This window comes from Nicotiana sylvestris, chromosome 3 (genome assembly GCF_000393655.2).
Source record: "Nicotiana sylvestris chromosome 3, ASM39365v2, whole genome shotgun sequence".
Taxonomy (NCBI): Eukaryota; Viridiplantae; Streptophyta; class Magnoliopsida; order Solanales; family Solanaceae; genus Nicotiana; species Nicotiana sylvestris.
The window spans coordinates 186510850-186582938 of NC_091059.1; the positions used below are offsets into that span (position 1 = coordinate 186510850).

The window sequence follows — 72089 nt, forward strand, 5'->3', positions numbered from 1 at the left end:
GTTCTTTAGAGAAATACGTATGAAACTGAGATTTTATTGTAATGATAAATCAAGTGAATTCAACGATTCCCAATTCTTTTTAAATATAAATTTTCGGAAGAAATTTGTCTTAATTTATTGTCACAACCCCAAATACCCGGTCGTGATTGCGCCTATCACAATACTAGGCAAGTCAACCCAACAAGTAACCACAACCAATTTCTTTTACTAAAATCATTTTTCTAACATTTAGCTAAGTCTCAATTTTCATAAAGAATTCATAAATCACTGAAATGTGCAAAAAACAATACAGAAAATAGACCAACACATCCCAAACATCTGGTGTCACGAGTCTAGAGCCTCTAAATACACTGATCTGACTGTCTACTACATAACAAATATAAAAAATGCAGAAAAACAAGGATAGGGCTGTGGACGTCGTGCAGCTACCTTGCAATCTCCGATAAGCTCTGGAAATGCTGAGAACCCTCACTCTACCGCTCAGGCATCTGGATCTGCACACAAGGTGAAGGGAGTAACGTGAGTACGCAAACTCAGTAAGTAACTAAAGTAAATAAGGTCTGAAAGCAGTGAGGAGCAGTTAAAAATCATATAAAAGAGTAAACAACAGAATATCAAGTCAAACTCAACAGTTTTAAAACCAGTTTTTTCATAAAACTTCAGTTTCAATTGAAATACTTTGAAATCATTTACTTAGAAGTTTTCAACAGAGGCTCATTATAAAAGGAGAGTGAAATTAGCAAAACTATCATAAATGGGCCCCTCGGGCAAGGTATCACTCATAATTATAGCCTCTCGGGCAAGCCTCTCAGTCACTCGTCACTCAGCACTCAGCTCAAATACACCTCATAAGAGTAATAATCATAATAACCGCTGCAGCGTGCAACACGATTCATAGTTTATAGTTGACTACGCTCACTAAGGGTGTACAGACTCCGGAGGAGCTCCTACATCACAAGCGTTATATCGCTGCGGTGCGCAACCCGAGTCAATATATATATCTCTACGGCATGTAGCCTAATCCATATAAGTATAGCTGCGGTGTGCAGCCCGATCCATAATATATACATATAATATTATTGAGGCGTGCAGCCCAATCCGTAATATTTATAATCCTCACCATTAGGTCCTCAACCTCTCTCAGTCATTAACCTCACAGCCACTTGGGCATAACAGTGGAAATCAGGGAACTCAGTCCAAACAGTTCTCACATTTAAGAAATAGAGTGATAAAACTAGTTTTAAATAATTAACAGGTAAAACATGACTGAGGATGTGCTTTCAAACAAATAGAGTGGGGAAAAATAGTAAAAATGCCCTTAAGAGTCTCAACAGGTCGGCACAAAGCCCCAAACATGGCATACAACCCATAATATTGTATAAATTTCTAAAATACAAGATATCATAAGATTTCAAATCAAGTACACGGCTTAATAGTCGCTACGGGACGGACCAAGTCACAATCTCTACCGGTGCACGCCCACACGCTCGTCACCTAGCATGTGTGTCACCTCATTTATCAAAACGATACGAAATACCAGGGGTTTGTACCCTTAGTTCCAGATTTCCAATGGTTACTTACCTCAAACCGGATGAAATACTACTCTGCAACGCCTTTGCCTCTCTCCCCGGCCTCAACTCGCGCCGAATCTACCCAAAATCAGAATCATAACATTAGAATATGCTAGGGATTAAAGCCCAAGCAAAAATAATCAAATTATACCAAAAATCCCAAAATTGGTCCAACCCGACCCTCGGGCCCACATCTCAAAATTCGATAAAAATCACATCAATGGAATTCTTATCATCCCACGAGTTCATACATACCAAGAATACCAAAATCTGACCACAAATGTCCCCTCAAATCCCTAGATTAAAATCTCAAGTTTCCAAGCCCTAACTCCCCAATTTAGGCTTCAAATCGCCCAAATTTCATATTTAATTAGGTAGAAATCACAATAGGATCGAGTATTAAGTCCAAAATTCTTACCTCCAATAAGTTCTCTTTGATTCCCTTTTCAATCTCTCTCAAAAAGCTCCAAAACCGAGTCAAAAATGGTGAACTTAGGCCAAAAATCGCGAAAATGGCCTTTTAAACATTCTGCCCAGCGATCCTTCTTCGCGAACGTGGTCAAAGCCTCGTGAACGCGACCACCCCTTCGCGAACGCGATGCCTCAGTAGCTCAAACCATCGCAAACGCGTCTGCCATCTCGCAAACGCGATGCTTCCTAACTCAAAATTTTCGCGAATGCGGGACCTCCCTCGCGAACGCGAAGGCCAAATTTCTAGGCTCTCATCCTAACCCTTCGCGAACGCGAGGGCCCAATCGCGAACGCGAAGGTCAAAAGTCTGCAACAACTGAAGCCAAAAATCTGCAACTTCTCAACTATGCATTTGGTTAGTTTAACCACCCGAAACTCACCCGAGGCCCTCAGGACCTCAACTAAATATGCCAACATATCCCATAACATCATTCAAATTTGTTCCAACCTTCGGAACATTCAAAATAACATCAAAACACTAAATTTGCATCGGATTTAAGCCTAAGAATTCCAAAATCATCCAAATTCCGCTTTCGATCAAAACGTTTATCAAACCACGTCCGAATGACCTGAAATTTTGTACACACACCCCAAATGACACAACGGACCTACGAAAACTCCCAAAATTCCATTACGACCCCTATATCAAAATCTCGCCTATCAACCGGAAAACGCCAAAATTCCAATTTCTCCAATTCGAGCCTAAATCTACTCTGAACCTCCAAAACGCATTTCGATCACGCTCATAAGTCCCAAATCACCTCCCGAAGCTATCTGAGCCCTTTAACACATAAGTCAACATCCGGTTGACTTTTCCAACTTAAGCCTACTCAAAAGAGACTAAGTATCTCAAACCTTACCAAAACTTCTCCGAACCAGAACCAATCAACCCGATAACATATAATACAGCTGAATAGAACAATAAGAAACAGAAATGGGGAAAACGAAGCGGTAATTCATGAAACGACCGGTCGGGTCGTTACATTTATAATTTCAAACACACCTTTCATCAATTTGGTTCTCTCAAATAGTAGTCAAAATATTACAAGTTTGTAGCTTAGATTGTCCAATCTCTATAGGACGATATCATAAACTATACTAGAATTTGACAGAGTACGGGCAAAAAATCCTATACACACAAGCTTCTTCACACGCCCCACCCTACATAGCATCAACACTCGCGTTCACTCGCCCCGCATCAACACCTGCATCCACCCGCCCCGCCCCGCCCCACTATGCAAAAAATTTCCTTTATTATTTCTTTCAATTTGTAATATTTTATTTAATTTTATTTTCAATTGTATTCATATATGTACTGCCAATCTGAAGTTCCTGTTGGAATCCTAATTGCAAACCAACGAAGGCCAATTTTGAATAGTCATAACTATAAATCCTACGGAATGCAATCAGTTTTAATTTTTAACTGTGTTCGGTTTTAAAGTTTTAAATATGCTTATTTTTTATTTTAAATGCATCAGTATTGGAATTCAATTGATATATCAATATGTCATTTCTAATGATTCAGATGTATCGTACAAGGTAACGAGATCAGATACATGAAAATTGAGTCAATTAATTATCTACTTGACCCACATAAAGTAACTATACAGTTAAAGTAAGACTTTAAAACACTACAAAAATGTAATAGAATATTTTCTTCCTAGAGATGCAAATAACAAAAAAAATATGTATTTACAGTCAACTAAACAAATGTCCAAAATGAAATAAATACCTCGTAAAAACCAAATTAGTTTGAGACTAAAATAATTAATGTATAGGAGAAAGGAACCACAAGTTCAAAATTGAAAAAGGAAATATTCCCATGTTGTAATAATATTTGCAATAGTTGAAATATTATAATTTTATAAGAAGTTAAAACTCGAACCCGCACCGTATCCACAAAGAATTTTTATAAAATTATTTTCACCCGTACCGCGCAACTTGTACCACCCTACACCCACACCGCCCTATTGTCATCCCTAATTTATGCATCATGTCATACACAGAATCACTAGAAGGCTTAATATGACACCTCTTCATTATGGGAATTTGGTCCGGAGTACTCTAAAAAACTTGTAGTCGTTGTAATTTAGTTTTCAACGATTAAAGCCAGATTTAGAATTTTTAAAATATGGGTAAACCACTAAAGAAATGAGCAAAAAGAAAGTAGTAAGTGGAACTTGTTCCTTTGGGTGAATAACTAAATATTCAACCGGGTGTGTCATTCAACGTTATTGGAATATTAAGGCGTGCTGACAGATAATATTATCTCAATTTTAAAAAATAAGTATATAAAGTACCTAGTTTGATGGGACAACGAGTCCACGTACACCATAATTTGGGGATAAATCCGCCCCGCCCCCATCCTAGCTTGGTCAATGTGATTTTTTTTTCACAGGACTTAGCTAGCTTTGTAAATTGAACTTCATTGCTTATTTGATTTATTGATTTAATTCTTTTATTTTGATGCTAGAGTGATTGAGTATTACATTAATGAGTGCATATACAAACAACCTTTCAAACTTATCAATAAATTTTATGTAGACACATTAAAAGAAACTATGACTTATTCGTCACACGTGGTATATATCCAATATGTTCTTATTAGATACGAGATCGAGAGACGGTAAAAGAACACATGTATTTCACATTGTAGGGGGAGCCTAATTAGGATGGGCACATTGGGTGTTGGAATCGAAATGGCCATTAAATTCAAGGCTAGTAATATGAAAACAAGCAGATTTAAGCAACAAAATACTAATTCATCAAGGGGAATTAACCTAAATAGTCGCTCACTCAACCGCTTAAATTAAAAAAAATTAACGTACAAAATATATATATATATATATATATATATATATATATATATATATATATATATATATATATATATATATTGACTATAAAAATTAAACAACAAATCTGACCAGTTATTTATATAAAGATCCCATACATCAATCGGGCATGAGGAGATATTTACAATACTACTCCAGTATTAGGGGTGTACATAAGTCGGGTTGATTCGGATTTTTCAATTACCAAACCAAACTAATTGTCTTGGATTTTCAAATTTATAAACCAAACCAACAAAAGTTGGGTTTTTCAATCATGATTTTTCTCAGATTTTTCGGTTTTCTTGGATTTTTCGGATTTTTCGAAATTGTTTTGACAAAATCTTCATAGCATAAAATTTATAATTTGTACTCTAATATTTCTTAGGTCCTAATAGGATAAAATTATATAAGATGTTACCTAATAAAATAATACAAAACAATAGGAGATGAGTCATGATTATACTAAAATACTCAACAAATTGCATAAGATAAATATTGCTAATTAATAAGTCATAATAAAAATAAACATAATCTAAAAGTTCTAAGTCATGTTAAAATAAGTGTGATGACTCAAAAGGTCATCACTTGATTTGCAAGTAAATTATGTGTTTCGAGGCCTTAGAAGCCTCCTTTTTCTTCACCTCGATTTACATGCACGGTCCGAGCGTATATCTGGAACGCTTTTATGTGAAAATTTGATGAAAATATTAATTTGGCCTTTAAAATTTAATTTAAGTTGACTTCGGTCAACATTTTGAGTAAACGAATCCGAACCCATGATTTGACAGTCCCGTAGGGTCCGTAGAAAAATATGGGACTTGGGCGTATGCCCGGAATTGAATTCCGAGGTCCCAAGCCCGAGAAATGAATTTTTGAAGAAAATTATTTAATTGAAATTTCAAGAGTTTTTGGAAATTTGAATGTACTTGAAATTGATGGTATCGGACCCGTATCTTGGTTCCGGAGCCCGGTACAAGTCTTATATGGTGTTTAGATTGAGCCTGTAAAATTTGGTAAGAAACGGACTTGAAATGACGTGAATCGGACCCTCGGTTGTGAAATTTGAAACTTAAGTGTTCTTGAGATTTTTCTTTGATTTTGATGCTAAATTCGTTGTTAAAGCTGTTAATTTGGCGATTTGATCACACGAGTAAGTCCATATGATATTATTGAGTTAGTATGCATGTTTGGTTTGGAGTCCTGAGGGCTCGAGTGAGATTCGGATAGGTTTAGGAAGGTTTTTATACTTAGGAAAAGTTGCAGGTTTTCAGTTTCTGGTATTCTGGAGTTTTGTTCTTCGCGTTCAAAGAAGGACTCTCGCGAACGCAAAGGGTAAGTCATGCTGAAGGACAATTCCTTCTACTCGAATGCGAGAAACAGGACGCAAACGCGAAACCTTGGGTGTGCTACCCTTCGCGAACGCGGACCTGCTATCGCGAACGCGAAGGACTTTTGGCCGGGACAGGGGAAAGGGATTTTTGTTCTACGCGAAGGCAACTGGGCCTGACCCTTCGCGAACGCGACAGGCCCTTTGTGAATGCGAAGAAGGCCTGTCCAGTGAATTAAGAACAGTAGCAAATCGGGATTGAGTCCATAACTTCATATTTTCAAAACTAGAGAGCATTGAGGTGATTTTCAAAGAAAAAGTTCTTCCCCAAAGCATTGGTATATGATTCTAAACCTTTTTCTTTCGATTTCCCATTGCATTTCATTAATTTTCATCCAAAAATCTAGGGTTTTTATGGTAGAAATTAGGAATTTGGGTAGAGTTAGGGCTTTTTGAATAATTGGAATTTAGACCTCGTTTTGGGGTCGAATTTCGAAACTAATTGCATATTTGGGCTTGTAGGTGAATGGGTGATCTAGTTTTGGTCCGAACCTCGAGTTTCGACCAAGCAGGCCCGGGATCGATTTTTGACTTTTGGGAGAAAATGATAGAAAACCTATAATTAAGCATTGGGTATGAATTCTTTAGCATTTATTGATATTGTTAAATTAATTTGGGATAGATACAAGTAATTTGGAGGCGAATTCTAAAGGAAAAGCGGTGTTTGAGGCTTGAGTTGGCCGTGGAAGTTTGAGGTAAGTGTTTGGTCTAACCTTACCTTGAAGGATTAGGAGTTGTGTCTTAATTGCTATGTGTAAATAGTGGAGTACGATGTATAGGCATGGTGACGAGTATCTATACGTCGGTGTCAAGCATGCCTGTGAGTTTAGTATTCTAATTGTTGTGACTCTGTTGTGATTTATTCATGCCTAATATGATGACTATCATTGTTGGTTCCCTTGTCGGGATGTTATTGTTTATGAAATTGTCTCCCTTGTCGGGATGTTTTTGATTATGATATTGTCTCCCTTGCCGGGATGTTATTGTTTATGATATTGTCTCCCTTGCGGGGATGTTGTTGTTATACTTTTGTTCCCTTGCCGGAATCCTTTTATAACTGATGTTGAATTGTAGATGGGAGCGGGTTGCACGCCTGCAATGAGAAATATGAAATGGGATCGGGTTGCACGCCTACAACAAGATATATGAAATGGGATCGGGTTGCACGCCTGCAACAAAAATATTTGAAATGGGATCGGGTTGCACGCCTGCAACAAGATATATGAGATGGGAGCGGATTGCACGCCTGTAACGAGATATATGAAATGGGAGCGGGTTGCACACCTGCAACGAGATATATGAAATGGGATCGGGTTGCACGCCTGCAACAAGAAAGAAATAAAAGTGAATATTGTGTTTGTTTTCCTCATTATTGTTGGCAATTAAATTCTGGTTTCTTTACATTCCTCTTTGGTATTTTGTTGTTATTTGATACTCCCCGTAGTATGCTTTCCCTCCCCATCTTTAAATGTGAATATCTACTTTTATTTTTCGTTTTATATGATTTATCTGCACAGGTCTATTTGGTAGTCTGGTCCTAGCCTCGTCACTACGTTGTCGAGGTTAGAATAGGCACTTACCAGCACATGAGTCGGTTGTGCTGATACTACACTCTGCATTGTATGTAGATACTGGTACCGGAGCGTTTGGACCACAGTGAGGTTGCTGCCTTCATTCCAACAGGCGACCCGAGGTAGTCCTGCAGGCGTCCGCGGGCCTTGGTGTCTCCTTCTATCATTTCTTTTCTATTTTTTTACTTATTCAGAGACAGATTCATGTATTTCTATTCAGACTTTATTTGTAGTATTCTTAGACAGTCTGTGAAATTGTGACACCAAATTTTGGGTAGAGTTGTATTTAGACTTCCACAGTTTGTATTAAGTTAAATCATCAGATTTTGTCTTCCGCTTTGTTATTGATATTATTATTTTCGATATTTGATATGTTGTTTTGAAATTATAAGGACTTAAAGACTTGAAAAGGGTAATTAAATCAGAATAGTTGGCTTGCCTAGATTTCACGGGTATACAACATCATGACTCCCGAGGGTGGAAAATCCGGGTCGTGACAAGTTGGTATTAGAGGTCTAGGTTACTTAGGTCTCACAATTCACGGACAAGCTTAGTAGAGTTTGAGGGATCGGTATGGAGATGTCTGTATTTATCCCCCAGAGGCTACAGAGTTAGGAAAAAACTTCACATCTATTCTTTCCTGTCGTGCGGTTTGGTTTCTCAATGCTAATTGATTTTCTACTCTGTTCTTTCGCAGATGGCGAGAACACGCGCTTCCTCATCCGCTGATCAGCAACCCAAGTTCCTAGGAGCAGCTCCCACGAGGGGCAGAGGGCGAGGGCGAGGCCGTGCTAGAGGCCGAGGTAGAGGTAAAGCTCAGCCCAGAGCAGCAGCACCAGCGACAGAGCCTCAGGTTAAGTTTGATGATGAGGTTCCATCCTAGGCAGTTCCGGTGGGCCCAGCTCAGGTCCTAGAGGGGTTCATTGCTACCCTAGTACTCCATGATGCTCTGGTCCATCTAGTAGGCCTTATGGAGAGTGTCACCCAGGCAGGCTTGCTTCCTGTAGCACCAGCCGTCTCTTAGGCTGGAAGAGGAGCCCAGACTCCTGCTACCCGCACTCCGGAGCAGATGGCACCCCAGTTTCAGACTTCAGCAACTCACAGTTGGAGCAGTTCAGCCGGGTGTGGTAGCTCAGACCGGTGATGGAGAAGCTATGTCTGCTGATGCTTTGTGGAGATTAGATAGGTTCACCAAGCTCTTCACTACCACTTTCAGCGGTGCATCTTCTGAGGATTCTCAGGATTATTTAGACAGATGTCATGAGGTTCTCCAAAACATAGGGATAGTGGAGACTAATGGGGTCAACTTTGCTTCTTTTCGCTTATCTGGATCCACCAAGACTTGGTGGAGATATTATTGTTTGGCTAGACCAGCTGGGTCACCAGCTTTGACTTGGGATCAATTTTCTCAGCTATTTCTGGAGAAGTTTCTTCCTATCACTCAGAGGGAGAACTATCAGAGGCAGTTTGAGCGTCTCTAGCAGGGTTCTATGACTATTACTCAGTACAAGACCAGATTTATTGACTTGGCCCGTCATTCTCTTCTTATACTTCCCACTGAGAGAGAAAGTGATGAGGTTCATTGAGGGACTCATTCAGCCTATTCGATTGCAGATGGCTAAGGAGACATGGAGTGAGATTTCTTTTTAGGAGGCGGCCAATGTGGTTAGGAGAATTGAGATGGTTCTATCACATAGGGGTGGTCAGGGGTCAGACAAGAGACCTCGTCATTCTGGTAGGTTCAGTGGTGCCTCGTTTGGAGGTAGGGATTCTTTTGGTAGGGGCCATCCTCCCAGGACATTTCATTCAGCACACAGGTTTCTCACGGTGCCCAGCAGTCTTATAGTGTATCGCCAACTCCAATCAGTGCACCTCCGCTTCAGAGTTTTCAGGGTCGTCAGTCCCAGCAGTCGAGGGCTTGTTTTACTTGTGGCGACACGAGGCATATTTCTAGATTTTTCCCTCGATCATCGAGTAGTTCTCAGCACCAGGGTTCCCGTGCCATGGTTCAAGCACTGAGTGTTCCATAGCCCGCTCAGCCAGCTAGAGGTGGAGGTAGAGGTATTAGAGGTGGAGCTCAGTCCGCTAGAGGTGGAGGCCAGCCAGCAGGAGGTCGTCCCAAAAATGTAGTTTAGAGTGGTGGGGCCTAGCCCCGATGTTATGCTCTTCCAGCCAGGCCTAAGGCTGAGGCTTCCAATGCAATCATCATAGGTACTGTTCTAGTCTGTAGTAGGGATGCTTCAGTGATATTTGATCCAGGGTCTACATACTCTTATGTGTTATCTTATTTTGCACCGTATTTGATCATGCCTAGTAATTCTTTGAGCGCTCTTGTATATGTGTCTACACGGGTGGATGATTCTATTGTGGTAGATCGTGTTCATCGTTCTTGTATAGTTGTGATTGGGGGCCTTGATACCCGAGTAGACTTGTTACTTTTGGATATGGTTTATTTTGATGTCATATTGGGGATGGACTAGTTATCACCTTACCACGCTATCTTGGACTATCATGCCAAGACTGTAACCTTAGCCTTGTCGGGGTTGCCTCATTTGGAGTGGAGAGGGACTCCTGGTCATTCTACCCGTAGTGTTATATCATATATCAAGGCTAAGCATATGGTTGAGAAGGTGTGTTTGGCCTATTTGGCATATGTTCGTGATTCTAGTGCTGAGGTTCCTTCTATGGATTTTGTGCCTATTGTTCGTGAGTTTCCTGAGGTATTTCCTTTAGACCTGCCGGCTATGCCACCCGACAGGGATATTGACTTCTGCAATGATTTGGCTCTGGGCACTCAGCCCATTTCTATTCTGTCGTATCGTATGGCCCCGCCTGAGTTGAAAGAATTGAAGGAGCAGTTGCAAGACTTTCTTGATAAGGGCTTTATTAGAACTAGTGTCTCGCCTTGGGGTGCACCGGTGTTGTTTGTTAAGAAGAAGGACGGATTGATGAGAATGTGTATAGATTACCAGCAGTTGAACAAGGTTACAATCAAGAATAAATATCCATTGCCGAGGATTGATGATTTGTTTGATCAGCTTTAGGGTGCCAAGGTATTTTCGAAGGTTAACTTGAGATCTGGCTACCATCAGTTGAGGATTAGGGCATCCGATGTCCCTAAGACAGCTTTTCGCACTCGATACGGGCATTATGAGTTCTTGGTGATGTTATTTGGGTTGACAAATGCCCCAGTAACTTTTATGGATTTGATGAACCGAGTGTTCAAGCCTTACTTGGATTCGTTCGTGATAGTCTTCATTGGTGATATTTTGATTTATTCTCGCGGCCGAGAGGAGCATGAGTTGCATCTGAGAGTGGTTCTTCGGACTTTGATAGATAGTCAATTGTATTATAAGTTTTCGAAGTGTGAGTTCTGGTTGAGTTCAGTTGCTTTCTTGGGTCACGTTGTATCAGTAGAGGGTATTCAAGTAGATCCGAAGAAGATAGAGGCAGTCAAGGACTGGGCTAGACCCGCATCAACGACAGAGATCCGGAGTTTCTTGGGTTTGGCAAGCCATTACCGTCAGTTTGTGGAGGGATTTTCAACTATTGCAGCCCCATTGACCAGGTTAACCTAGAAGGGAGACCAGTTCAGGTGGTCGGACGAGTGTGAGGCGAGCTTTCAGAAGCTCAAGATGGCTTTGACTATGGCACCGGTGTTAGTTTTGCCCACAGGTTTAGGGCCATGTACAGTTTATTGTGATGCATCTCGTATTGGACTTGGTGCGGTGTTGATGCAGGAAGGCAAGGTCATTGCTTATGATTCGCGTTAGTTGAAGATTCATGAGAAGAACTATCTGGTTCATGATTTGGAGTTAGCAGCCATTTTTCGCGCATTAAAAATTTGGAGGCATTATCTGTATGGCGTGGCATGTGAGGTGTTCACGGATCACAAGAGTCTTCAGTATTTGTTCAAGCAGAAGGAGCTAAATTTGAGGCAGAGAAGGTGGTTGGAGATATTGAAAGACTATGATATCACCATCTTATACCATCCGGGAAAGGCCAATGTGGTGGTCGATGCTATAAGTAGAAAGTCAGCCAGTATGGACAGTCTTGTGTATATTCCGGTCGGTGAGAGATCGCTTGCTTTGGATATTCAGGCTTTGGCCAATCAATTCGTGAGGTAGGATTTTCCTGAGCCCAGCCGTGTATTAGCTTGCACAGTCGCCCGTTCTTCTTTATTGGAGTGTATCCGAGATCGGCAGTATAGTGATCCTCATTTGTGTGTCCTTAGGGACATGGTGCTGCACGATGGTGCCAAGCAGGTTACATTAGGAGATGATGGGGTTTTGAGGCTGCAGGGTCGAGTTTGTATGCCTAATGTGGATAGACTCTGAGTGTTGATTTTAGAGGAGGCCCATAGTTCCCAGTACTCTATCCATTCGGACGCCGCTAATATGTATTAGGATTTGCGGCAGCATTATTGGTGGAGGAGGATGAAGAAGGATATTGTTGCATATGTGGCTCGGTGTTTGAACTGTCAGCAGGTAAAGTACGAGCATCAGAGGCCTGGTGGTTTGTTTCAGAGGATTGAGCTTCCCGAGTGGAAGTGGGAGTGTATCACTATGGACTTCGTTGTTGGACTCCCACGGACTCAGAGGAAGTTCGATGCAGTGTGGGTTATTGTTGATAGGTTGACCAAGTCAGCACATTTCATTCATGTGGCAGTCTCTTATTCTTCCGAGATGTTAGTTGAGATTTATATCCGGGAGATTGTCCGTCTTCATGGTATGCCCGTGTCTATCATTTCGGACCGAGGTACGAAGTTTTCCTCACATTTCTGGAGAGCAGCTCAGCGTGAGTTGGGCACGCAGGTCGAGTTGAGAACAGCATTTCATCCTTAGATGGACGGCCAGTCCGAGCGCATTATTCAGATTTTGGAGGATATGCTCCGAGCCTGTGTCATTGACTTTGGAGGATCGTGGGATCAGTTTTTGCCTTTAGCGGAGTTCGCCTACAACAACAGTTACCAATCGTGCATCCAGATGACTCTTTATGAGGCTTTATATGGTAGGTAGTGTCGGTCGCCGGTTGGATGGTTTGAGCCGGGAGAGGCTCGGTTATTGGGTACGGATCTAGTACATGATGCCTTGGACAAGGTCAGGATTATTCAGGATAGGCTTCGTACAACTCAGTCCAGGCAAAAGAGTTATGCCGACCGTAAGGTTCATGATATGGCATTCATGGTCGGCGAGCGAGTGTTGCTTCGGGTGTCGTCTATGAAGGGCGTGATGAGATTTGGAAAGAAGGGCAAGCTTAGCCCTAAGTTCATTGGCCCGTTTGAGATTCTTGATCGAGTGGGGGAGGTGGCTTACAGACTTGCGTTGCTGCCGAGTTTATCAGTCGTGCATCCAGTGTTTCATGTGTCCATGCTTCGGAAGTATCACGGTGATCCATCCCACATGTTAGACTTTAGCACTGTCCAGTTGGACAAGGACTTGTCCTATGAGGTGGAGTCGGTAGCTATTCTACACCGGTAGGTGCGTTAGTTGAGATCGAAGAGTTTCCCTTCTGTTCGTGTTCAGTGGAGAGGTCAGCCTGCGAAGGCATCGACTCGGGAGTCCGAGTCCGATATGCAGAGCCGTTATCCCCATCTTTTCCCCTGCTCAGGTACTTCTTTCTTATGTTCGTTCGAGGACGAATGGTTGTTTTAGAGGTGCAAGTAAATTCTTTGTTTCGAGGCCTTATAAGCCTCCTTTTTCCTCACCTTGATTTGCGTGCATGGTCCGGGCGTATATCCGGAACGCTTTTATGTGGAAATTTGATGAAAATGTTAATTTGGCCTTTAAAATTTAATTTAAGTTGACTTCGGTCAACATTTTAGGTAAACGAACCCGGACCCGTGATTTGACAGCCCTAGAGGATCCATAGGAAAATATGGGACTTGGGCGTATACCCGGAATTGAATTCCGAGGTCCCAATCCCGAGAAATGAATTTTTGAAGAAAATTGTTTAACTAAAATTTCAAGAGTTTTTGAAAATTTGAATGTACTTGAAATTGATGGTATCAGGCCCATATCTTGGTTACGGAGCCCGGTACAAGTCTTATATGGTGTTTAGATTGAGCCTGTAAAATTTGGTAAGAAACGGACTTGAAATGACATGAAGCGAACCCTCGGTTGTGAAATTTGAAACTTAAGTGTTCTTGAGATTTTTCTTTGATTTTGATGCTAAATTCGTTGTTAAAGCTGTTGATTTGATTTAATCGCACGAGTAAGTCCATATGATGTTTTGAGTTAGTATGCATGTTTGGTTTGGAGCCTCGAGGGCTCGGGTGAGTTTCGGATAGGTTTCGGAAGGTTTTTATACTTAGGAAATGTTGCAGGTTTTCAGTTTCTGGTATTCTGGAGTTTCGTTCTTCGCGTTCGTAGAAGGACTCTCGCGAACGCGAAGGGTAATTCAGGCTGAAGGACAACTCCTTCTACGCGAACGCGAGAAACAGGACGTGAACGCGAAGCCTTGGGGGTGCTACCCTTCGCGAACGCGGACCTGCTATCGCGAACGCAAAGGCCTTTTGGCCGGGACAGGGGGAAAGGGATTTTTGTTCTACGCGAAGGCAACTGGGCCTGACCCTTCGCGAACGCGACAAGCCCTTCGTGAATGCGAAGAAGGCCTGTCCAGTGAATTAAGAACAGTAGCAAATCGGGATTGAGTCCATAACTTCATATTTTCAAAACTAGAGAGCATTGAGGTGATTTTCAAAGAACAAGTTCATCCCCAAAGCATTGGTATATGATTCTAAACCTTTTTCTTTCGATTTCCAATTGCATTTCATCAATTTTCATCCAAAAATCTAGGTTTTTTATGGTAGAAATTAGGAATTTGGGTAGATTTAGGGCTTTTTGAATAATTGGAATTTAGACCTCATTTTGGGGTCGTATTTCGAAACTAATTGCATATTTGGGCTCGTGGGTGAATGGGTGATCGGATTTTGGTCCGAACCTCGAGTTTCGACCAAGCTGGCCTGGGGTCGATTTTTGACTTTTTGGGGAAAATGATAGAAAACCTATAATTAAGCACTGGGTATGAATTCTTTATCATTTATTGATGTTAAATTAATTTGGGCTAGATACAAGGCGAATTCTAAAGGAAAAGCGGTGTTTGAGGCTTGAGTTGGCCGTGGAAGTTTAAGGTAAGTGTTTGGTCTAACCTTAGCTTGAGGGATTAGGAGTTGTGTCTTAATTGCTATGTGTTAATTGTGGAGTACGATGTATAGGCATGGTGATGAGTATCTATATGTCGGTGTCAAGCATGCCCGTGAGTCTAGAATTGTAATTGTTGTGACTCCGTTGTGATTTATTCATGCCTAATATGATGACTATCATTGTTGGTTCACTTGCCGGGATGTTATTGTTTATGAATTTGTCGCTTATGCCAGAATGTTTTTTATTATGATATTGTCTCCCTTGTCGGGATGTTTTGTTTATGATATTGTCTCCCTTGCCGGGATGTTGTTGTTATACTCTTGTTCCCTTATCGGGATCCTTTTATGACTGATGTTGAATTGTAAATGGGAGCGGGTTGCACGCCTACAACGAGAAATATGAAATGGCATCGGGTTGCACGCCTGCAACAAGATATATGAAAATGGGATCGGGTTCCACGCCTGCAACAAAAATATTTGAAATGGGATCGGGTTGCACGCGTGCAACAAGATATATGAGATGGGAGCGGGTTTCACGCCTGCAACGAGATATATGAAATGGGAGCGGCTTGCACGCCTGCAACGCGATATATAAAATGGGATCGGGTTGTATGCCTGCAACAAGAAAGAAATGAAAGTGAATATTGTGTTTGTTTTCCTCATTGTTGTTGGCAATTAAATTCTGGTTTTTTTACATTCCTCTTTGGTATTTTGTTGTCATGTGATACTACCCGTAGCATGTTTTCCCCTCCACATCTTTAACTGTGAATATCTACTTTTATTTTCCGTTGTATATGATTTATTTGCACAGGTCTATTTGGTAGTCTGGTCCTAGCATCGTCACTACTTTGTCGAGGTTAGGCTAGGCACTTACCAGCACATGGGGTCGGTTGTGCTGATACTACACTCTGCATTGTATGTAGATACTAGTACCGGAGCGTTTGGACCGCAGTGAGGTTGCTGCTTTCAGTCCAACAGGCGACCCGAGGTAGTCCTACAGGCGTTCGCGGGCCTTGGCGTCTCCTTCTATCATTTCTTTTCTGTTTTTTTTTTACTTATTCAGAGACAGATTCGTGTATTTCTATTCAGACTTTATTTGTGGTATTCTTAGACAGTATGTGAAATTGTGACACTAAATTCTGGGTAGAGTTGTATTTAGACTTCCGCAATTTGTATTAAGTTAAATCATCAGATTTCGTCTTCAGCTTTGTTATTGATATTATTATTTCCGTTGTTTGATACGTTGTTTTGAAATTATAAGGACTTAAAGACTTGAAAATGGTAATTAAATCGAAATAGTTGGCTTGCGTAGCTTTCACGAGTAGGCGCCATCACGACTCCCGAGGGTGAAAAATCTGGGTCGTGACAATAAGTACGACTAATAAGTACTAAGTATTTATTATATGACTAAATAATATTAAAAGTGAATTATACATTTTCACTATCTAAATAAATGCAAAACTAAAAAAATAAATATCCAATACTATTGTCATTTCGAGTATTGAATTGAATTTTTTTTGTTAGCATTAATATTAATTTGATTTTGCTTTGGGCTTTATTTGAGTTACTAACTTTTATGGGCTATAAAACATATTTGGCCATTCAAAAGTTCTAAGCCCAAGCTAGATATAATATATTAAAAGAGAGAACTATTAAAGAGTTTAAATTATATTTATAAATTACATTACAATAACTATTTTTATGTATAAAATATTTTTAAAACTTGTATACATGTAATGTCAGGTTGGTTTGGTTTCAATTTGAATTTTATTAGTTAAAACCAAACCAAATCAATTATGGTCGGGGTTTTTTTTTTTAACACCAAAGCAAATCAAACCAAAGCATAGTCGGGTTTTTTTTCTCGATTTGACTCGAATTATCTGTTTGGTGCGATTTGTCGGTTTCCTTTGTACACCCCTATCCAGTACTTTTCATCCATTGATTTACTCGTTAGCTTAGTTCTTTAATTTTCTTGGTCCCTTCATTAGATATATCTTGTTTGCTAGTAGTTAATAATCTAATCACATCTCACTCAGGTCTCAAGGTGTGTTTGGTACGAAGGAAAACATTTTTCGGAAAATGTTTTTCAATTTTCTCATATTTGATTGGCTTAAATATTTTAAAAAATATTTTCCTTGTGAATTTATTTTCCTTCAATTGGAGAAAAATATTTTCCTTATCAAGAGAAGGGAAAATATTTTCCAAAATTCCTTCTCAATCTTCCCCACCCTATTCCCCACCCTCACCAACCCCCACACCCACCACCCAATCCCACCCCATCCCCTCTCTCCAAAAAGACTTATTTTTTCAAATAACAATTTTTTTTCCGTCACCACCCACCCTCCTCCCCCTCCCCCACCCCCCCCCCCCAAAAAAAAATATTTTTTTAGTGTTTTTTGTAATTTTTAAATTTCTGCTTTTTCGTTTTTCTGCACCACCACCCCACCCTACTGCCCCCAAACCCCGCACAAAAAAAATGTTTTTTTCTTTTTTTACTTTTTTTTAATAAATTTTAAATTTCTGTTTTTCGTTTTTGCACCATCCCCCACCCCGCACAAAAAAAAAGTTTTTTTTTTACTTTTTTTCTCGACGCGAAAATTTGTTGTTACACCCTTCCCCCCCTCCCGAAAAAAAAAATATTTTTTTTATATTTTCAGTTTTAGTTTTTTCATCTTTCGGTTTACAGGTTCGAAATTTTACAAGTTCCAAAGTTATGAGTTCGGAGGTTTATATGTTTGAAAGTTTACGAGTTTAGAAATTATAAAGTTTACGGATTCGAAAGTTCGCAGTTTCGAAAATTTAGCGGTTCGGAAGTTTATGAAATTTATGGGTTCGGAAGGTTGTTGGTTTGAAAGTTTATGGCTTCATTTTTATTGTATCTAAATTATTTATGAATACTCTTGAGAAGTTGTTTTCCTTAACTTGCGTACCAAACACCAAAAAATAAATAAGATTACTACTTGTTTTCCAAGAAAATATTTTCCACGGAAAATATTTTCCGTTATACCAAATAAGTATAACACACCCTTAGTGTTAGACTTTAGTACCAAATAGCTAAATTCTCATTAGTCAATTCAATTATCCTAATAGTAATTGCTTTCCTTGGGATTCCGACCTCCAATTCACGTTCAGAGGAATATATTTGTTTGAAATTTACACACCTTAAACTATAAGGTGTGGTCGAGTAATATCAACCCCGAACTATTCACGGCATTTCAGCCCATCACAACCTTGTCAATATAGAACAATAAATAAAATGTGATCAGTTAGTTGTCCACTGTAAATAAACTTGCAAAATATTTCTGTCGTTTCTAATGTGTATTGGAATTAAATTGGTTGGAATAGTAGATTCGACAAGGTATAAATTGGTTGGAGTTATCAGCTAAGCATTTTAAGATTACAACACAATACATTAGGCGCTGGAAAAATTGAGGCAACAATATGGTATATAAAAAGTTCCTTCACCTATATCAGGAGAATCTGTGAGGATAGGGTATCAAAATCAGCAACTCTTTCATGTAAAATAGGGGCATGCTTAATTTGAACTCTTTCTCTTCTTTCTTGATTTAGTGGGCTTTTCTGCGCTGTCCTTGTTAAGCAAATGTTCATAGTCTTCAAGGCTAGCAAATGGGGATTTTCCGGCACGCTTGTCTGACTTCCTTTTCTTTTTTCTTTGATGTACAACATCATCTTCATCTGCCTTTTCTGCATCATTTTCGTCATCACTGCCCGAATTAATGTCAGCTCCATCATGTTCCAGAAGAGCATTCATCTCATCATCGCTGTTATCACCAAGCAACTCGTCATCATCTTCGTTAGCAACCTCGTCCAAATCACTGTAATCATATTCACCGTTTGCTTCCAAGGGAGTCCCACCGGACTCTAACATGCTGTCGACTTCCTCATTTTCACTCTCATCAGCAGCATCTTCATCAATCTCATCTTCGACATCGCTACCATCCGCAGTCAAAAACTCCTCAGCAGCCTCATCCTCTGGCGTCTTCTTCTTTTTCTTCTTAGGCTTCTTCGACGACTTCATCTTATTTACGTAGAATTTATGGAAGACAAGATCCTCAGGGGGTACATCTGTTTCAGCCAAGGAGAGAATTTCTGACCCAATCAACTGCCCTTGCATGTCAAGCTGCAAGAAAAATAAGATAAATGTGATGAAACAAGAGATATTAAATAATCACGTCAAACTTTCGTGCAAGCAGTGACGGAGTAAATCAATTAAAGCCTGAATCAAAGTGGTATTGGTAAATATCCTTTGTTATCTATAACAACTAACCTTCTTAGCCGGTTCAATCTGGGAGGCACCGTGCCAAGTGTTTTGTTTTGGTTTCTTTTCCATGAACTTGTCGAGGAAAGCATTCAGCGAAAGATCATTCAGGGGGTTACCATTATACACAATGGTTGCTCCTGAAAGAAGGGTTCTAGCCATGGTAGCAACTGATGGATGTGCATGTGATGCCAGTACCATCAGCTCCCACCAGCTAACACGATCTGCATTGCTATTTATTTGTACAAGTCAACAAAGAAAAATTACATTTTCTGTATACTCAGAGAAGAAATTGATAAAATATTCTATTATTTTCAGTAAAGAGGTTCGCGTGCTGGCAACAAGAGTGCAATAATTAGGATATCCCCATTTACACAAGGGCAGATATACCAACTATCAATGACTTCGTATTTCTAAGGTGTATTCTACACATATTCCCTCCATTATATTTAATGACACTCTTTCGTTTTTTTATCCATTCCCACCTTTCTACATCTAGAAACTCTTTAATTTTAGTATATCTTTTTACCCTAAATGATGTCCTATTTTTTTGGACAACAGTGGTTTCTTGGCCAGCTTGCGTATCTGAATGAGAATCTCTTACAGGAATGACATGGCATGTTGTAGACCAAAAGACACAAAGGGTACTTTTGGTATGTTTCCAAACAACCACTTTCATATAAAAGGAAAAAGAGGAAGTAACAGAACTTATATTTTTACGGACAGTGTCTTTTTTATGTAAAAAAGTTATCTACCTTTGGGAAGCCAGAAGCCAAAAAGGAATCATAGCCAATTCAAATGAAAGCAGCACGATAAGCAAGATAGTCTTTGATCTTTGCTCGTGACATTTCACAGGCTTAATAAATATCTAAGGCCAGAAAGAGGGCAATAACAATATCTAAGGCCAGAAAGTGGGTAATAACAGTACCTGAATGAAGGTTCTCTGTGCCGTGGATCATATCCTCCGGGCAGTAAGTGCTTTTCATTTGAACCTTCAGGTAGAAGTTTGTTAAATCCGGACAGCAATGTAGAATCCTTTGGTTCATCTAAACCACCTCTAGCAGGCGACAAATTAGCTTGGAGTGAATCATCCTCAGACTCGGAAGTAGAACTACCATCTTCCTGCAGGGAATGATTGCGAATTTGCAAGTGGTTAGATTCTAGAGCAACTTCACTTGCATTATCTGTTCGATTTGGTGGATTGGGTCGATTTTCATCTTCTTCTGTAATATCCTTAAAATGCTCAAGATCTTCATCAGCAGACTCACTCTGCAGCATCATGTTCCTGCATGAAAAATGTAAGACATTTCATGTTGCAAGAAAGATCCTTTAGCCATGTCGTAAACTTCGTCAATGGCAACATACTATTCCTACAACCCTACCAGAGAGTTGGTCTTGACTTAAGGACCTCGGACAGAAGAAACAGACACCCACATGCGTATTGAGGCTGCTGCTGAATTGCAACCTGTTAATACCAGACACTCGATAGTAAGGTGTAAGAATGAAAACAAATTCTCAAGAGGGCAAAACCAGTATGTGGGCTTTTTAAATCAAATAAAATGGAAATTCAAGCACAGGACCAAAAGAGTACAGCTCCTTGATGGAAAAAAAATATGAAAGAATATAATATACAGCTTCGAGTAGCTTCTTTTTCCCTAAACTATGTTTGAATCAGTGTGGTTCTTCAGTGAATTCGAATTAGCTATTTGATAGTCTATCACACAAATTTATATAAAACCAATGGAAGCCTAAACTTGATATACTTGCAGGAGAATACATGACAAACATCTGCCTCAAATTAAATACACCTAGCATACTTGCTCTTTCATATTGCTGACATTGCAAGATTTCACATAATAACAAATTTACACCTTGAACAAACCTGCAACAATCGCTTTGAGAATGCAGCAACTCGCTTCACATTTACATCATTTTTCATAGCCCTCAGTAGCAGGCCAATAAACATTTCCTCCTGCAGATAAAACCAGAACACGCTCAGACATAATCAGGTAAAGATTAAGGTAGCAAGAAAAAAAACAGCCATTTCACTTAAGGTTAGATCCTAACTGAAGCACAATTGGTCATCAATTGAATGAATACAGGTCATAATCAGCATTGCCATAAAGTGATGCATTATGACAAAATTTAGTTCAAGACAACAAGAACTCTTCCATATGTTTTCCATTCTCGGCAGGAGGGGGTTGCAGCAGAAGCACAACTAAGGCTGGAAGTACTGAAGAAATAATGTCTAAAATTACAGGTCTGATAAAACTTCTTTTAATAAAGCAAATGGGAAGTTTATCGTGTAACCAGGTAAAGTAGCAGCAAACTTCAGAAAGGAGGACGACCTAATTCCTCACAACTTAACCTTCTCAAGATCTGTGACAAAAAGAGCAACATGATGCAGCTACTAAATACAGGGATGGCCAACTTTTACAGCTCACTTACTTTATACATCAATAATATTAGCTTCACATTCATATGGCGTATGACATCCATATAAGTTGCTTCGGATATTCATTCTCTATGACTTCGATTTTCTGGTGCTGGGGCTTATTTCCTCTATAAATCGAAGGATGTGTGCAGCAATGACTACCTTAGTTCTTAGTTATGAATGTTTATGGCTTTCTTCAGAGAACATCTTGCAACAAAATATGGATGCTTCACCAAAACTTTAGTTCACTCTTGGAATTTTCAATTTTTCTAATCTCATTTTCTCTGCTTGATATTGTTTTCAAAATGAAGGTATCTCTAAACCATGGCATTTTTGCTTAAGTTACCTAGTAATGACCAAGCACGTTACGGTTAGATAGTGAAGTCTAAATTGTGGATAAAAGTTATACTCAATGTAAGAGCTCCATCAATATGTCACCACTATGGTAGTCCACTCTCCTACCATCAAAAGTTAGAGAAAAATTTTGAATAATGGGTCATCGGAACAAGAGCCATGCTATCCGTCAAGTTTTCAACAAAGGAACTAACATAGCATAAAAGCAGAAAGTGAGAAAAGGGTTGTATCCAAGACTCTAATACAGATCTCAACAGCCAGCCATCAATTATTTGGTTTTCACAAACCCCTTCATGCGCGAGAACCCATATTCATACCAGCCTCAGCCAACAATGAAAAGAGCAAGTAAGAGGTTAGCTCAACCAACTGCCTTCCCACTTTCTTGCAAATTCTTTTTTCCCGGGGGGGGGGGGGGGGGGGGGGGTCTTTAAATTTTTTTCTGCGGGCCATAACATAGGTTTCTTAGCATTCTCCGAAGTTGGGAATGGAAAAATGGATACCACCAAGATAAGTATCATTTAATCTTCAAACTTGCTGAACCTAAATATCAACCTTGAAAAACTAATCCATAATCCTAATTATAATCATTAATCACATCAAATCTCTAAGTACACTATATGCCTTTGATCCCATAAGATTGCAAATCAAGTGTGCATCTAAAGCTTACAACAGACAAGACCAGACACCAAAGATTACAAAAGAAAAGGAACTAGAAGCAAGAGCAGGACCACACAGATCTTGACCTCAGCAATGCCAATACAGAGGTTAATCTACCACTCTCTCTTTCTTTCCCTGCCCCCCCCCCCCCCCCAAAAAAAAAAAATCCTAAACGACATATGTGTTAATTGAAGACAGTTCTAACTACTATCACCCTGCACTTTCTACAAGAACTTCCTAAAACAGAAAAGTGATTAAACAACGAACCTTCTTTTTTTGGTTCGAGAGCGGGAAGGGAATTCTTCAAGTGTATATGTTTGTCCTATCAAAAAAGCTTAAGCTGAACCAGAAAGCACAAGAATATAATTATGAACGTTTCCACATACCTTGGAAGAATTCATTGCAGCTGGTAGAAGGAGCTTAGCATACAAGGCACGATAAAATCGATCACTAACAATGTGATTTTTTGCTGAGATCTTATCTAGGAGCATGAGAGCTTGAACTCCAACATTAAAGTTACTTGAATGAACCTGCACATTCCAAGCAAATTATAAAAAAGATAAATCTATTCAACAACATCAGATACTTATCCAACAATCGAGCGAGCAGTCTTCCACAAGAACTTCATGACCAATATCATAAATCAGAGCTTACCAGCTGAAACAAGACGGGTGTATGGGCCTGAATGAGATCATCAGCTTCATCACTTGAAACAAAAGGGAATGCTCTGTTCACACCCTGCAAAGGAGAAAATTGAGCAAATGGAGCAGATCACTATTTTTTCCAAACCAGCAGAAACGTGAAGCATAACAAGCACTAATGCAAGAAGCTGCAAAGATTGAGCAAGCTCGAGGAATCATAAAGCGAAGTTGCTGGACATAGAACGTAAAAGGGGCAATGTGGTTGTATGTGGAAGAAGAAAAAGAAGTGGGGAAAGGAAATTTATTGAAAATAATATCTTTAAAATATAAAAACTGTCATATTAATTTTTTTAAAAATTATAATAGAACTTTGAAAATGTATATATATTGATTTCGGTTCAATCCATTTACTACTATTTTAATCCAAATAGATTATCTAATCTTAACACAAAATTGTAAATTCTGAAAGATTATATTTAAAAGTCAAATTAATTAACCCTTTCAAAGTCTAGTTTAATTCTATTGTGCTTCTCTAAAATATCGAATTTCTAGATGTGTAGTTCCTAAACTGTAATCAAATGAAACTACTGGTAGAAAATGAGTATTAAATTAGGGTTGGAGAAAGGAGCAATATAAGGGTATTTGGGTCATTTACACTACATGCGCTCCATTCCAAATAAATAAAATGGTATAGCAAGCTAATTATTAGAATGATTTGGTGCATCCCTACGTTCATTCACGCACATACCAAGCTCTATCAGTTATCTGCATAGGAGAAAGGTGGAAGGTAACCAGTGGATTACTCGTGGTACATACAAACTGGGTCGAGCACCACTGTTACAGTTGCGCTCATCTTTCAACAATAAACCTTAGTTTTTTTATCTTAAAAGAAAGAATCCAGTAAATTATGTGAATTACCAAACATCTGCATTGTTGACTAGAGACTAAACGAGCTACCTCAATGAAACAGTTCCTAGACAGATTTTTATATTCTAACCACCACCAAGTCGACAAATGCAAATGCTCCTTTGAGAAATAGAAGTGTTACTCTTTGTGCAATCCAGAAGAATTAACAAAAAAGAAATAGAACTAGACTAGCCAACACAAACCGTAAGAAGTGCTGATAGCAAGCGTGAATCCATTTCAATATGAGATTCTGATGAATCTTTTTCTTTCTTCTCTTTCGAAGTGCCAGAAACCTCTTTATGTCCCTCGCTCTTTTTATTCATCATCCGTCCATCCCCTGCTTCAGATATTAAGACCTGAAATGTTGATTCAGGATAAAAGGAGGTAAAGAAGGATGTTACATGAAGTTATGCAAAACACTTGATGAGCTTCAATAATAAAATATGAAGCTCTCAGCTCTACTAAGACAAAAGAGGAAAGATGCATAGGACTAACTTATTGGACTATGACAGCTCTAGATCATACCTTAAATAGAGCAAAATATACATCTATCAAACGCTTTGCCACCTTTGGGCCATCCCCCCTGTGACTTAAACGAACTTGGCTTAAAAAGTTAACCTGTTACAATTACAGATAAGTAGGACGTTAGGACTACATATTCTGCATCAGCAATATCTAGAGATGACGACTTTAAAACTACACATCTGCATTAGCATATTTAGAAATGTCGCTAACAGCAAATTGGAACAATAAATAAATACAACATGACTTGCCACCTGAGTTTATTGTTGTATACTTATAAACAGACTCATAAAGATATTCTGATCAAATGGCCAAGTCGGGAGATTAAAGCAAAAGTAAGTTTCAAAAATAGTAAAGTTCAGAAAAAAGACAAGGATCACATCAATGTGTTTACTGAAAACAAGCAAGCAGAAAAAAAGCTCCTACCTAAGAACAAACCACAATGACATTTAAAATTAGGGCTTATTGGTTTGATTTATCTTAAGGAATCAGGTTTTACCGGTTCAATCAATTTCATTAACCACATACACCAAATTTTTGGAGCTATTACTTCGAGAAAAGGATTGTTTTAATCGGTAATGTTATAGTCACTTATATACAGTAACAGTTCTCATAATCCAAACCAAACAGAAGAATTTGGATGGACACACTCTGTAGAATAAGATTTATCATATCGCAAACAAAAAGAACTTGAAGAGGACAAAAGGTATTCGCAGTTGAAAATACAACCACGAAGTACCTAGTGTGACATGCAAAAAAGATAGCAATAAAGCTTCGACATACAGCATGATACTTGGCTCGCAATCCCAGATGAGGCCGGAAAAGAAAATTATCAACTTCATCAATCACTACAGCCTGCACAATAAAACAAATAACACGTTAAACAACAAACTTTCATCAGGAAAAGTATCACAACAGAAATCATAACTGCACTTCAGTAATGCTAAGGCATGTGCTTCCTAACAGCTTGTCTATAGTCCAGCTGACTCTCTAAGACATTGATGTAATAGTACCTGCCCACCAAACCATCGTGTATGCTTAAGAAATATAGTCCTTATTTCAATATGCATTTCAAGGCATAATATTCTAAAAATGTAACCATTTTCAAAGAGCACATTATCCTGCTTGGTCTTATCCGAACATCACAACTAAGTTAGATTTGTATTTGCACAAACTTCTAACAATTTGAGTTGTAACAGAATAACGACTACACCGGCACTCTCCATTTTAAATGGGATAGATTATGCATGAACAACATCCTTCAGATGGGCTTTCAACAAGCACTCTTGAAAGTAGCTTTTTTCTTTTGAGGGACACTCCTTGAAGCCAACTTGCAAATTTAGAGATAGCATCATCCCAAAGCTGTTTGCTTTATTTTTTTCTTTTGAATAATTAAGCTTTTTGCTTTATTTTTTTCTTTTGAATAATTAAGCTCTTTGCTTTACAATCGTGGACCTCACAACATGAAGGATATACAGGCTAAAGATGTGATCAATATAGTAATGTCAAAGCCAACAAACGAACATTTATCAGTTTTAAAAAAAAATATTGTATGTCCGAGCACCTTTTTTTATCAGTACTTGTATGTCTAAGCACGCTCAACCAAATACTTTGTTTTACCTTCATATTTGAATGGTCAGCCAAAAGCTTTGATAGGTGATAATCAGCATTAGATGCAACCTTGTTTTTAGGATCTCCTAGCTGCAAGAAAGTGAAGAGGTATCAGCTGGAGCTCCACGGTCCCAAGAACTCTCCAGAACAAAGTAAATGGCACCAGAGGCAATGAGGTAAAGCAGCACCTTGTTTACTAGGGCAGCAAGCAATCGACGCTCTTGTTCTGGTTTGCACTTAAGCAAAACATAAACTGTCTAGAAAACATAAATACAAAGATAAGTATTTCCCCACTTTTTTGGATCACATAATCGAAGTCTTCCAACATATGGACACTCAGAAAATATCAAACTACAGGAAACCCAATTGCAGTGCAGATGCAACACCAAAATCAACACTTCAGACTGAAATACCGAGTGCAACTACTATGAAAGGAGCAAAATGAGAAACTTAAAAGCAAAATCTTGACAAGTAATGAAGCTATCCAAATTTTGTAGAAGCTTATTAACTCTATTTGGTTGAAGGTAGCGTCCTAATAAATTGGTATATTCAGAGAAAAAGATCGGTGTGATCCTCCAAATACTTTGAAAGGTAATAACAAATTATGTGTAGGTTAGCAGTTGCTGAGTTTCACTCAATTTTTAGGTCTCGATTTGACATTTTGAAGTCAAAAGTAAGATTTTCTCAAAAGTAAAGCATAAACTACATTGTCATAATAAATTTGAACTTCCTAATGAGGTTAAATGAATGGGGAGGCACATGGTCACCAGTGAGTAGTGAAAATAAGCAGTTCAATTGGCTTAGCGCAAAGAGCAAGAAGGAATAAAAGTTTCTCTCATGAGTCATTCTTTTCTCCTTTTCTAAGAGACAATTAGCTAAAAAAACGTTGAAGAATAATTTGCTTTGAGGAGAAACATAGATAGGCAACTATACAGATGTGCAATAAAACTGTCAATAACAACCTTTAATGCCTTGTCTTTGAGTATATCTAAGACATCTCTTGACGCTTCCTCAAGAGAAGTGATATACCGCTCATACCTGAAACAGAAAACCTTATTCAACTGAGAATCAACATCTTTTTTTTATATGGGAGAAAACCTTATTTAGTTGAAAATCAACATGGTAACAAAATAAACAAGCATATAATAAAGTGAATTATTGAAAAAAGATTCTAACATGCTCTATGAAATCATCAAATCGGGAACATTTAGAGTTCTATCAAATATATCCTAGCGCACAATGTCTATTCCCCACATTGATGGTATCATGATATTACAAGCACATGGGACCTATCAACCTAAAACCTATGGTGAATCATGGTCAACCTAACACCCACATCTATAATAACTCGTATACTTACAAACTGCTAACCGTGAATGCAGCATATAGGAGTAAGCCTGCTCGATTACCAAAAGGAACAGAGGAGTCCCACTTAGGTATCTAACCCTTTCTCTGATGCACTAAGATGAGGAGAGAACACTCAACAGCCATCAACCACGCAGGGCTATGGGTCAACTTGGGACACTCCCCCAAAAGTTGGCTCAAGTTTTAAAACAATGCTTCACATACACTACCATATTTGGAGCTCAAATAATCGAACCATGAAACACTTGCCGAAAAGTTTTGGCTTAAGTGTACCTTTGCTTCAAACATTCCTCCCAATACCAAAAGAGTAGAAGCGAATAACCATCTTTATTATCCGGAATATGATCTATCGGCCGCTGAAAGAGTGTCTTCAGCTTGCGATCAGGCAGCAGACTGGATAGAATAAATTCTTCAAAGTCAAATAATGAATGAACTAAGCATAATAAGGACGATCAATATGGAAAGAAAAACAAAGTTTAGCGCACCTAGAAACAAACAGTTCTTTCAATGCTTCAACACCTGCCAAAGCATGGCGTTTTCCAACTTTAGCTGTCACCATCCCTACATTGTCATTTTATCTTGATTAGAAACAAGCTCTCGCGACAAACAAACCCGGAGATAGAATCTTAATACTTCAGCCCCTTCAAGGCAGGACAAAGGAAAGGTTAAAAAGTTAATAATCTTGGACACAGACCAGATGAAAAACTAAGTAGGATAAATAAAGTCACAAGGCAGGAGGGCAAGGTCTGCATAAACCCTACCCTCCCTAGACCCCACCTATAGGATCACACTGGATATGTTGTTGTTGTACAAACCAGATGAAAAATTAAGTAGGATACATAAAGTAACAATAACAGAAAGTTATTAAAAAGAATCCCAACTTTTAGTATGTATAGCAGCAGGCGAATGAAAGTAAAGAATGGGTACATATGAATAGGATGCAAATTAAGGGGGATGGAGGAGAGGTGAGAGTTATATGTTTTACTTTGGTTGGTTTGGGGGAAGTGGGAGTTGATAGAAATAAATCTGAACCCCTTCTGCCAAACCAAACAAAGAAAAAAAAAACTGAACTAGAAAGGAAATATCAAGTAGCTACAACTATGTAATTCAAAACTTTCGTATTATTTCTTTCCTCTTTCCTTAGGGACCAGTCAAGGAAAAGGAAGAAACTCTAATTAATCCTCCTTCCCTTTCAGTGATTCACCTCACATTATCAGTGCAAAGTCTAGACCTTTTCCTTTCCCATGCCACTACACCTAAAAGTAACCTCCTTGATTGAAATAACCATATCTTTCTAGACTCAAAATCTGACAAAATGAAGTATTCTTACATTAAAAATGATTAGCTTCCATGAATTGTATTTCCTGTTGAACACCCATGTTTAACTGTGCATAAATAAAACCTCTACAATGACTCAATGAGTGCTCAAAATGAGTATCTCTAACTGCAAAGTTCAGCTCTTTATCAGTCATTTGCCTCATTTTTGTCAAGATCTGACTCCGCTTACATTCTTCTTCTTCTTCTTCTTCATGAGTTAAAGTTTGCAAATTCTTCATCAAATAAAAAAGCAGAGGAAAATAAACTGTTTTGACAAATGGACTTGAAAAGATATGTTTTTTTTTACAATATATGATACTAGCCTATAGCATGAGTAGCAAAAAAAAACCATAGTATGGATAACAAGCCATTAGTCCATCAATTCCCCAGAAGAATTTAGCTATAACCAGCAGAAAGTTCGAGAAGAATAAATACCTAAAAGAGCATCAAGTGATCTCAAATTGGCAGTTGGATTATCGCCAATCATAACAGAAAAGGCAGACACTTTATCAGCAGCAGTTCCTGACCTTAACGTGGTAAGTACCATCTTAATATCTCCACTTTGTCCTCGTGACGACTCATAGTCCATTGCATACTGCGCCAATAACCTCTCCCCCATTTCCTTCTTCTTTTCCACTTTCTTTTTCCACTCCTCTAAATTCTTAATCTCAACATTTTTCTTCTCCCCAATAACTTTATCTTCTAATTCTGCAGCATCAACGTACCATACCCCCGACGCGCTCGCTTTCACAAGCGGAAGCTTAGGCATGTTCTTGTATTTGCTGTGCGTTGTATTCCATAAATTATTGTCGATTTTTTCAGGTTCGGCTTTAGGCTGCGGCTTGGGATTTTTTATGAATTTATCGTTGTTATTGATTTTCTTTTTGTTGAACTTGTTTTCCTTTTCATGTTGAGAGCTTTTCTCGGTATTGGTATTATTATCATTTGTAGGTGGCTGTTTGATGCGACCTTTTTTGCGGAAGTCAGAGTCATCGAAGCCTGAAGACGGCGTGGAGGTGGCAAGACCGAGTGAAGAAGCGAAAGAAGCTACATCTGACTGGAGTGCTTCAATGTCTGTAGAATTTTTAGTCTTTGCCATTGCAAAGAGAAAAGAGTAGTGAAGTTGCAGGAGGGTTTTCCGAGAAGAGAGTGGTGAAGTTGCAGGAGGGTTTTCCGAGAAGAGAGAGAAAGGTTTAGCAAGAGAGAAAATTGAATCGGGCCAAAATTCGCTTGTACCTATTGGGCCTCCTCCAGCGTTTACAAAGGTTGGTATTGGGCCATCTACAAAATCAGAAGTAGCCTAATTTACTAAAAAATGAAAAAATTACCTTCTATAGCCCCTCAAAATTTTAATAGCCCATATTTTTACCCACTTACACGAAATGGCAATTTATTTGCAACTTGTAGCTATTATCTATTTTCAATGCATTTATCTTACCAAGATAACATTTAATCCTAGCATTTTTATCTTTCTTTCATTCTATCTAATGTACACCTTTTTATCTTTCTTTCATTCTATCTAATGCACAGATTTTTTTCCCATTACCATTTTCATTCCTATCCTTTTTTTTTCTATGTCTTCTTCGTCTTCCTTTTATCTTTTTTTGGTTTTTTTTTCATTTTCCTTCCCTTCTCTATCTCCCATTTCAGATCTATATTTTTTCTCTTTATCTTTTTTACTTCTCATTGGAAAAAATTGTTTGTGTACCTAGAAAAATCACAAAATTTTTAATTCAATTATTAAAAAGATTTACTCAATTACGATACATGATACAAGAGTAGCAGCAAAAGCCGTGGGGTTTTCTAGTCAAGCTTCTGCTTATTATTATTATTATTATTATTATTATTATTATTATTATTATTATTATTATTATTATTATAAAATGTATAAAAATTGTATATATACTATTACATTGTATAAATTTTGTATATAAAGTGTATCCTCTATATTTTAGTGTATCCCTAATGTATCATTAGTGTATATTCATCGTATAGTGATAGTCTGTTTTATATATATTTTGTATAGTGACAGTCTATTTTGCATATAAATTGTACAGTGACAGTCTATTTTGTATATTTTTGTATAGTGATAGTCTATTTTGTATATTTTTTGTATAATAAAAGTCTATTTGTACATATTTTGTATAGTGAAGACTATCCATGAGATAAAAATTAAAGAAAATTGAGACCTAAAGTTAGACTATGCATTAGTTTCCATCATCTTTGTTTCTCCTGTAAAATGCAATAAATCAAAAACCTTCAGCTCTATTACTGTTGCTATGGACACAACAGCTCAAAGAAACCTCTCAATTTTCTACAGTAGAAGACACTTCACCGTCGTTGGAGCCAAAGTCGCAGGAACGAGGTCTCCGTCAGCATCAGAGATTGGAAACTTACTCGTCGTCGCTTCAATTACAAAAGCTTTGACAGCACCAGAAGGAAAAAGTAACCTAGAAAAATACAACGATTCAATTCCCCTATGAGAAACCCTAGTCCCTTAAATCATCCTGGCTTTAGGTATGTATAATACGACGGCATTGAAGATCTCAAATTTCTGCTTCTTATCTTAGATTTCATTTTTCTATTTTGGAACTTGAGTTGGAATTGGAGAAGAGCGGTTTTTGGATGAAGGACGGAAGTGTGTAAAGATGGGATTTGAAATATAAGGAAGGATTGTGTTTCGGTGATAATTGGGTCAGTGGCTAGCCTTTTAATTAGTTTTGGGCTATAAAATGCATACTGCAATTATGTGGCTAGCGGCTGATATTAGTTTCTAGCGGTTGGCCATAAATGAAGTTTGCTCATTGAAAAATAGTCACAATTTCAAAAGTAATTAAAATCTAGTCACTTTTTATATAAGATAAAATTTAAACAAAAACGACCTTTAAAATCCAGAAAAATTCTAGCATAATATGTTGGAGTTCGAATTTTGTATACATGAGATTCCAGTATAATATGTTGGAATTTCATAATATGCTCGAACTTTATACGCATAAACTCCAAAATTCAGCATATTATGCTGGAACTTTTCGTGTTTCAGCTAAAATAGTGGTTATTTTTTAATTATTTTGCAAATGCTAGCTATTTTTTAATTATCAGTCTGAATAATGGCTAGCCCATACAATTTTACCCAAGTTAATTGATAAGTAACCACAATTCCCAGTTGATTTAAATTTAGCCACTTTATAATAAGTGGACAAACATATCCTCAACTAAACATCAAAACTCTAGTTTCTTTTTCTCTGCTTCTTCTTTTTCTCTTTAATATCCCCTATAAAGCTCATATGAACCTTGTGGGAAAAGTAACACATATTTAAGATATGTTCGAATACCTTATTTTGCATTAAAAAATCTAAATGTATAAGACTTGAAGACTGTATTTTTTGGAACTTAATGTTCTCTCTTCGCTTTTACTTTTTAGTTTCATTATTATAGAAACATATTATGTCGTTTGTTCTTCTTTTTATAGAGTTTGAACCGTGAAAAATGACGAAGTACATGTAAAAATGTTGAAAGTTGACGATGGATTTCATGAAAAATGTTGGAGCTATTGTTGGAGTTCAGGAAAAAAATAATAGTATTCATTAAAAAAATATTGGAGCTACTGCTGGATTTAATGAAAAAAATATCGGAGTTCATGCATAAAACGCGAGCGTTAATGTCGAAGTTCATGAAAATATATTGAATTTGATAAAAAAAGATATTGGAGTTCAAGCAAAAAAATATTAGAATTCAAGGAAAAAATTGGAGTAAATGGCAGAAGTTTAAGAAATATGTTGGGTTCGCAAAAAAGGTTGGAATTGGAACTTCTAACAAATAAAATTCACGTATAGTATCATGGAATTTAGAAAAAGCGAAAAAATGAAAAACTAGAACTCTCATCATTTCATATTCCAACTCCAACATAATATACTGTGTAAAAGTTTACACTCCCGTATAATACTCGAGTTCGAAATAACCAAAAAATATGAAGAAGAGGCCTTCTTCAGCATTTACTAAATTGGGAGTATTTTTGTTCAAATATTATTTTGAGTATTTTTGTTCAAATATTATTTTCGCTTGAAAAAGTGTCTATGTTTTAATTAGTTTTGAAATCGCGACTAATTCTCAATTACCGATTCAAAAAAATGGCTATTTCTTAATTTCTCGCGTTTTTTGAGAGGAACAAGTTCTAATTTTGGGCTTGCACTTTGAATTTTGAAATACCATCACTTTAAGGAAACTACACATTTGGTCACCCGATTAAATTTACATTTGGTAGTCAATATACATATGTTATATACTAATTATACACATATTGAATATTGGCACTTAATTTTTCGGGTGGGCAACTACACAGTGTAAAAAATTCCTTATTCTTTGAGAAATTTACACAAATATCCCAAATAAGTCTCAACTTACTAACTTGTAGCCATTAGTTATAGATTTACCAAAACTAGCCAAGCACATATAAAAATTTAAAAACCAAATAATAAAGTTCTTTCTCTCAAAGAATCGCATGCAAAAACCACCTTCTATATTTTTAAGCGTTACTAGCAACATTAGATGCAAGACGAAAAGAAAATTCCATAGTAGCAAATAAGATGATGAAATACAAAAAAAATATACAATATTCCAAAAATCTAAACAAAAAAAGGAACTTTTTCAATGGGTATAGTTGAAATTCACTGAAAACATATAAATAAGTCAATATATAAAATTTGAGGAAGACTGGAGATGATTTGGACTGGTTTTGTGTTAAAATTCGTAATTAAATCGAGTTCAAAAAATCATTGTGCGACACATGTACACGTATCACGCATATATCTCATGCACATGTATATATGGATATACATATGATACACAATTGATATAAATATGATACATACGTGATACACATTGTGATACACCATATCATTTTTTTTCATGTTCAGTTTTTATTTTGAATTTTCAATTCAAACCACCTCAAAATTTTACCAAACTATCCCAAAATTAAGATTCAAGCTTCTTAAGATGTACCCAATTTATTTTAATAATACTCACTCAAGAAAAAACAAAAATCTAATATTTTTTTGCTACAAATAGTTAACTGGCTAATATTATTAATATTTGGCTAATATTAGTAATATTTTATGAATTGACCAATTTTTGTAATGAACTACTTATAAATAGAGGTAGCCGGTAGTTTCCCTTCCCTTCATAGCCCCCGGAAAATAAATTGAACTTGGGTTAAGCCTTTCAAATTCCAATGAGCCTTTCAAATTCCAATGAGCCTTTCATATATTTATACTTTGATGAGTTCTTTCAAAAGCAATCTAACGAGTGTATAAATTAAATATAAATGACATAAATAATTCTTGAAGTGTACCTATTTAATTTTGTGACATTAACGACTTAGTTAGAATGAATATGACTTTTTTAGTAAAAGTTTTGTTTTATTGTTTAAATTAAGGCACAAATAAGCCACAAAATATAACTCCTATTTTTCTTATATAATACATTATTATAATAATGATGGAGTCAAAAAGTTTTCCGTTTGACGATGATAATAAAAATCAATGTGCCAATTAAGACTAGAGAGTTTGCTGCCATTATATTTTAAACCGAGGGAGAAGAACAATAGCCACAAAGCATCACAAATTATAGAGAGCCAGTTCGTTTCAAAATAAAGCAGAAAAAAGTATAATATACAACTAGTAGTGTTCCCAGCTTCAGTTTCTCCATCTTCATTAGTGAGCATTTTCAATTTAGCTTATGGGGTTTAAAAGTTGTGGCTTCTTTTGAGTTCGTCAAGGAAAACAAGAGCAGATTGTGCTCATTGTGTCCTGGTCTTTTATTTTAGGAAACAATCGTGTCGTTTTTTTGTTTTTGTTTTGGGGTTGGAGCACTTTTGTGGGAGTCACATGACTTGAACATTTTGTGGGAGCTATTAGTTTTTAACATATCCTAATGGAATGATGAAAGTACTCTGTTTCGAATACTTGAAGGAAAATTTAGGGAAAACTATCCTCTATACCCTCTCAAAATTTTAATAGCCCATGTTTTGTTCTACTTACAAAAAATGGCCATTCGGCCCAAAAGTATTGCATATAGTAGCCGAAAGGAATGAATATGATAACATAAGCACCTGTAGCTTAGTGGATAGAGCGCATGTTTCCTAAGCTGAAGGTCGTAAGTTCGACCGCTGCCTGGCGCATTATATAAATATTTATTTTGCAATGTATAAATATTGTATCCTAGTACGACAGTGTATCCTTGGTGTATATTGAGCCTATCTCGAGTGTGTTTGTGTATCTAAAGTGTATATATTTGTGTACCCCAAATGTATTTTGTGTCGTGAATGTATAATCTGTCTGAACAATGTATCAAAATTATATATAATGTGTATTTTCTAATATGTAAACATAGTGTATATAAATTATATACAATTTTGTATGTGTAATGTGTGCACACTGTATATTTGGAGTGTATCATGTATTTTTGTATAATGACAGTCTTTTTTGTATATATTTTGTATAGTTTCATCTATTTTGTATAGTTACATTTATTTTATATATTTTTTGTATAGTGACAGTCTATTTTGTATATTTTTTGTATAGTGATAGTCTATTTGTATATTTTTTGTATTTGTATAGTGACAGATTTTGTATGAATTTTGTATAGTGACAAATTTGTATGTATTTTGTATAGTGACATATTTTCTTTTCAATATTCAAAAAAAAAAAATTGCTCTCCAATCTAATATAGTCTAAAAATATAATACATGGTCTATCTCTACATTGGACAAAATAACACAATTGAGAATGATTTTCTATTAGTGGATTCAAAAACATAAAAAGGTAAATAAATAGGAAGAAGGAGAGAAGGAAAGCCATCAGATTGAACCCAAGTAGAAACCTAACGACTTGCACATTTGTAAAAACATAAAAAGGGACGCTTTACTTGGATGGAAGAACCGAACTTTATCGTGAAATTGAAATCAAAACCCAGTCAGTCTAACCCATTGTGCTCGATCTCGTTGGCTTTAGATCTGGACGGAAACTCAAACACCGGCGACCCTCCATTAAATCTGGCGACTCTTTCTTCTCGTTTTAGTTACTATTTTGGGGATTTTGATATTATAAAAATCTAGATCTGAAAGATGGTTTGCTTACTAATTTGAATTTCGGCAGTATATAGCTTTTCCAACGACCGTGAAGTTTTCCGGCTAAACCATTTTGGGCCGGAAATATATTTCTCCAGTGAACCTGTGTTTGTTTGTGTATAGTTGTTACTATGAACTTGTTATGCTGGAGATTATGGGATACCTTGAATATTACTTTTGTCGGAATCCAACCCACTAACGATAAATAGGGCCCGATTCTGCCGCCTACATTTCTACAAGAAAAGAGAGGAAAATCTACATTATGATTAATTGAAAATTGAGAAAGTAAGAATTGGAGTTGTGAAAAGGAAGCTACTTTTCTCAAAGGAAAGAAAAGATTTGATTGTTGCTTTTTGTAAGCTGACAAATTGGAGCTGGAATTTGTTGGAGAAAAGGGTTTCCCATTGGAGTTGTAGGCTAGGGACAAACCTAGGGCCATTGATGAAGAGCTTTGAAGGCATGTGGTGCAGATATATAGTTCGGTGGCTAGCCACTAGAATTATTTTTGGGCTATAAAATGCATATTGAAATTTTGGGCTACCGGATGCTATTTATTTTGCCCGATGAGCTATAAATGAAGTTCTCTCGAAAATTTAAGGATGTAACTTAAGTTTGGGCTGTAGATAGGGGTGTACATAGACCAAATTGGTTCGTTTTTTATCAAAATCGAATCAAATCAATTATATCGATTTGGATTAGTTCGGTTTTGTCCGAATTTTTAGGTTTTTTTGGGGGGTTTTATTTATATGAATATTATTTCAATCTTACTTTGTTAAATTCTTTATATGTTTAGTAAAAATTGACAAACATATGATATATTAATATCTTCTTATGAGAGAATTTTTTTAGTAACATGTGATAGTTATTTTATTAATCGTCTGGCAATAAATTTTCGTTGATGTACACTTTCAAGGTTAATTGAATTTAATAATTAAACATAAAAATCAATATGATACTTATATATAATGATATGTTCTATTTAATTTTAAATTATGAAAATACGACTTCAAATTAAAAAAGATGTAAGAATTTAATAGATCTTAACATAAGAAAATGATCATACAACCTATTATTTAAAATTAGTAAAACTAGAGCACTTTATATTTAACTAAATATTACATCCCATAAGAGAATCGTAAATATTTATAGAGATTTTTTTAAAAGAAAAGTCTCAAAAGTACATATAAAAATTATATATTTATATGTCGGTTTGGTTTGAATTTTTAACTCAATACCCAACCTAATCAGGGTTTTTAATCAGTTTGATGCAATTTTCCGGTTCGGTTTGTACACCCTAGCTCTAGATTAGGGGTGTTTTTGGCCAAAAGCTCTTCTAAATCACTGCAAACCATGTCTCCACGTGCAATATATCTTTTCTCTTTCCTATTTAAAGATTTAAAAAACATCATGTTACATTGTTTACTTGCTCCACCAATAAGTGATGTAATAAGACATTAAGTAATGTGACAGAAATAAAAGAGCGTAATAGTGCTTCACCCACCTTCTCTCTTTTATCACTGTAATATCTCCCCCTGTACACACTTATTAAGGTAATCATGTTTATATTTGTTTACAACAACTAATACATCGAATAATAGTTTGGACAAAGATTAGCTATTTATATTTGTACACCATGTATCACACTGTATTATATACATGTGTCAGTTTGAAGATGTCACAGAACTCAAAAGATGGGACTCAAAAAAATCGTGCAGAATCAAGTCTTAGAAGGCAAAGAGTGAGCTTTCTCAATAATGAGTACTGGAATATACTCAACAGTGAAAATGAAATCTTAGTGATTTTCTTTACCTAATGAATTAGGACTATGCATCAAAGTCTTTGTTGTACTCCACTCTCACAATATTTACTACAACATGAATCACACGAAAATAGATTAGAAACCTCGATGAAACGCTATCCTCATATGCCAGCTCAGTTTTGACTCTAGCCTCTCATATAACTCCATATTCTGTCTATTTGTCATTCCCTCCTGAATGTGGTATTGAAAGGAATTAATCGTTTTTTCAACTACAAGCCGCAAAAACGAATGTTCTTGCTTACAAAAATATTGTACTATGTAACACACAGAGAGAGAAAGGAAGAAGAAGAAGAACGGGGAGGGGGCAAGGGAGGAATCACTAAGAAGTACGAACAGAACTATTAAGGCGGATCGAACAGCACCAGAAAAGATCAATGCTAAGAAACTACACCTTCACACTCAGGGAGCACCAGAAAAGATTAATACTAAGAAACTACACCTTCACACTCAGGGAACAAGGATGATGGACCCACTATAGTACTTAATCTCATTCTATTGCTACCGTACTTCATTTCTGAAGAATAGATAAATGCCTATCAATGGCCAGCCCTTCTAGCAAATTGCAGGGTAGATAACTAAAGATATTCTTCATAAAAGAACACATGCTTTTAGGCTAGGAGCAGTATAAAGGTGGGATAAACCAAACCACTATAATTTCTGCCATCAAAGCCTGAAAAGCAACGTCTTTCTGTCAACATAGCTGCAAAATGGTTAAATAACTAATAACAATGGTTAAGAACACACAGTAATTCCTCTGCCAAATCAATGTATTAGGTGCTGCAATGAGGCAACCACTCAAAGCAGTCCTCTGCTTAAGCCAGAGGCATTTTGGGAATATCCCGGAAACCATAAGAATTTCCAGGTGATGCTTTCCCTAATACTAGCTACATTGATCACTGTTGCGATCACAACCTCATAGTATATAAGTATATCTAAATTTCTCCTCAGCTACATGCAAGAATTCAAATTTTAAACCATGCTACATGGTAAAGATCAGCTTTTATACAGAAAAGAATACTGGAGCTCCAACTTATAAATTTGTAAGAGATATTTACAGAACTGAAACCTACAAAAACAGTTAGAAAATGAAGGAACAAAAAACAACTGAAAGAATCATCTGCTTCTATTTACTCTGTACTTTCTATATCATTTTCTAAAGTGCTTCAATTTACAATCTCAATGGCTTTGTTTAGGCATATTTTCTCTAACAAAATTCATTGTTCCGCTCTTACCTAATCAACATCACCTGTCATTTATTCGGTAAGTAATCCACATCCTTCGGATGGTTTGATTGAATGTAATTGTCTGAAAGAATACAGCTTCAACGAGACCGGAAATGACCTCAAGGAAAAAGCATATCTCCATTGTTAACCCAATGCACAAACATCTCAGAAAATTCATTAATACTTTTACTACTTCCTTCGGCATCAAAATTGAGATCTCCACTAGTTTGCTCCTGCCGCTAAAATACCAAGATTGAAGAAGCAAAAGGGATTACTCATGCGCGTCAGTATTATTATTAGAGATGTAGAGAGAAGCTAATAACAAGAGGCACAAAATAAGAAGGTATATTTAAGATTCTTCATATTCTAACCAAGGCTTCCAGCTAAAAGCAAGACCCAATTTCGTAAACTCCCCCCCCCCCCTCTCCCCACAAAAAAAAAAATATTACTACATAAGCGGAGTTTTGTGTGGACTGACCTTCAAGCTTGACTCACTTGCTGAAAAGCTTATTTCAGCTTTAGATCCAACTGTTACACCATCTGACGAGACGACACCAGATGGTGAGCTTATGATAGCAGATCTGCACGAATGGAGCTAAGTGTCAAATTTAAAGACCAAAGTCTGAAAACACGGCCAAGGAAGCATTAGCCATTAATCTAGTTTTGACTTGGTCGTTCATAAGAGCAATTTATTTGATCAGAAATGTGGAAAGCAGGCAGTAAAAGAATTAAATACTCCTTCCTTTTCTAATCGTCCTGCAAAGACAGACATTCGATGATTCGAAGAGTCGTTTATTTTCTTTCCTCATAGTGGAAAGAAGTCTGTAAAGGAATTAAATACTCTTTCCTTTTCTAATTGTCCTGTGAAGACAGGCATTCACAGAGTCGTTTCTTTCTTTCCTTCAATAAATAGTTCGTTTAAGATTTTCCCTTTTGCCTGTACTAGGTAATAATAAGCCTGAGCAAAAGAGTATTCAAAAAGTCACACTCCACCGAGTGTCAAAGGTCAATTTTTTGAAGCAGATCTGAACAATTATATTATATATAGAAGTGCAAGAAGTCTCAACACAACCATCAACTTCCTACTTCGTTTTTGCGTCATTAAGTCACTAACTTAGTGAGATAATCCGAAAGTCAAGCCTGAACCCCTAGCTAGTCTCTATAATGTCTCCTTAAATTTATTTTAGTGTGGGCTATTTCAATGCAATAAGCTGCATAAATCTAACGTTTTGGTTCTGGCAAAGTGTTGTGGTAATATTGGTGTGAGAACCAATGAAGCAAGCATTGGTTGATATGATACGTTTTCAACCTCCTGACTCTAGTGATCCCACCAGGACTTCTTTGAAAGCAATGGTTTAAACCAAGTATGCGGATTCAATTCTATCAAAGCTTTAATCAATAGGAAAGAAGATACCTCTCGTATGTTTCTTCTTCACATGAATTTCCGGATGAAGAGAGCCACTCAATATCTAGGAAATTTGAAAAATCAACTGAATCAACACGTTCACGCAATCTAACACTTTCATTGCCGAGACACTGCTCTAACTGCATATCCAGGAAAAGCTGTCTACCAGACATTGAGGGTGTGTACCTATTAAAAGTGAGATAAGCACCAATCTACTATGAGAAAACAAGAAATAAGGCAAGAACGAGATACACAACCCTTTCAAAACGCATTGCCACTCGACGTCAACAAAGAGAGGAAGCAACAGAGAAATTGGAAAGAGCCAACAAGAATCTTAAGAGTGATAACATTTGGTTAGCACACATTTGTCCATGAATAGTGTAGCAACCTACCTGCTATTAACTTTATTTCTTAAAAAACATAAAATGCGATACTAGACAATAAGAAGCTCCTTAAGAGAGAGGAATTGATTAGTACGTCTATTTTGGCTATAAATATAATAGCCACTAACCTGCTATCAATTTATTTCTTAAAAACACAATCATTACAGTCTTCATTGAAAAGATACATATAACATTCAAAAGTTGCAGTGGTTTTGTCAATGGGAGTGGAACCACATTTAGATACAACTCTCACAATGGTCAGCACTTAGCATCCATAAAATCGAAGGACTTTTGAATCAACTGATGTATTCTGCTGCAATAAACAAATCTATGCAGCAAAGAAATTTAAACTAAGCTACCTTGTAAATGAAATATCAGTTTCACAAGTTGAGATTTCTGGGGTGGACTCCGAAAGACCCTTACTACCACCTTTTGCACTCTCAGGCAAAGGTTGGTCAGAGTCATCAGTCTGCTCCGTTTCAGTCTCCTTGACAGGAGAGCTGCTTCCACAGATCAAATTTCCTTCTGATAGCGACCTTTTAATAAACGACCTGCACATGAAGAAACGGCTTCAGAAATAGCTTTGGGGGTTTTTGAACTCGTCTGGCTTAATTAAAGTATTTTTCTCTTTTGGGTTTTGACTTTTGACCAGAAGTTGAAAACCCCTAATCAGTTTTTTGTAAGTGAATTCTCCAGTACATCACCAATTAACTTTAATATTCATCTCAGATAAAAAGGGCAAAAAAAAAAAGCAAGCTTAAGGTAAACCATGAATTTTGCATGGACGAAGTGGGTGATAGATGATGGTTGTAGTATAGTACAGAGTTTTAGCCTTTAGCTAGTAAAAGGCTGGTCGCTTGGGCAAGCTCACTTCCCTAGAATGTATCACATATATATAAAGTCATAAACCGCAGGGTCACTTGGGACTCACTTTTGCAACTTCACAACTCAACTGTCTTAAGACTTCAACTTGATAGTAATTCACTTGATGAATTTTAACACTTCAATAACAAAATACTTAATATTCAAAAACTTTGTACTAATAGAAGTATTGACACTGAGGAAGAGACAAGGGAATGATAAATTAAAGATCCGGTTACCTAGAATTCTCCATGGCTAAACTCGATCCATGCCCACCAACATTATAGTGCTGGTCTGAATCCAATTCCCATAGAGCTGGCTTACCTTCTTGCGGTCGGAAATGTCCCAAGAACCTGGAATTGGGACCACATGTATTTATTTTAATTTGCCTTCATCTGTCGAAAGAACAGATACAAGAAACATACTGTAAAGAAACTAATTCACGTACACATTAATGGCATCTTGTTTCTCAGCGTCCATGTAGGCATTACTGTAATAGCGCTGAAGTGTCCTAAAGAGCTCCTGAGACTGAGTTGCTGCTTTCCATTGGCCTCGCCTTTCTGAAAATATCTGTTTGATCAAATCCATCAGTATAGCATACAGAACCACTAGACTCGTTAGAACTTATCAGCGTGTGCATTTACTGGTCGAATGTAATTAGCCAATTTGAACAAGACATCCGTAGATAAAATTTCATCATATTGAATTTCCAACTTTAGATATCCAGAAAAGGAAAGAATTTATTTCACTGGCAAACTAATCATAGATTTCAATTTAAAACATGATCAGCAGTCAACAGATGCCTCCTACTTAGATCTTGTAATTGAAAGATATGGTATCTGCAGATCATCTCAGACTTGGAAGTTACTTAAAGATCCTTGCTCACTACCAACTTATTACTAGAATATCCTGTATCCATCAGCATAATAGAGAAATAAATTGCAGAATTTTGAGTGAACAAACAAGGCAGAATTACCTTGTTATGTGCAGCAGACCCTCCGTATTGTAATGCAAGTGTGTCGCCCATTGCTTCATAGAGTTTCATTAGATTATCTGCTAAAGCTGAATCCAAATCAATGTTCTCCACATCTATAAAGCCCAAGGCATGCAGCTGATGGCCCAGGGCAACCAGCCCATAGGCATATTGGGCAACATTTGTGCGATCCAAACAGTCTATGCAATTAGTTCGTAATACCCCTCTTTGTAGTGTTGAAAGCTTGACATAGTAATCTCCACACAGATCACCACTAGAGGAGTTCGATTCAGCTCCCACTTCACAAAGGTCTTTTCCAGCTTGATCACCAGTATTGCTACAGAGCAATAAACAAAATCAATGTGAAAAAAAGGGTTCAGACGCTGTCATCGCTGAGAGAAAACCCATATAGGACATAGAATTGCTAGGCAGAAATCTTGGACAGCACTTTCAAGAATATTGAAGCCTACACATAGAAATCAGGTTAGTACCAAATTTAGCTTTAGCATACATCCATCTCTCTCTTTCGTACATCCATCTCTCTCTCTCCCTCTCTGACAGTGGTTATCTCACATAGGTTATTTCAATTGTTTAGGCAAATGAAAGTTCAACCAGACACAAAAGGTTACTATGTGGACCTGCCTGAGGTTCAAATTGCCTAAGCCTCAAGTTACAACAACACATATCAAAGGAGAAAATGCCGACAAAACCCACAAGAACAACTGAGCTCTTTAGCCCAAGCTAAGTGTTGGAAGCACTCTCCTAATTAATAAAGCTAATTTGAGAACTATCAACTCTCGTGAACTGAGATAATCAAATCTCGCTGGGAGGATTTGGATTACCAAACTTACCCAGTGGATGAGAATTTAAGCAATTTCCCAGACTTTGAGGCAGGGATAAGTTGACAGTGCAGAAAGCCTGTTAAATCCAACGCAGTAGCTGCCACCTTGCCCAGGAGTGTCAAGACATTTGTAGCTTTGCTGGAAAAGAGGTGTCATGTCATCAGCAACCCATCGGACCAACATACAAGAAAAAGAAAAAATAACAAGTACAACAATTTCGGAAGCAGCAAGCAGACCTCCTAGAGTGTTTATTCAGGTCCCAGTGAAGAAATCTCAAGTGGTTCTCCTCAGAAAGATCTTTATTTATAAACTCAATAGCATTAGCAAATGCTGCACGAAGAATTGTTTCTCTTGGCCTCTTCTCACGAGTCTGTTTAGCGTCAACATTAACAACAAATACAGGGGAAAGATGAGCAGAGAAGGTTAGACTACTGAAAATGAAAAGGCAACATAAATTGGATTCAGATTCCCTGATAAAGTTTACCTTAATCAAATTCAATATTATAATTGGATTTCCGTATCTCTTTACAAGATTCTCAAAGTGACGTTTGGTGGCTTCAAACTTCAAATCCTTCCTGGAGACTATAAAAAGAAACAATCATGAAAATTGAGAATATTGCATACTTCATAATAAAATATGCATCTTTTCTCATACGTATGATGTCAGGCTTAATATTCAAACGTGAAGTTTCTTGCGACCAGAAAAGAGGTATTGAACCCCGGTTCTGCACAACAGCACTTATTTGTACAGGGAAACCATCACGCATATCTTCAAGCACAATCTGTTCCGTTTCCACATCATTTGCTACGCGACCCTTCTCATTTACACCTCTTTTTAAATATCTGCATAACATAAAAGGAAAATAACTCAACAACTAGGAGATGAACCATGATCACTAACTGAAATACTGAATTTAAATTTACTTATACTTCACATGTATCTGATCAGACAAAGATCATTTACATGAAAGTAACTGAGAACACTCTTTTGAATTTTCTTCATCTTTAAATTCAACTTAGTCATAGGTAAATGCCAAAATTACTCAAATGGCACACTATTGCTGGAGTAATAGATCTACCAGAATCCGATGAGATAAGTCAGCATCAGATAAAAAAGGATATAGTATTAAAGTCAATTAGACGAACCTGGTACCGGCATAATGACGAGAACGTCTAGCAATTAGGGTCAACACAAAATCCCGATTAGAAATAGAAAGCGTCACCTACAAAAAGCATCAGCTACATGATAACATGTTTAAAGTTGTATCCTAGCAATGGCTAAAATATCCAAGTCATTTAATGGGTAAAGCAATCATGAAACATCACAATACTAAAGTCTGAGAATGAATCACAGGTTCCTTTCAATCTGAATATACCATCACCTAGTACAACAAATAAGTTGGTATCATATCTAAAAGGAGCATCTTCCCCACTACATTGAGGTCAAAATTCAGATTTCCCTTCGGTTTCATATAAACCTCTGAAACAATTTCAAGTAAAAAAATACCTGTTTAAAGAATCCATATACTAAAGCGACAGTCCAAAGAGTATTTTTGAGCTGATAGCGAATTCCTCGGGTTAAGAACTCATTCCATACGAACATTGTGTCGTAAAGGGTGAGTCCAGTCTCACAATTGCTCAGATTCTTTTGAAGACTAAGCATAATATGATAGGAGTAGCTGAAAAAGAAGTCCTTTGTGAGATCCACCGTGCGCAGGAGCTTCTTGTATCTATTCCCAGAATAAAAGGAGAAAGAGAAAGAACCAAAAAGCAAAAGTGAGTTAATAAAGCAGATGCAGTGCCGAAAAAGGAAAAATATAAAGAATGAGGAAATGCTGATGAAAGAAACTATGAACAAAAAAGGCAAGCATTTGTGCCACTGAAATCCTGATGGTACCTTGTCTCACTCAACATGTAAAATTAACATCAGAACACCACTGTAGTTTGCCCTGTAAATTTGCAGGAAATAAACTGGCAATGGGCTCTACAACAGTATAGCTACAAAATGTTCATCTATAATGTTCTCACTATAGTTTATACTGTCCACGCAGCTAAAACACTGCAGGGGCTATTGGCAAGATAGTATAGAGATTACCTCAAACGTGAGACAAGTTTAAAGATTACAAATCTCAGAGCAGTCCAAATAAAAGAAAACAAAATAAAAATGAAACAACCACATCTAGGATAATATCTCATAAAGATACAAAGAAACTAGAAGTAATGTTATTTCCATTATAATGCCTTCTCAAAAGTACTATGGACATTTTACATTTACATGCAGAATTGACAAAAGACCTGTTCTCATTCTTAGAATCCATATTGGATAGCACAGTTGAATTGGGGATTGGAAACATCTCGCTCTTCGTAATGGCATAAACCGCATGACCGCATATCATTCCGACTTTCCTTCTTTTTGTAATAAGCACCATGTAATAAGGTCCCAAAAACTTTACAAAACCTAAAATCCACCAAAAACAAAGAGTTGCATTACAAATAAAAAAATCCATTCAGAAAGAGAATGAAACTTTAGTGGTATAACATACCAACAATTCCGTAGCAGGTCGAAACAAATTTAAGCCCTCCAGTTGACTTGTTCCCTTCATGTATTCTTTTGAGGAGGTCAATGCATTCAAGTTCTGAGTATGTGGCAGAATCTTCATACATGATTAGCTCCGACGGCTCTAACCTGTCAATCTTCAAAACTTTCCAAAAAGTCCTAGTTTTATCCCTCCCAACCATATAGAAGTTCTGCGACATGTAAAAGTAAGTTAACCGTTGTGACAATTATATAAAAGCAAATTAACTTCATAATCTTCATCCATATTCAGTATCCAGTACAATCAGCAGAAGGAAAAAAAGGAATAACTAAGGATATGTGACTATGCACAGATATATGCTCCAATCCCACATAGTTAATAAGGTCAGCATGAAAGAAAGAGAACCAACTTATTGACACACACACATGCGCATATATATATATGTATATGTGTGTGTGTGTATATATAGAGAGAGATTCTATGCAACTGGGGGAATAATTTAAGTAAAAGATTTTTTTGACATTTAGTCCTGAAATCTCGGAGAGTGAATGTACAAAATAAAAATGGAATAAGGCTACAACACGTGTGACTTGAAGTGAGGACAGAGAACAATTTTACTTGAAAATGCTTACTTGGAAGAGAGATAGCTGACTAAATTGGTTATTGGCAAAATCTACAAAATCTCAAGTACACACCACGTAGGAAAGACAAAAAATTCCCTATTTGGCTTTACTTTTTTGAATAAACTAAATCAAGCTATATTTTTGCATGATGGAATAAGAAGTGCAACAAGCATCTCTTTAGTTATCAAAGTCGACCTAAGATGAGTTTAAATAAGTATTCTATTCTGTTTTACACATTCCACTTATTACCAACAAAATGGTGGTCAAATAGAAAAACGATAGGCCAAACATTTTGGGATGAAATGAAATATTGAACATTTTAAGCAGCATTCTATTCAAGTAACTTAACAAGTTCTGATCCAAAATGGTCTAACACCTGACACCAACGAGACAAAATATGCTTAACAAGCCTGTACTAACAAGAAACAATCAACACGAGACAAAATATGCTTATCCTTTAGCTAAAAGGGAAGAGCTTGATGTACATCATATCATCTGTAGCTTGATAGAAATACAATATAGCATTGGAGTCTGACTTCCCCCCTTTAATTGTTTCATAAACTCATTGACATGTTGAGATTGTTAAGTTATCAAGTTCTCTGTTGTTTGAACTTGAGAGAAATAAAGAAAGACGCCACATTGTACTAGTTACTTTCTTTACTAAAATGAGGAGTCTTATTCATTTAGCACTATGGGAAACAACCTCACGCGAGTCACTTCCCTTAACAATGTGATAAACCATATCATTTCCCCTTCTACATGAAAAATGAATTTCCCTTTGGAAAATAGACAAGCAATTTGGAGTTAAATACAAACGTGAAAATTTCCATTTTGAGACCAAGAACCTGCAATATTAGCCATGTAAGATCCAAAAGACCATCCACAAGCAACAAAATTATAACTTTTTTTTCATATGGTCTAAAGGTTGTATCTTTATAGAGATGCATCACACAAAATATATTCATATGCTTTGCTTTTGAATGTAAACATTTGCTTTGGAGATATTGTTCTAAACTGACACACACAAAAAAAATATTGAATCGAAATCATAATTAAACAAATCGTAAACCAAGTCGATAAGCATGTAGGTAAAAATTAGGAGAACTAAAAAAGCAGAAAACTTGCTCGGCCAACAAGCTAAATAACCAAATAACGAAGTTAAATGACATCTTTGAAATACTAAAAGTTACTAATACATGATCTAAAGGAAAAAAAAACTCTTGCAATCTACAACTGGAAAATAAACATATAGCAGAATTTTCCAGTTTAATAACATAAAGAGAAAAAAAAATCGAGGAAGTAAATCAAATCGTCAAACATATACCGAGCTAGTCTCATAGAGCCGAAACTTCTGGAGATATAAGGGTCTCGAGTCGTGTTGCTCATTGTTTTCAGATTGTTGACTGCTCTCTGAACCCATATTCTCCGATCCCGAGCCTCAGGACCGGCAGTTTTATCTCAGTTGAGCATAAAATAGGAAAGAATTCGCTGGTCAACTCACTACCAGAAACCTTAACTGGTAACCTTCTTCTCCAAATATAAATAACCTGATATTCTAAATCACAAGCGAAAAAAAAAACTTTGGAAACTAAACTGTGGAGTGAAAACAAATCAGATATCAAAAAAAAACAAAATATGGAAGCGAGAAAAGCTCAAAAAAAAAAGGAAAAGTTAGAGCGAAAAGAGAAGTCAACACAGAGAGAAACTCTAAGAAGAGAGAAATAAGGAAGATTTGGGAAAGATTTCAGATCGGAAGAGGTAAGCAAGGGGACTAGAGCTCCGGCGTCTACATCCACATAAAACACGCAAATATTATTTATATTTATTATTTATTTGATTTGTACATATACAGCTAAGATATGCCGAAATTTTCAAATTGCCTACTGTAAGGCCTCCATGATCTTGTCTTTAATTCCTTTTTTCTTCTTTTATTTCCTTTCTTGAATTTATGGTGGTCTTTTTTTTTTTTTCTCTTTTTCTATCTTTCCTTCACTAGTTATCAATTCGAGTAATATATTTCCTCCTTTTTATATGTTTAATAGATACGAAATTAAATTACTCTTGACACTTAATAAAATTACCCTTTAAATTCTAATCTTAAATATTACTATAATATTTTCGTGGTCTGAGGCCGAATTTGAAAGTGGCGGGAGCACCATTATCAAATAAAAGTTTGAGCAAATACTAAAGTGAGAGTCAAACCCAAACAGTGCACTAAAAGTCAAATTGTGCCCCTCAAATCGACCATTGCAGTTGCATAAGCTTTAAAATATATATATATATATATATATTTATTTATTTATTCTAAAGTTATGCGGGATCGATGACTCCTACCGTGACGGTAGGTCCGCCTCTATTTGTGGTCACAAGAGCATATTATTAAGGGCTTAATAACTTATTTTAGTTTATGTGAGAATCAAATGTTTCCTCTTCCATGTAAGTTCTCAAATTATATTCACCCTTTCCTCCCATCAATATTTTAAGAATTACCTCATAATTAAGGAAAATAATGCTTTTGGTAGAATCTAAAAAATGCACTTGGGTTGCAGTGTCAAATTCATATCAAGCACATATATTTATTCAAAATCGTGACTTTCAAGTTTCAATATTGTATATAGCAATTATTTTTATAATTTACTAAGAAATTACTAGGTGTATAACTACACTAATCAATCAGACTCGAGGAGACAACTAACGTAGGCATGCTAACAAAATGATTGTGGACAACATGATCTTAAGACATTGAAAATAGGATTGTTTCTTAATTGTGAAATAAAAATTGACCTATGATTACTTTAATTAGCATTTCTTCTAAAGTCTTTGGAGTATATATAACAACTTGGAGGAATGGTATCAGGTATGTATACATACAGCTATGGTCCCTCCACTCGGAAAGTAATGCCAATTTTTCAATGGGAATATACCTATATATATGCCGTCCAATAATTGATACTTGATCTTATTCACTATTCAGCAGCTAAACTACAGGATTTAGGCTTTTTCTTTTTCCCTGGTCAACTATACAAAACTTATGAGGCAAGAAGAAAATGGAGAAAAAATTGGATGGTAATGATAGAGGATTTAAGCTTCTTGGTTCAACTTTTAGAGTTCTTAGCTTTGTACTTGTTCTATTTTTTAAGTTATAAGTTCATATCTATTATATGTTATAATTTTAGTAAATTTTTACGTCTAAATTTATGCTTTGCACATAAAAGACTGGATTAGTCCTGTAGAGAAGAATATATATAAATTTTTACGTCTATTATATATATATATAAACTGATTTAAATATTAAAAATATAAAATATAGTCTTTATGTAGAGAAGAATATAAAATATAAATATTAAAATTCAGGTCGGCCTTTATTAAGATTATAATCTTCTTCTTAGATGGTATGATTGATGATATGATAATATTAAAATTATCAGATGCAGTTGTTTTCTATATATATCTGAACAAATACTACTATTTTGTTGTAGGTATATAAAATGTACAACTAAATATATTATCGAATAAAATCCGATTTCTACATCTAGTTTAAACTCTTCTAAACTTGAGGTAAGGCTTCTAGCAAATATTTCTGCATTATTATTGGTACTTAAATTAATAGACATTAAAAAATTCTTTTTGTTTTTATGGTACGGTAAAATTTATAAGGTAAAAAGGTAAGGATTTTTTGCGGTAAAAATATTTTTTGTGATTAAAAACTTATGTTGTAAAATCCTACTCGGTACTCTCTCTCTCTCTCATATTCTATAGACCTGTATTGTTACAGTATTATCTACATTATGAACTGAAATTACCCCTACCCCTTCTATACTCTTTTTTTTCTCTCTCTTCACTCTGTTCATTTCTTCTTCCTAGCCTTTTAAAGAAATAAATCTATTCTTAATTCTTTTTTCTTTAACCTCACCCTGGCCATGGTTAAACACATATACCCATTCTTGGTTATTTCCGGGTTTGACTTAACCGGTTTCTCCTAGGAATTTATAGGTTAATCCATCAAAATTATTAAGAAATTGAAAAGATAACCATATACTAAGAGTGATGTCTAGTTATTTACAAACTAATAATTGAGGAATAATAAACATAAAACTATACAAAATAACATAAAACTGTAAAAAACAAGGGTAATATCTAGAAACATAATTTAGATAAAAATAAGTAACCCACACACACACACACACACACACACACACACACACACACACACACACACACACACACACACACACACACACATATATATATATATATATATATATATATATATATATATATATATATATATATATATATATATATATAGTTAAAAGAATAATAATATTGATAGCTAAAAATTAATAAAAATATTGGATTTCCTCGAGTAAATTGTCACGACCCAAACCGATGGGGCGTGACGAGCGACCGAGTTCTACCTATCGAACACCCCTAAGCATACATCTAAGATATAAACATGAAATAAGTGTAGGTCATGCATAACATATAGTAATAAAATACTGAATCATGTGAATAACTGTCGCCTATCGTGGTACAAGGCAAAGTTGAACTCAACATCTCAACACAGTAGAAATTTTAAATAAAGGTGAAAGCAGTTAATATTAAATAAAACCTTTTAGAATAAAATATAACTCCAACAGTACTAAACAATCCATCCCCAAAATTCGGTGTCACTGAGTGCATGAGCATCTAAATGATAACAACATCCGACTGATAAAATACTGTCTGGAAATATAGAACAGTACAACATGAAAGGAAATGAGAGTCAAGATCAGCGAACGCCATGCAGCTACCTCAATAGTCTCGTGAGTCTGACTCCTCAATCAGCAACCGCCATGACCAGAAGTGTCTAGATCTGTACAAGAGGTACATGGGGTAACGTGAGTACACCAACTCAGTAAGTAACAGAAATAAATAAGGAACTGAGAAGTAGTGACGAGCTATGCAAATACAGTTATCTCAATAACTTTCAAATAAGAGTAGTCATACTTTCAATTTAGCAGTTTAAGTCACATCAGTACGTACTCAATAAACTAGATATCAAATTTGACTGCGCAGTAAGTAATATCTTTCAATAATTTTCAAAACAGTGATATGACATCTGCGATGCAACAGTAATGAAGTAAATGTATTTTCTCAAGATAACAGTCACTTTGTCCTCCCATTCACTTCAAGTTCACAATCACTCATTCCTCATATTTACTCATTCCTCCCAGTCGCTCAGCACTCGCACTCAGCAGGTACCTGCGCTCACTGGGGGTGTACAGACTCCGGAGGGGCTCCTTCAGCCCAAGCACTATAAACTGCATAGACAACTCATGTGTTGTACGGACGACTCATGTGCTATAATATAATATAGTATCTGGATCCGCACGGACAACTCACGTGCTATAATATAATATCTGGATCCGCACGGACAACTCGCGTGCTGCACGGACAATTCACGTGCTATAATATCAATAACCTCACAACTAGGCCCTTAGCCTCACTCAGTTATCAATCTCTCCAGTCTCTCGGGCTTTCAAAATTCATATAAACAGCCCAAACAGAGGTAATGTCATGTATCAACAATGAACAACAAGAGACGGAGGCATAATAAGCAATAAAAGCTATGACTGAGTACAAAACAACAATTAGCAACTAATTCAGCAAGTACACGACCTCGCAGGTCTCAACAGTGATCACATAAGGCCTAAACATGATTTCTAACATGAAGTACAGTCAATTTCTATGAAAACAGAGGGAACATGTATTAAACAGTAGGCCAATTAATTCCACAGTCTCGCGGGACGGACCAAGTCACAATCCCTACGGTGCACGCCCACACGCCCGTCACCTAGCATGTGCGTCACCTCCAAAATAGTCATACGACACAATGTTCGGGGTTTCATACCCTCAGGACTAGAGTAATAACTGTTACTTACCTCAATCCGAGCAAAATCTTTCTCCACAATGCCCTTTTATGCTCAAATCGACCTCCGAATGCCTTGAATCTAGCCACAATAATTCGATTCAGTCAATAAAAATTATAGGAATTAATTCCATATGAAATTCTATATTTTTCATTAAAAATCCGAAATTGCACTAAGAATTTGCCCGTGGAGCCCACATCTCGGAACCCAACAAAAATTACGGAATATGAACCCTCATCCAACCACGAGTCCAACCATAAAATTTTTACCAAAATCCGACAACAATTCGGCCTCCAAATCATCAAATCTTATTTTCAAATCCCTAGGCCCAAATCCCCAATTTACACATCAAAAACATGTAATCTAGTCGGATTATTTGATGAAAATTTAATATTATTGACTAAAAATGATCACAAGGGATTGACCTCAAGAATTTCCATGATTTCTCGCTCAAAATTGCCCAAAATCCGAGTTTGAAACTTAAAAAATGAGAGAAAAATGGACTGCTCGCCCTTTAACTGCCCAGAATTTTCGGGGGTACTGTTCACGCGTGCGGGTACTGTTCACTCGTACTGTTCAAGCTGCTATAAAAAATCCAACAGTTGTCCAAAACAATTTCAACAGCTTTTCTTCAGTCTGAATCAATCCGTTAACCTTCCAAAATCCACCCGAGGCCCTCGGGATCTCAACAAAATACATCAACCAGTCCTAAAACATAAGACAAACTTACTCGAAACATCAAATGGTATCAAATAACACTAAAAGAGTGAATCACACCCCAATTCAAGCCTAATGAAACTAGGAACATCCAACTTCTATATTCGATGCAAAAACCTACCAAATCAAGTCCGATTGACTTCAAATTTTGCACACAAGTCATAAATGACATAACGAAGCTATGAAAATATTCAGAACTAGATTCCAACCCCAATATCAAACAGTCAACTCTCGGTCAAACTTTTCCAAAAATCTTCTATTTTTTTAACTTTCGCCAAAATGCGCCGAATTGTCCTACGGACTTCCAAATCCAAATCCGAACATGCGCCTAAGTCCGAAATCACCATACGAAGCTATTGGAATCATCAAAAATCTAATCCTTGGTCATTTGCTCAAAAGTCAAATCTCCGGTCAAACTTAAGAAATCTTTAGCCTTAGATTTCTAGATTCCGTTAAATGCCGATAATTTGACCTAGAGATCTCCGAATTTGATTTCGGACATGTGACCAAGTCCCAAATCACGATACGGAACTATCAGAATAGTCAAAACTCGGATCCGGGTTCGTTTGCTCAAAATGTTGGCCGAAGTCAACTCAGTTGAGTTTTAAAGCTCTAATTCACAATTTAATCCATTTTTCACATAACAACCTTACAAAAAAATATACGTACTGTGCACGCAAGCCGAGAAATTATTGATAGTGGTTTTCAAGATCTTAAAATACCGAGATAATTATTTAATTTAAAGATGACATTTTGGGTCATCACAAATAACATACGCATAAAAACATGCCCAAAAGACATATATACATATATATATGCGGAATACGACAGGGCTAGATGACAAGGACACATACTATCTAACTACACATGACTGTCTACAGACCTCTAATAGAGTGTACACTGTATAAAGGATGGGACTAGGCCCCGTCATACCCATATGTATACAAAAGTATCGTACCAAAACTCAATAGCAGCTCCGGATCAAATGGAGCACACCAACTCTCGCTGAGCAAGGATTCTAAGAAGGGGGACCGTTAGCCTATCTACCTGCACCTGCGGGCATGAAACGCAGGCCGACAGACACTAAGGGCATCAGTACGAATAATGTACCGAGTATGTAAAGCATAAAAATAAGTATATAAATGACATGAAAGAAACATGGAGTAAAAGACTCAACATGTAAGTATGGATAGCTCTGCAAATCATGAAACATTTATAATGTCATACATATGCGTATAAATGTCATGCCATGCATAGGTATATGCGTAGATAATATCATCAAGCCTCTGAGGGCATCCCATCATATCATCTCAACCTCCATGGGTAAAATCATAAATGTATACCAGTTGATCAGGTGGTGGTGCGTATATTACGCCATAACCTTTTTCCATACCACATATACATATACTATACGCGTATGTAACGGCATCTGGTCATGGTTCAATATAAATGTATAAATGGATACAATGCATAATGAAGTAAGTCAATAAGATCTCTCAGAACGTCATGAGACCCATGAACAGACGATATAATAGTAGGACATATGAAGAATCTAGAACATAGGCAACCCTAGTACTTCTAAGAATAGAATTATTTGTAAAAGTTGTGTGCTTGCTCGTTTCGTTGTATCATATGGATCACGCCAAAAGAAAAAGAGGGATAGCCTTCATGTACCTCAAGTCGTCAATGAAACTCCACAACAATCTTATGATAACTAGCGCGCCAACCCTATAACAAAGAAATACATGTACGACTTAGATGACACTAGTATATTACGTATCTCAAACGATAACTCGTTTCTAAAATAAAACAGGCAGTATCTCCCCTGATTTTACTACTCCCTCAAGACCACTATAGGCGAGATACAAACACAATACAATCCTCAACTCAAAACCAACCTAATTACAATTTGGGACCTTTAATACAACAAAAACCCCAAATATACCATAGCATACACAATCAACAACTTATCAATTAGCCAGAAAATGCAACGACGAGCGACCAACCTACTACCCTACCACATGTGGTGTTTATCCATGCCTTTTTATCCTTCCAAACTCCATAAATCAGCATCAAAATAGGCCAACACAAATGGACTACAAAACGGTTCACTAAAAGTGGAACAAAATCGAACGCACTGCTTCCAATCACCGTCCCGTGAGTTCTAACTATTAGAAAACCAATTTATCAACCTTCCTTGATATTTAAACACTTAATTACAGAAATTATACGTTTCTTAACAATGAAGTACCTTGCAAAAATCGAACTACAAAGAGAAAAGAGAGGCGGTATAATGATACTTACGTCGTAAGGATCGTTCTGATGTTATCACTTCTCGATTTCGTACCCTGGATGTTAGTATTCTTTGAAACCCTTTGGGGAGCTTAAGGAAAGGTTTTTATGATGTTCTCTGGTCGGGATCTATGTAAAAATGAAGAGAGAGATGAGCTAAAACCTAGATATAAACTTTTGAAAAGTCAAAGAGGTGCTAGCTTGGCACCCTCGCATTGGCCCATCATCCGATGCTTATATCTTTTTATCTAGATATCGTATAAATAAATGGTTAAGTTCATTGGAAACTAAATCCCAAGACCTTCAATTTGATATATAATATGTCCCAAAAAGACCTCATATAGTACACAAAATTTATTTCTCAAAAAGCTTTGATACAAGGCAAATCCCTAGTCGGTTTTTCTATCCACACATCATATATAGTCATATTACTACTTTAAACTCATTTAAATCATTATTAAAAAGTCTCATATTCATTAAACGTCGCCTTGGGACGCATAGGGTATAACAATCTTCCCCTCCTTAGAAACATTCATCGAATGTTAAACTCCCAGAGATCTATAGAAATTTTGGCAGAGTCTCCTCTGTAATGGTACCACTACCAACCTGTCAGACAGAAAACCCAACAATACAGAGCCACACAGGTCCACAATCATCAATAACACCAATGGCCTCACACGACCAATGACAATAACTAACTTAAGAATCAAGTACCATATACATACCTAAAGGCTGTGATATCTCAGGCCGGTCCTCCTCCGAAAACGGAAACAATTGAGGATACCTAGACTTCATGTCTTCTTCAACTTTCCAAGTCATCTCCTCCACATTATTGTTCCTCCAAAGTACTTTAACCGAAGATACATCTTTAGTTCTCAGTCTCTGAACCTGTCTATCTAGTATAGCAATAGGTGCTTCCTCATATGATAGTTGCTCTGTGACCTGAACATCGTCAATTGGAATGACTCTAGAAGGATCTCTGATACACTTACGGAGCATAAACACATGAAAAACTAGATGTACTGACTCCATGTTGGAAGGCAAGTCTAACTCATATGCTACTTGGCCTACTCTGCGTATGATCTTATAAGGTCCAATGTATCAATGGCTAAGCTTTCCTTTCTTACCGAATCTCATAATGCCTTTCATCGGTGATACCTTTAGGAATACCCAGTCATCTACCCGAAACTCCAAGTCTCGTCGTCGATTATCTGCATAGGACTTCTGATGACTCTAAGCTGCTAATAACCTTTCACGTATAAGCTTGATCTTCTCAACTGCCTATTGTACTAATATGGTCCTACTAACTTAGTTTCCCCAACCTCGAACCATCCGATAGGTGACCTATACTTCCGTCCATAAAGAGCTTCGTATGGAACCATCTGAATGCAGGAATGATAGCTATTATTATATGCGAACTCAATAAGTGGAAGATGATCATCCCAACTACCCCTGAATTCTATCATACAAGCACGTAGTATATCCTATAGTGTCTGAATAGTACGCTCAGCCTAATCGTCTGTCTGGGGATGAAATGTTGTACTAAGACTTACTTGACTCCCCAATCCTTTTTGGAAGGACCTCCAGAAATTAGTTGTAAACTGAGCACCTCTATATGAGATAATAGATACAGAGACACCATGAAGTAGTACCATATCCTTAATGTAAAGCCTTGCATAATTCTCTGCTAAATATGTAGTCTTGACAGGTAAAAAATGGGTTGATTTTGTAAGTCAATCAACAATCACCCATATAGAATCGAACTTACGCTAGGTACGAGGTAAGCCTATGATAAAATCCATATTGATTACTTCCCATTTCCAAGTTGGAATCTCTATAGCATGCAATAATCCACCGGGTTTCTAATGCTCAATCTTAACCTGCTGACAATTAGGGCACTAAGCAACAAACTATGCTATATCCTTCCTCATTTCATCCCACCAGTATACTTCCCTGATATCATGATACATTTTTGTCGCTCCTGGATAAACAGAATAACGAGAATAGTGAGTTTCTCCCATAATCTGTTGGCGCAGCCCTGCCACATTAGGAACACATAATCGACCTCGATATCTGAGGACTCCGTCTCATGTAACCTCAAATGGTGTCTCCTCCTTTTAAGGGACTGTATCTCTATAATGAGCTAGCAAAGGATCCTCATACTGGCGTTTCTTCACTTCAATTACTAAAGAGGATGTTGTCGTGTCCTGAATAGTAACTCATGTATCACCTGAATCTAGTAATCGAACTCAAAGATTAGCTAGCTGATGAATCTCATGGGCTATCTCACTCTTTTCTAGCTGTAAATATGATAGGCTACCCATAGATCTACGGTTGAGGCTACTACATTTGCCTTCCCCTGGATAGTACAAAATATCAACATCATAGTCTTTCAGTAGCTCCAACCATCGCCTCTTACGTAAATTCAATTCCTTTTGCTTGAAGACATACTGAAGGCTCTTATGATCCATATAGATATCAACATGGATGCCATACAAATTGTTCCTTCACATCTTTAGTACATGAATCACCGCTACTAACTCTAAATCGTGGGGCGGGTAATTCTTCTCATGATTTCTTAGCTGTCTAGAAGCATAAGCTACAACCTTACCATGATGAATCAATACACAACCCAATCCAATGCCCAAAGCATCACAGTAGATTACATAACCATCGGTACCCTCTAGAGTGTCAGAACCGATGCTGAAGTCAATTTGTCCTTCAATGACTGGAAACTCCGCTCACAAGCATCAACCCACTAAAACTTAGTTGTGTTCTGAGTCAACTTTGTCAATGGTGCTGAAAGAGAAGAAAAGCCCTCTACAAATATCTTGTAATAACCTGCCAAATCCAGGAAGCTACTAACCTACGTCGGTGTCGTGGGTCTAGGCCAAGTCTTCACTGCCTTATCTTCTATGTATCAACACGGATACCCTCACTTGAAATAATTTGTCCAAGAAAAGCTACATAATTCAACCAGAATTCATATTTAGAGAATTGTGCGTATAACTTCATTTCTTGTAGAACTCTAAGAACACTACGCACATGATCTGCATGCTCAGCCTCTGAACAAGAATAAACCAAAATATCATCTATAAATACAATCATGATTCATGAACAGATCTAGAAAGGTTTTAAACACACGGTTCATCAAATCCATGAATACTGCTGGGGCATTGGTCAAACCAAACGACATAACACGAAACTCAAAGTGCCTGTATTTGGTCCTAAATGTTGTCTTCGGAATATCTTTCTCTCTAACCCTTACCTGATGGTACCCCGACCTCAAGTCTATCTTCGAGAAACACCTGGCACCCTGCAACTAATCGAATAAATCATCAATCCTCAGGAGCGGGTACTTATTCTTGATTGTCACCTTATTCAATTGTCTATAATCAATACATATCCCCAAGGAACCATCTTTCTTTCTCACAAATAACATAGGTTCTCCCCACGGTGATGTATTGGGTCTGATAAAGCCTTTTTCAAGCAAATCCCTCAGTTGTTCTTTCAACTCTTTCAGCTCTGTAGGTGTCATTCTATAATGAGTAATAGATATCGGTTGAGTATCTAGTAATGTGTCAATAGAAAACTCAATCTCCCGCTCTGGCGGAAGGCTTCAAAGCTCATCGGGAAAAATATCGAGAAACTCACTAACCACCGGGATAGACTGAAGGGTTGGTGAATCTACTTTCACATCTTGTACCCGAACTACGTGATAAATATAGCCCTTTCTGATCATCTTCCTTGCCTTGAGATAGGAAATAAACCTACCTCTCGGCGATGCCGTATTACCTTTGCACTCTAGAATTGGCTCCCTTAGAAATTGGAATCGAACCATCTTTGATCTACAATCAACACTAGCATAACAAGAAGCCAACCAATCCATACCCATTATGACATCAAATTCTACCATATCTAGCCCAATCAGGTCTGCTACTGTAGAACGACTAAGAACTACTACTATATAATCTCTATATACCCATCAAGATATCATTGGATCCCAACAGATGTAGACACCTCAAAAGGTTTAATTAACTCAGGTTCTATCCCAAACTTGCTAGCAACCAACAAAGTGACATACGATAAGGTGGAACCCGGATCAATCAAAGAATATACATCATATGAGGAGACTGATAATATACCTGTAACAAATTCAGGTGATGACTCTTGATCCTGTCGACCCGCTAATGCATAAACGCAGTTATGAGGACCGCTCAAGCTAGATGCTCCACTTCTGCCTCTACCACGACCGGCGTGTGCCTATAAACCTTGCCCAGAGGGGCGTACTGATGACGATGAACCAGCTACAGATCCTGCTGGCTGAACTATACCTGCACCACCTCTCGTCGGACAATCTCTCATAATATGGCCTACATAACCACAAGTATAACAAACACCCAACCCCACGAGGCACTGCTCGTCATGTTGTTTACCACACTGAGAACATCGTGGCAAGGGTGGCCTCATCTGACTTGACTCACCCTTATATTGAGAACTAGAGGCCCTAGAACTCTGACTGGGCCCTGGATAGCTGGGACGATCAAATCTCCTACCGATAAACTAAGGAGGTGCACTAGCCGATGGCTGGGCTGGATATCTCGTGTACTGATGTCTCTGACTACCTTAAAACTCACCAGAATGACCTGAAGATCTAGCTCTCTTACTCTGGCCCCTATCATGCTCACGATCGGCCCTCTACTTCTGCTTACGCTCCTCTACACCATGAGCATATGCCTTAATACGAGAAATATCAATGCCTAGATGAAGTAAGACTGACATACAATCATTAAGCAGTTGCAGATCCAACCCCATCACGAACCGGTGAACTCGATCCTCCATCTTAGCTACAATAGTGGGAGCATATCTAGCCAAAGAATCAAACTGAAGGTTGTACTCCTGAACACTCATATTACCATGTCGAATGGTCTAGAACCTATCGACTCTGGCCTGTCTAAGCTCTGGTGCCAAATAATAACGAAGAAAAGCCTCTGTAAACTCTTGCCATACTACTGGAAGGGCATCCATACCTTTGGACAACTCCCATGACTCGTACCAATTAATTGCAACATCCCGAAGTCTATAGAAAGCTAGCTTACTGACTCAGTCACAGTGGCCTTCATTACCCTTAAAGTCCGTTGCATCCTATCGATAAATACTTAAGGGTCCTCGTTTGGATCTGTTCCACTGAATATCGGAGGGTCCAAATTAATGAAATCACGAATCCTCGCACTGATGGCATATCTGTATGACCAATACATATCTCCTGGCGTCGAGCCTGTGCAGCCACTAATCGAGTCAATAGCTGAATGACATCTCTCATATCCTGACCCGGTGCATCTGGCTGAGGAGTTGGGGGTACTGGAGAGGGTGCTAAAGCTGGTGCCTCTCGCATCTTCTCTGGAGAGGGCGGGGTATGTGAAGTCTGAGATGGAGTCTCACTATGCGACTCTCCCCGAGTCCTAGTAACTCGTGGCGCTCGACTTGTAGTCTCATCAGCCATGTACTTGCTATTCTAGGCGGCTGTAACCTTCTTGGGCATTGCTGAAAACATAACACATCGTTAGGAAAATGAATCTTTATATCGCACGATCTAAGATAAGAAGGGAGGATAACATCTTATATGTTGTGTAACCTCCTGTTTATAAGTGTGGTGCACAACACACTCATAAACAAGACTCTACTGGACACTGTCTATAGACAACCTTAGGATGGAACTGCTCTGACCACTTTTGTCATGACCCAGACCGATGTGGCGTGACGAGTGTCCGAGTTCTACCTATCGAATACCCCTAAGCATACATCTAAGATATAAACATGAAATAAGTGTAGGTCATGCATAACATCTAATAATAAAATAATGAATCATGTGAATAACATACGCGAAAAAAATATGCCCAAAAGATATATATATATATATATATATATATATATGGAATACGGCAGAGCGAGCCGACAAGGACACATACTATCTAACTACGCATGACTGTCTACAAACCTCTAACAGAGTGTACACTATATAAAGGATAGGACTGGGCCCCGTCATACCCATATGTATACAAAAGTATTGTACCAAAACTCAATAGAAGATCTGGATCAAATAGATCACACCAACTCTCGCTGAGCAAGGATCCTAAGAAGAGGGACCGTCAGCCTGTCTACCTGTACCTACGGGCATGAAACACATGCCGTCAGGCAATAGGGGCATCAGTACAAATAATGTACCGAGTATGTTAGACATAAAAATTAGTATATAAATGACATGAAAGAAATATGGAGTAAAAGACTCAACATGTAAGTATGGATAGCTCTGCGAATCATGAAACATTTATAATGTCATGCATATACGTATAAATGTCATGCCATGCATAGGTATATGCGTAGATATATCATCAAGACTCTGAGGACATCCCATCATATCATCTCAACCTCAGTGGGTGAAATCATAAATGTATACTAGCTGATCAGGTGGTGGTGCGTATATAATGCCATAACTTTTTCCTATACCCCATATACATATACTATACGTGTATATAACGCCATCTGGTCATGGGTCAATATACATGTATAAATGGATACAACACATAATGAAGTAAGTCAATAAGATCTCTCGGAACGTCATGAGACCCATGAACAGACGATATAATAGTAGGACATATGGAGAATCCAGAACATAGGCAACCCTAGTACTTCTAAGAATAGAATCGTTTGTGAAAGTTGTGTGCTTGCTCGTTTCGTTGTATCATATGGATCACGCCAAAAGAAAAAGAGGGATAGCCTTCACATACCTAAAGTCGTCAATGAAACTCCACAACAAGCTTATAATAACTAGCGCGCCAACCCTATAACAAAGAAATACATGTACGACTTAGATGATGCTAGTATATTACGTATCTCAAACGATAACGCGATTTTAAAATAAAACGGGCAACATCTCCCCTAATTTTACTGCTCCCTCAAGCCCACTATAGGCGAGATACAAACATAATACAATCCTCAACTCAAAACCAACCTAATTACAATTTGGGACCTTCAATACAACAAAACCCCCAAATATACCATATCACACACAATCAACAACTTATTAATTAGCCTGAAAATGCAATGACAAGCGACCAACCTACTACCCTACCACATGTGGTGTTTCTCCGTGACTTTTTATTCTTGCAAAATCCATAAATCAGCAGCAAAATAGGCCAACACAAATGGACTACAAAACAGTCCACTAAAAGTGGAACAAAATCTAACTCACGGTTTCCAATCACCATCCCGTGAGTTCTAACTATTAGGAAACTAATTTATCAACCTTCCTTGATATTTAAACACTTAACTACAGAAATTAGACGTTTCTTAACAATGAATTACCTTGCAAAAATCTAACTACAAAGAGAAAAGAGAGGTGGTATAATGATACTTACATCGTAGGGATCGTTCTGATGTTATCGCTTCTCGATTTCATACCCTGGATGTTAGTATTTTTTGAAACCCTTTGGAGAGCTTAAGGAAAGGTTTTTATGGTGTTCTCTGGTCGGTCTCTATGTAAAAGTGAAGAGATAGACGAGCTAAAACCTAGATATAAACTTTTGAAAAGTCAAAGAGGTGCTAGCTTGGCACCCTCGCATTGGTCTATCTTCCGACGCTTATATCTTTTTATCTTGATGTCGTATAAACAAACGGTTAAGTGCGTTAGAAACTACATTCCAAGACCTTCAATTTGATATATAATATGTCCCAAAAATACCTTATATATCATACTAAATTTATTTCTCAAAAAGCTCTGATACAAGGCGAATCCCTAATCGGTTTTTTTGCAACTTAAATCCGATTTTTTCCAAACTTTATATTTTCTATCCAAACATCATATATAATCACATTATGACTTTAAACTCATTTAAATCATGATTAACAAGTCTCATGTTCATTATACGTCGCCTTGGGACGCACACGGCATAACATAAATAGTTCCCAATTGTCCATTTCAAAACACACTAGTACAAATGATGGGGGTTTGTCATATAGCTTCAAGCTTTTCAAAAAGTTCATACTTTATTTCCTTTGCGGTATGCATGCTTCATATATTTGGGTAGCCTATTTCAGTTCACAATAATATGCATTCATTAGTTATGTAAGAGTAATGGTTGTATTCTTTTGTATGGCTGTTCATATTGCGATTTGACCCGATTTTTGCTGAAATTTAAATAAAAGCAAGCAAGGCATGTTTTTAGTATTCAAAGTTCAAACGGCTTTTTGTATCATGCTTAGGACCTTCTTAAGTCAATTTATTTCTATTTCTATTTCTACTTCACAAGGCATTAGTTCCATGCTTGTGTTTAGTGCATAAGTTTCAGCAAATATATTAGTAGCAAAAGAAATGTTCTTACTGAATCTGTTTTTAGTGCATAAATCTCAATATAGATTTTTGTTATATTAGATACATTGAATTTGTTCCCTTCCAGAGAATACACCTATGACTAAATTCAAACACATACGTTGTTTCCAAAAGAAAAGAAAAAATGCATGAGAGTAATCCTTTATCCTCTCCTAATTTTAATACTGTAGCGAGTATTAGGTATAGGTTCCGAACTTTTACTTAGATCCTATGATTCTATTAGAAAGTTTATTAAATATCTATAAATATTTAATTACGAAATCACTAACTAAGATCGGTTATAAGTACAGTAATAAATTCAGAACTCATAAACTTCAAATCTTGATTCCGCCTTTTATTACATGCATATGTCGGTAATCGGTATGTATGTTGTTTCGTAATTTTATTTTATTTTAATTTTTAAAGATGTCATGTGCAGAGTATCTCAAATATTAAATTCTTTTAGTTTTATGACGAATTGGTTTTAAGATCTATTAATATTAAATGTTTCAAAAGCAACGAATATAACATAATAATACAATTCCAACTTATCACTTACTTCGGAAATTAATCAAACGTTTGATTATATCTTAAAATCTATAATGGTTATCTCACAATAGATACTATACGATGAGATAACCCATCAAGATCACAGTACGATTAAATTCTTTTATATATAATTAAGTACTTACATTTTACTCACTCCGCCTCTAATAAAGTGATATGTGCATTACAACCTCTTCGTGTAGATATTACCCTTTATTCACGGTTTTGTAATATTATTATGCAACTTCCTATATGAATTTAGATTCTTTTGCTATTTTCATCCTATATATGAATTTGGATTATTAAAAGATACCAAACGAAGTTATATAGCGTTTGGACTCATTATTAAAACAAAAATGCGACCCACTAATTTGTATGCATGCAAAAAAAATAAAACAAAATTGATGATCTTGATAAGGAATACTAGCATGTTTAGAATTACTTCTTAAAAGATAAGATTAGGGGTGTAAAAACCGAACCAGAAAATCGTACCAAACCGAAAAATCAAACTAATCGATTAAAAAAACCCGACTAGGTTTGGTTTGGTATTGAATAAAAAAAACCGAACCAAACCGACATATAAATATATAAGTTTTATATATACTTTTAAGTCTTTTCATAGATTATTTCTTAAAAAATGTGTAGAAATATTTGTGATTCTCTTATGGGATGTAATATTTAGTTAAATATGAAGTGCTCTATTTTTATTAACTTTAAATAATGGGTTGTATGATCATTTTCTTATCAAGTATTAGTGAATTGCGCCAATCTCTTTATTCTTTCATATTCATATGTCAAGATCTATTAAATTCTTATATCTTTTTCGAATTTGAAGTGGTATTTCGATAATTTAAAATTAAATAGAACGTAGTATTATATAGGTATCATATTGATTTTATATTTAATTATTAAATTCAGTTAATCTTAAAGTGTACATCAGCGAAAATTTATTGTCAGACGGCTAAAAAATAACTATCATATATTACTACGAAATTTCTCACATAAGAATATGTTAATAGATCATATGTTTGTCAATTTTTTTAATTTTTACTAAATATATATTTACTTATTAAAATTTTTAACAAAGTAAAATTAAAATAATATATTCATATAACAAAAAATCGAAAAACCCGATAAAATCGAACCAATCCAAATCAATATAGTTGATTTGATTTAATTTTGATAAAAACCAAACCAATTCGGTCCATGTACGCTCCTAGATAAATAAGTAGCGTATCAATATTCTTGTTCTCCAGAAAATAGAGCGCAATGACTGGTTGTGGTTAGTCGGGTCTCTCAACTCTTAATCAGCGGTTTTTGGATTCGAATTTGGTGAATAATTCTCCTTTAACAAAACTATGTAAGGTGAATCCGATTCAATTCAGTCCTCAAAGTGGATCGAATACCGAGCAAGACCTTAAAAAAAAAATAGAGCAGTGAAAAATACATAACTCTTTTTAAAGAAAATTCACAGTGATAAAAACTCTTCTGTCCAATTTTGCAATAAATTACAACCAAAAGTAAAATAAAAAGAAAAAAATATGGTCTAAGAGAGGGATATTATATAAGGTGAAAATAGTGACGGGGACGTGGCCGTGGATGACGTGGAAAATGTGTTGATTAGGCGGGATAGGTTTGAGCCGACAAAGGATTAGCACGTGCTTGAAAAACAGGTGGGTTAATACTTAATCGGGACAAGCAATTATTGGCATAGAAAATGCCAGAAAGTGGTAGCGGCGGGTCTCGGTGGTCCGCCCCATTGCCATACATATACCAGGTTAGTTCGGTTTTAACAAAATTAAATCAAATCAACTATATAGATTTGAATTGGTTTGATTTTACTAAATTTTTTTATTATAGAAATATTATTTCAATTTTACTTTGTTAATAAGTAAATATATAATCTATTAAGATATTCTTATGAAAGAATTCTCTTAGTAACACATGATAATTATTTTTAGTCGTCTAACAATAATTTTATGTTGATGTACACTTTCAAGATTAACCAAATTTAATAACTAAACATAAAAATAAATATGTAATTTTAAATTATCGAAATACCATTTTAAATTCGAAAAGATATAAGAATTTAATAGATCTTGACATATAAATATGGAATAACAAAGATATTGACGCATTTTACTAACACTTGATAAGAAAGTGATCATACAATCAATTATTTAAAGTTAATAAATATGGGGCACTTCATACTTAACTAAATATTACATCCCATAGGAGAATCACAAATATTTCTAAATATTTTTTTAAAGAAAACTCTATAAAAAGTCTTAAAAATATATATATATATAAATTATATATTTATATATCGGTTTGGTTCATTTTTTTACTCAATACCAAACCAAATCAAACAAAACCTAATCAGATTTTTTAATTGGTTTGGTTTAGCTTTTCGGTTTGATGCGATTTTTCTCGGTTCGGTTTGTACACCCCTACTTCTCGGTAAAAGAGATGGTTTTTGTTTACCCTCAAAAGCGTATAACAATTGAATTTATACGCGGTTTTAAGGATACGTGATACAACTTGATACAAATTAAGAAAATTAATTAATATTAAAATTAATGATAAGAAAATAAATGCAAACCACACAAATTGAACAATCTTGGTCTTTGAGTTTGATCACCCTCGAGCCAAGAAATTCCTCAACTAACGTTAGAACATAATAACAAGATGATTATAGCTAGAAATAACAGTGTATTGCTTTTTGTTGCGTATTACAATGTGTTTTACAAATGATCAAACCTCCCTTTATATAGTAGGGGAGTCCTACTCTTGATACAATTCTATAAAAGGTAGCCAATCTCTTGATTTGCTAATTAATTGGCCTCTCCTTTATACATGCAGAGAATTTCGTTGTGATCGCTAACTAATCCCGGATATTTCGACCTTCCATTATTTGGCTCGACAAAGTTCCCTCGATCTTGTTCTGTCCAGGAGTCACGAGCTCAACGATTTAACTTTACGCCTTGGTTCGATATAACCCGAGCTCGAGCTCTGACCTGTCACGTTTCAGCATCAGCTGGTCATACAATGGACAAATCCGGTTTTGACCATATATAGATAGTCTCCTTGTTTTTCGAAAAGAAGATGACGAGAAACGATATGAACTTTCGAACCTCGCTTCGATAGATCATGACGTAAGCGACAAAAAGTCACTGAAATGTCCCGTCAGTCCAGTCTCCAAGGTATTAAATATGTGTCAGTTGTCGGTCGGCCACTATGGGTTTTGAACTGTCATTAGCAAACTATAAATATCCCAACTTTCATTCATTCAAACTTTATGTTCAAAGCTCTTGTTCTTCAAGAATCTCTTCACTCTACAACTTTTGTACCCAGATTTCTTGAACCTTTTACAAACCACTAAGCGTACCTTCTTAATTTCCTCTTCTTCATCTCTGCTTTAAAATGGTGAAAACTTCTAAGACTATTCCACAAAAGGAGACTGTCTCTTCATCACAACCTACCGGTGACAGGACTGCTGCGAAACCACATCCTGAAGAATTCGTTCCTTGAGGGTGCTCGACCGGTGCTGATTTCAAGGTAAAAAAAACTTCCATAGTACCGGGTCAATGCGAGCCGATCTCGAGATATATATCTTCGATCACTGATGATCTCCTCTCCACGGTCAAAGAGGATCGCAACTGGGCCCATAAGCACGTGGTGGTGCCTTCGCCCGAGGAAGCAATTACTACCCACGTGGAGGGTTTTTTAAGTGTTTACACTTACCCCTTCACGTTGGGTCCTTTAGACCCAATCATTATCGCCTTCTGCAAGAGGTACGAGGTGACCCTCGGCCAAATTCACCCCTCCTTCTGGAGGATAGTAATTTTTCTCCGTTTTTTGTAAACAAAATCTAAGGGTGTCCATTTACCCTCGATCATCTCATGCGCATGTACAGTCCCCAACTCTATCGAGGGTGATTAATCAAACTTGCTCGCCGGGCCAGTAGGGTCCCGTTCTCGAGTATAGATGAGGATCGGGGACCGAGGCTGGATTGACAGATTCATTCGAGTGAAGACCTCGGACTTGATCCTTGCCGAAGACATGTCATTTCCCGAGAAATGGAACATGAAGCGTAAGTATAACTTTGCCTTAAAGATTTTATTTGTTGTTTCTCCCCCTTTCTCCCTTCTTATCGGTGTTTTTATGGTGCAGTTGTGGCTTGGATACCGGATGCAGTTCCTCAGCTCAAGGAGTGGGTCGAGGACCTTGTGTCACAAATACCATATTTTAAGCGCGCATGGCACGAAATGTCGAAGGGTCAGTAGGAAGCCCGTAATCATGGTAAGTTTTCTTTTCTGATTTAATAATATTTGACTTTGTCCTCGCGTTGTCGAATTCTCATCGGTTCTATTTTATTTTGTAGGTCTCCCCACAGATGTTGCTATGATGCCTCTATCCAATGATGTGGATGTGCCTCTCGAGTTTCCTGCTCTGAGGCAGGGTAATAAGAAGAAAAGGAAAAGTGCCTCGAGTTCTTTGAACTCGGGAAAAAAAATCAAGGAGGAGGCGGTGTGTAAACCCAAGGGAAGCATTGGCGATCTACCCTCGGACCCAGTCCACCGGCTAAGAGATGAGTCCGAAGAAGAAGAAGAAGAGAAATCCAAGCTGGTGGCCCGCGTGCAGGCAGGTGTCTTAATACGAGAGGCCTCCGAACCGGCAGGGTGTTGAAACTTAATCGTCTCGGCTTGAGGAGGTCGATGAAGAACTTTAACTGAAGCTCCCGAACCTCAGAAAGGGGTGAGGCCACTCCGCTTCGAGATGAGGAGGCCGATAATGAGATCGTTGCCAATTTTTCCCGAACAACAAATAATGTTTCGAAAGGCATACCCGGAGTAATAGACCTCTCCGGTTCGCCTTTATTATTTTTTTAGTCTGTGATTGCTGATGCTTAGGCACTAAAAGAACGATCCACCGAAGAGCCACAAGTGGCGGTAGACACCTTTAACAATTTTTTTGATGGTGTAGACTCTACCGCTATGGAGGATGTCATCAGGTTGGGTGATATACCGATGCCGAAGAAGAGTCCATCGGGTGGACCTGCCTCGAGCCCAAAATTAGTCAATCAATTCCTGGCACCGAGTTTGAATCCTGACTAGAAGCGGTCAATTGTTATGTCCATTTCGAAAGATGCCCGGGTTCTCTCTTCCCCCTGTGGGAGTGGCCAATTATCTTCGGTGCTTGGTGATCGAGGAGGATCAGGCCAAGATGAACAAGGTGGAAGTGCCTTGTTTGTTCAACGAAGCCCAAAAGGAATTAAATCGGGTAATCCCAAGTACCTTTTAATAATTTCTAGTGTATACTTAGATTATTTGTAGATGATTATAACTCCTTTTCTTGTGCTTGTAGGCTTCGATACTCCACCATGAAATATTCCTCCGCTATCGGAATGAGTTGACCCAATATGAGGCCGAGGTCTCACTGAGAAAAGAGACGCTTACAAACTTCTTAGTGAGCAAAGAGAAGAGGAGGCTAAGGGCCTCCGGGCTGAGTTGGAGGTGGCTCGAAAAGAGCATGCCGACCTGGGTGAGCAGGTAAGAAGAATTTTTAAAGTTGGTGACGACGAATCGGACATGGTGAGTAATGGTCCGAACTCGTATGAAAATCGGGCAGCTCCGAGAAGAGGTAAATGCGGTGAAGGCTGAAGCCGAATAATGGAAAAAGAACATGGATTGTAGCCTAAAAAAGAAGACTGCCCGAGCCCAACTGGCTTCGGTAGAAGTCCAACTCCGAGGTATAATAGAGAAGTTCTTGGCGTAGGCTAGGAAGATCGAGGAGCTCCAGTCTCTGTTAAATTCGGCCATCTCTGATTGAAAAAGTTTAGCCACTGAGCTTGAAGCGGCCAAATCGGAGGCAAAAATAGTTAAGGCCAATGCAGAAGAGATGGTTGCCATTTATAAGGCCGATGCCGATGTGACTTAGGTTCGAGCAAAAGACATCACCGAGCATGCTAACTAGCAATCTCGAAGGGAGGCCCTTGAGGAAATCCATGCTCGAGGTTTCGACCTATCAGCTGAGATCGAGAACGCCAAGGAGCTCGAAGCTAAGGCTAGAAGGTTGGCTTATCCTGAGGATGACAATGAATCCAAGGGCTTAAGTGAGTCCGAAGTCGGGGAAGATCCTAAGGGTAATGCTGCCTCCGATGAGGACCAGGCCACTTAGGCCTTTAGATGTTTTTATTTTTTGCTTTTTACATCTTTTTGAGGTTGTTTTGGCCGTTGTGGATTTCTGTATTGGGCTATTATGGCCTTTATAAAAATATTATTGGATATATATATATATATATATATATATATATATATATATATATATATATATATATATATATATATATATATATATATATATTTCTTTCCCTTTCGACTTTCAAATTTTTCCTTTTCTTGATTACTTGTATTCACAAAGGCCGGAATACCTTAGCATAAAATAGCTTAGGTTGTATTCGAAAGTTCAAACAAACTGTGCATTTACATTACTCTGCTTTGAGGCGTCTTGGGGGTTCGATGTTACCAGAAACTTTCTCCCAAAGTAAGTAATTCAGATTATAGTTTGCCGAGGGTAGCTTTTAGAACCGGTTATGAAATTTTTTCTTTTTTGAAAGCTTATCTTTTGTTACGGGTCTCGGACGTCTCTGAGCCGTGTTAATATGATCGTAGCCTTTTAGTTCGGGAGTTGCCTAGTGGACTTGTTTTCCCGAGTTATCTGGGCTTGCCCAAGATAACAGTGTCCGAGTGGAGATGGTCGTGGCCTTTAAAATTTGGGGATTGCCTGATCGGTCATATGCCCCCGAGATCTAGTGGCTTAGGCCGCCTGAGTTTATTTTCGAATGAAAGTCCCCAAGTGAGGGAGTGATCATTCGAAATCCGGTTATAAGCGGTCCTTGAGCTCGTTACCTTTAGGAGATCAGAAGTATGAAGTTCTTTAAGGGGTGTAAAGGAGAAAGAAGAAATTTTTAAAACATAAAATGATTGCAATGAAGAGACTTCACTTTATTCTTGTGTAACATATGTATACATACTTTGTGTTAGGGTTCTGCATGGTTCGTTTGACCGTTTGGCCGTTACAGTACATTCTACCGATCGATACCCTTTTGCTATGAATTTTCTTTCCTTGCTAATGTCGACATCTGAGCGTTATGCCCCCAGTATTCGAGGTTGATTGTAGAGGAAACTTGGATGCTGTTAATGCCAGCTTTGACAACAATTCGTGATCGGTCCTTGATTCTAAGTTAGCACGATCCACTGTTGCCTCGTTAAAAACCTTGCCGAAAAACCCATTTAGGACAAAACCAGTTCAAGGAAAAAAGAGTGCAACACGTGCTTTCAAACCTAAAGACTTCGTGCCGCTTCTTATCGATCACCTGCAAGTGTTAGTCCAAAAAAT

General features: G+C 37.1%; 2 protein-coding genes across 2 annotated transcripts; both read right to left on the reverse strand.

The window, feature by feature from the left end:
- Positions 1-18218: 18218 nt before the first annotated feature.
- Positions 18219-30291, reverse strand: LOC104244376 (protein SLOW WALKER 2-like). The gene is made up of 16 exons (XM_009799787.2): positions 29500-30291; positions 28233-28308; positions 28021-28140; positions 27345-27420; positions 26571-26639; positions 26392-26472; positions 25555-25626; positions 24775-24867; positions 24453-24605; positions 23357-23440; positions 23089-23232; positions 21140-21229; positions 20640-20722; positions 20186-20542; positions 19267-19489; positions 18219-19119 (listed from the first exon to the last, which is right to left on the reverse strand). The coding sequence occupies exons 1-16, from the start codon at positions 30161-30163 to the stop codon at positions 18514-18516; spliced, it is 2991 nt and encodes a 996-aa protein (XP_009798089.1). The 5' UTR covers positions 30164-30291; the 3' UTR covers positions 18219-18513.
- An 8713-nt stretch (positions 30292-39004) lies between these two features.
- Positions 39005-48683, reverse strand: LOC104244373 (phosphoinositide phosphatase SAC2-like). The gene is made up of 16 exons (XM_009799785.2): positions 48178-48683; positions 46237-46441; positions 45989-46151; positions 45201-45423; positions 44840-44916; positions 44349-44536; positions 44178-44275; positions 43930-44063; positions 43703-43831; positions 42855-43188; positions 42327-42448; positions 42118-42231; positions 41377-41568; positions 40644-40820; positions 39708-39810; positions 39005-39468 (listed from the first exon to the last, which is right to left on the reverse strand). The coding sequence occupies exons 1-16, from the start codon at positions 48271-48273 to the stop codon at positions 39349-39351; spliced, it is 2475 nt and encodes an 824-aa protein (XP_009798087.1). The 5' UTR covers positions 48274-48683; the 3' UTR covers positions 39005-39348.
- Between the last annotated feature and the right edge of the window lie 23406 nt (positions 48684-72089).

What these genes read in the sequence shown, in the direction of transcription:
- LOC104244376 (XM_009799787.2), bottom strand. Translation starts at nt 30,163, where the DNA reads ATGGCAAAGACTAAAAATTCTACAGACATTGAAGCACTCCAGTCAGAT. An exon ending in TCAAAGACAAGGCATTAAAG is followed by an intron (nt 26,640 to 27,344) that starts GTTGTTATTGAC and finishes TATGTTTTCTAG; the next exon opens with ACAGTTTATGTTTTGCTTAA. An exon ending in CTGACCATTCAAATATGAAG is followed by an intron (nt 25,627 to 26,391) that starts GTAAAACAAAGT and finishes TTTATTGTGCAG; the next exon opens with GCTGTAGTGATTGATGAAGT.
- LOC104244373 (XM_009799785.2), bottom strand. Translation starts at nt 48,273, where the DNA reads ATGGGTTCAGAGAGCAGTCAACAATCTGAAAACAATGAGCAACACGAC. An exon ending in TATATGGATTCTTTAAACAG is followed by an intron (nt 44,917 to 45,200) that starts GTATTTTTTTAC and finishes TGCTTTTTGTAG; the next exon opens with GTGACGCTTTCTATTTCTAA. An exon ending in CTGAATAAACACTCTAGGAG is followed by an intron (nt 43,832 to 43,929) that starts GTCTGCTTGCTG and finishes CCTCTTTTCCAG; the next exon opens with CAAAGCTACAAATGTCTTGA.